This window comes from Dermacentor andersoni, chromosome 2, assembly GCF_023375885.2.
Source record: "Dermacentor andersoni chromosome 2, qqDerAnde1_hic_scaffold, whole genome shotgun sequence".
NCBI lineage: Eukaryota > Metazoa > Arthropoda > Arachnida > Ixodida > Ixodidae > Dermacentor > Dermacentor andersoni.
The window spans coordinates 164,666,334-164,738,422 of NC_092815.1; the positions used below are offsets into that span (position 1 = coordinate 164,666,334).

The 72,089-nt window shown below is 44.8% G+C and overlaps 2 protein-coding genes across 2 annotated transcripts; one reads left to right on the top strand and one right to left on the bottom strand.

The window, feature by feature from the left end:
* Positions 1-37,241: 37,241 nt before the first annotated feature.
* Positions 37,242-39,501, top strand: LOC129387495 (uncharacterized). The gene is made up of 3 exons (XM_055076445.2): positions 37,242-37,335; positions 37,455-37,624; positions 38,087-39,501. Exons 1-3 carry the CDS (start codon positions 37,257-37,259, stop codon positions 38,237-38,239), a joined length of 402 nt encoding a protein of 133 aa, XP_054932420.1. The 5' UTR covers positions 37,242-37,256; the 3' UTR covers positions 38,240-39,501.
* A 670-nt stretch (positions 39,502-40,171) lies between these two features.
* On the bottom strand, positions 40,172-42,015 carry LOC140215854 (putative nuclease HARBI1). The gene is made up of 4 exons (XM_072286180.1): positions 41,560-42,015; positions 41,342-41,483; positions 40,516-40,876; positions 40,172-40,223 (listed from the first exon to the last, which is right to left on the bottom strand). Exons 1-4 carry the CDS (start codon positions 42,013-42,015, stop codon positions 40,172-40,174), a joined length of 1,011 nt encoding a protein of 336 aa, XP_072142281.1.
* Positions 42,016-72,089: the final 30,074 nt, after the last annotated feature.

The window sequence follows — 72,089 nt, forward strand, 5'->3', positions numbered from 1 at the left end:
ACACCAGCGCCACGCATAGCGAGCGTGTGGCAACGCCACCCGCCCCCACGGTGGGAGCAGCGAAGGCTGCCCTACCTCTCCCGAGTTTGAACCCAGCTGAGGCCCCTGCTAGTGCTGGCACCAGTCAGCACAGCTCAGAGGTCAACACAAGCCCATCAGCCACCAGCACGGTGGGCTCCAAGGCCTTGTCTTCCGAGACAAGGCCCCCACGGAAAAGACAACGCTCGCAAGAGCACGTGTCCAGTGCCTCTCAAGAGGCCATGGACACAACACCCAGTCAGAAGGCGCAGTTTACGCCTAAGGAGCGGCGCGATTTTCTCGACCGCTCCAGGAAAGACAAAATTCCAATTACAGGACCCCAAAAGGGCACTGTTACCTAAACGATGTACATGCTCTTCGACACATAGCACAACATTTATTTTAATATGGATACACTAATTATTCAGTGGAATATCAGAGGCCTGCTTTGCAACCTCGATAATATCCAAGAAATCCTTAATGAACTAACTCCAAAAGTGCTGTGTGTCCAAGGGACTCACTTGAAATCTAAACATAAACACTTCCTTCGTCACTATGTTATTTTTCGGAGGGATCGCGATGATGCTCTCGCATCATCAGGCGGTGTAGCCATCATAGCTGACAAATCTATAGCCTGTCAACACTTACAGCTACAAACGCCCCTTGAGGCAGTGGTCATTCGAGCTGTACTTTTAAGTAAACTGATAACCATCTGTTCCCTCTATATACCGCCGCATTTTCAGCTTCGCAAACAAGAACTCCAAATATTATTAGATCAGTTGCCTGAGCCATATATTGTGCTTGGAGATTTAAATGCGCACAGAAACCTATGGGGCGACTCGCGCTGTGACGCGAGAGGTCGCTTGATTGAACAGTTCCTTTTTTCTTCCGGTGCATGTCTTTTGAATGAGAAGGAGCCCACGTATTATAACATAGCAAACGAAACATACTCCTCAATAGATCTTCGCATTGCATCTCCTACCCTTCTACCTTACTTTAAATGGAAATTTATTAAAAACCCATATGGGAGTGATCATTTCCCTGTAGTTCTAAGCACACCAATGGCTAATGAATGCCTTCCACAATTACCTCGCTGGAGAACTGACTCAGCTGACTGGGAAAAATTCAAAAAGCTTGCTTCTTTATCCTGGGACGACATGTGTGCTTTAGGCATAGACGCTGCGGTTAATTATTTTACGGTTTATTGCCTTGAAACCTCCTCCAAATGTATCCCTGTAACAAGTGGATTTTCCACAAAACGCCGTCTTCCGTGGTGGAACGATGACTGTCGAATAGCGCGTAAGAAGCAGAACAAGGCATGGGCTTTACTTCGGTATTCTCCGACGGCAGAAAATCTAGTCAATTTCAAACAGGTCAAATCCCAGGGTCGGAGAACGCGGCGACAAGCTAGAAGAGAGAGTTGGAGAAAGTATATGTCGGGTATTAACACTTATACTGATGAAACAAAGGTTTGGAATAGAGTGAAGAGAATAAACGGTCGACAGCCTTACTCGCTGCCTCTGGTAAATACTCAAGGCGACAGCATGGAAGATCAGGCGAACTTTCTTGGCGCACATTTCGAACAGATCTCCAGCTCGTCGCACTACTCTGAAACATTCCAAAGATACAAAAGGCAAATAGAAAGACAACCATTAGAACGTAAAAGCACAAAATGCGAGGCATACAATAGACCTTTTTCCATGGCGGAACTTCAGGCAGCACTAAATAGCTGCAACAAATCTGCCCCAGGTTCTGACCGCATCCTATATGAAATGCTAAAATACCTGCCGTCTGAATCACAAAAAGCCGTTCTTTGTCTCTACAATTCTATATGGTCTTCCGGCCACATTCCCTCTGCTTGGAAAGAGGCCATCATAATTCCTATTTTGAAACAGGGTAAGGACCCTTCTTTGGCAAATAGTTATAGGCCTATAGCATTGACGAGCTGCTTAGGCAAAGTTTTTGAAAAGATGGTAAACAGTCGCCTGGTCCACTATCTAGAAATAAACAAGAAATTAGCCCCATATCAATGTGGTTTCAGAGAAGGCAGATCGACGACAGATCAGCTTGTGCGCATGAAAATGTACATCAGGGATGCCTTTGTCCACAAACAGCTTGTATTATCACTATTTCTTGACATGGAGAAGGCGTATGATACTACGTGGCGCTTCAGGATCCTTCGTGATCTTTCTGCAATGGGTATTCGCGGCAACTTGCTGAGAATAACTGAAAGCTATCTCTCTGACAGGACATTTTGTGTTAGAGTTGGCAACGTGTAATCTCGACCATTCGTACAGGAGACAGGTGTACCGCAGGGTGGAGTACTGAGCTGTACACTATTTATTGTTAAAATGAACTCCCTACACACCATATTACCTCGCACGCTCTTCTACTCCGTCTATGTGGACGATGTACAGATAGGGTTCAGGTCATGTAACCTTAGCATTTGCGAGAGACAGCTACAGCTTGGCTTGAATAGATTCTCAAAGTGGGCGGATGAGAATGCTTTTAGATTGAACCCCCCAAAAAGAACATGTGTCCTGTTCTCAAACAAGAGAGGTGTACTACCAGAACCCGATATTAACCTTAAGGGAGAAAGACTAACTGTCAGCCTTGAATACAAATTCTTAGGTGTTATCCTCGACCCAAAACTCAACTTCATTCCCCACTTAAAATATCTTAAAGAAAAGTGCCTGAAGACCATGAGCCTCCTCAAGCTGCTTTCTCGAACAACCTGGGGCAGTGCCAGGAAGTGTCTGCTTAGCTTATACAAGAGTCTCGTACAATCACGCCTCGACTACGGAGCCATGGTGTACCACTCCGCAACTGAGAGTGCGCTAAAGATTCTAGACCCACTTCACAACCTCGGTATACGACTGGCAACAGGCGCCTTTAGAACGAGCCCTATTGAAAGTCTGTACGACGAGTCCAATGAATGGTCCTTACATCTGCACAGGATATTCTTGAGTTTTTCATACTACACAAAGGCAAAATCAGACACCGAACATCCATGCCATTCCATCGTTAGCGACCTGCGCACTGCCACACTTTACAGTAACCGCCCACGCATTAGAACCCCTTTGAGCCTACGCTTGGAAGCAATGGCAGAAGAAACAGACATCCATCTCCTAGAAAATATCCTAATGCCTCCCACTCGCCTTCCACCGCCTTGGGAATGGCAGACCATGGAGTGCGATATCTCGTTTGTCGAAATAACAAAACATGCACCTGAGGCATACATAGGATCACACTTCCTCGAACTCCAAGCGAAGTACTGCTGTGCCGAATGTTATACAGATGCTTCCAGATCATCTGCTGGTGTCGCGTATGCAGCTCTTGGGCCATTTTTTTTCCACCTCGGGTTCTCTAAATCCTAACACAAGTATTTTCACGGCTGAGGCGTCCGCGATACTCTCAGCTGTAAAACATATCAGACACAGAAATCTCAATAAGGAAATCATCTTCACAGATTCATTAAGCGTAGTAAGGGCCTTAATGAGTTTTCGAAAACATAAGAACCCTATTTTTAATAAACTATACACAGAACTATGCTTAGCCTTAACATACGACCAAAACATAGTCCTATGTCGGGTACCTGGCCATAGGGGCATAAAAGGTAATGTAGCTGCTGACGAAAGTGCAACGTCAGTCGTCTTTAATGAAACGGATGTGAATAAACCCATAGCAGCAACAGAACTTAAGCCATTCTTACGCCACAAACTGAGGAAGCACTGGCAGGACCAATGGGATAATGCAGTAGAGAATAAGCTACACGTTATCAAACCAAAATTAGGGAACTGGATATCTGAAAGAACAGCAAGACATAAGGAAGTGCTTCTTTGTAGGTTAAGAATAGGACATACTTACGCCACTCACTCCTACCTTTTGACGGGAAGCGAACCTCCGACATGTACCAAATGTGGCAAGAGGCTTACAGTTATCCATGTTCTTATCCAATGCACAGAAATAGAGGCCGAGGGAAAAAAGTACTTTCCCTCTGCTTATCCTTAACACACACAATTACACCCAGCATTCTTTCTCAGCAATGAACCCCTTTTTACATTTAAATCTATATTAAACTTTCTAACTGAAACGGACACCTTACAAGTGATTTGGCCAGGCTACTTGTAGCAAGGTCTCCACCTGGAGGTCGTAGCTGCAACGAAACCATTTTCTAGAGCACGTGTCCCCCAGCCCTTGCTTTCAAGGCCTTGCTTAGGCACTAGTGCTACAGATTCTACATATTTTACTGATCATCCCTATCTCGTGAAACATCTATTGTCATCGGAGTAACGATCCATCACTGTCATTTCTAATATGTAGATATTCTTATTTTACGCACTTTAGAGCGAATAAATTTTAGGTCCTTTTACATCTTCATTGCACCACATGCATATTTTGCACTCTTTTGTGAATATTTTAGGCCACTGTACAGCCGTGTTTTATTACTCCTCGCAATTAACAATCACATATCAGTAAGAAGCACTGATCATCGACTTGGCGCTCTTTGGCCACATCTGGCCCTTGCGCCAATAAACAGTACTAATCAATCAGTTCTGTCTCCTCCAAAAGTTGAGGAGATATGAGGGTAGCACAACATACATGTATGGGTATCCGGATGCTTTTCTTCTGTCGTTCTTCGTATCCTGACGGGTTAAGTCACGAACAACTATAGAAGCGCTATTGAACGCCGAAATATTTCTTGTAAGAAACCGTTGAAGTCGCTAAGGGCTGGGTGAAGCTGCAGCGCATTAGAAACCACTGAAACCAGCTTTGAGAGAGAGGAAATATTTACTCGAAAATAAATTCCAACTACGGCACTTTCGTGATACGCATATTCGCCAATTGAATATGTGACGGGAACATGCGAATGCTGCTAACACAGGTACAAAATATATGAGTGAGAAAAACGATTAAACTTGCCCACTACCACCTGTTATGAGGTTCTTTGGGTATGGGTGTCGCTACTAAGGACATGCCTGAGTGCCACATCAGAATACGAAGCCCTTAGCCCTTATAGTACGGGCTACGAGGGGTCGCGAGGAGACTCCCTTCATCACGCCCGACGGCCTCTACAAGTTGAAGAATACGCTATTTGGACAGTGCACGGCGCCTGCAACGTTCCAGCGCGTGATAGACACGATGTTAGCAAAGTTGAAGTGGCAGACCTGTCTAGCCTACTTGGAGGACGCCGTCGTCCTCAGCAGGAATATTGGCGATTACCTTAGGCGGCTTGCGACACTACTAGAGGTCGTCAAGTCATCAGGGCTCTCTCTGTAGCGACGAAACTGCCGCTTCGTTTACGATGAGCTTCTCTTCTTGGGCCACGTAATCAGCAAATCTAGAGTCCGCCTTTAACCGCAGAATACGTCTGCCAGCACTAGATTTCCACCGCCCAGTGACAAGAAAGGAGTGCGCAGGTTTCTTGACTTGTGTGCCTATTGCAGGGGCTTCGTCAAGAACTTTTCGTGCATGGTCAAGCCATATGAAATCATACGTCAATTTTAAGTGGGAAACGCCCGAACCCGAAACGTTCGAGGAGCTTAAAGGACGCCTGCAGTCACCAATAGTACTCGCCCATTCCAGTGAAGACGGAGATACCGAAATCCATGCCGACGCAAGTAGCCTGGGCCTCGGTGCTGTCCTAGCCCAGAGGAAAGACGTATTTCAAGGCGTCATTGCTTACGCTAGTCGGTCGCGGCCGTATACGGAAGCTGATGATGACGATGATGAAACTATAACGTGACGACGGGGGCATGACGAGAGACATATGTAGAAGTTACAATGGTTGCAATGGAATAGCTCCGACGGCATGCCGACGGCGCTATGAAAACGAAGTCAGGATGACTATGGCGTAACGACGGCTTGATGACTTAGGTGTTGTATTACAAATGCTATGTGATGACGATCGCGTGACGACGCCGGCATACCGAGAGTCGTATGGTGAAGCTGGGTTGACGATGATGGCGTGATCACCACTGCACCACGTCGAGATTTAAGGCAGAAAGCTGGGCTAGTTGGTGGTTATTCGTATAAGGGGACACCGCACTAGCGCGTAAAAAAGGACACGGACAGGAACATGAAAAAAGCGTTCAGTGTGTCTTTTTTCATGTTCCTGTCCTTGGCCTTGTTTACGCGCTAGTGCAATGTCTCCTAATACGTCGAGGGTCTGGCAATGAAGGCATCATAGCGACTGTCTGAGGATTACGCCATGACAAGGGCGACATAAGCACATGTCATGACAACAGTAACATTAGAATATAATTTTTAACGAATAGTGACGTCCGTGGAACGACGATGACGTTATAACGACCAAGGGATGACGTTACTGAAGTGATAGCAATGATAAAATGAGAGCATGACGGCGATGGCATGACGACTGCGTGACTATGATGGCGTAATGACGACGGTATGACGAGAGTCGGATGAAAAAAACGGAATCACGACGATGCAATGAACACGGCGGCATCACGTCTTCGAACACATACGAAGTGGTTGAAGTTATTAGGCAACTTGGACCACTGGGTCGGAGTAGATGTGACGATAACAGCAGGACAGAAGTCGGATCACCAAGCTGGAATGACGGCGATTGAAGGAGCATGACAGCATCCCTATGGCGGTGTGACAACGAATACATGATGATAGTATGACGACGATGGTGTGACAACGATGGCAGGATTAGTGTCAGATGACAGAGCAGGAATGACGGCGGTACAACGACCATGACGCCATTGCGACCACGAGCCCATACCCGGTGGCCCAATCTATTAGAAGAATTGGGTAACTGGGTCAGGGTAACTGTGATGACGACCGCATGACGAGGGCAAGGTCACAAAAGCTAGATGAGGACAGTGTTGATATACCCTTGAACACGGCAGTACCTTACACTTCCGTAGAATTACGCAAGACATAGGGCTGAGCAGCGCGTACGTGCACACTTCCGTAATATAATGTTCAGCTCCCTATAGTACCACGCAATGAATGCAGAGAGAATTCCGCGATACACAAACTTCAAACGGAGAGAAGGTGTGCTACTGTACATCGCAAATATCGTATGCGACTATGACGCCCATCAAAAATGCATAGTTCACCCTCTAACGCCAAAAAGTAAAAACAAATGCACGCAACCACATCGAGATTCCTGGTCAATGGCGCGAGCAGAAACTACCGGAAGCGTCGAACGAGAGCGCGGTAGGGCATTGCTAACACCCGTTGTAGAGTGCTTCCGCACACCATTGCGCGGAGAGCGTTAGGCCACGGCTTGAATGCGCGGCGGATCCGCCCGAAGAACGCTGCAATGACTAATGGAATAACGCGGGTCGGAAATAGCTTCCGCTCTCTCGTCATGGCCGCACCTTCTCCAGTAACGGGGGACACAAGTTTCGCGTTCCTAGCGTGCCCGTCCTGCTTGCGACCGTGTCCGAAAACGCCCACATGCGATGGAAAGTGCTACCCAAAAGGTGAAGAAGAAAACCGTGCGACGCCGCTCTCCACAGTCCGGCAGGGAAGTGTCATACCCGATTCTAATTAACGCAGTGAATTCCCGCCCTAAAGGTCCGGAGCTGCAATCAGGCGCTTTGTTTTACATCGAACTACTAAAAGGCATTTCAACTACGTAGCCCATCTCATTCACTTGGAAAGCCTACAATGTGCGATGCATGTCTTTCTATTTTAGGAAGCGTCTATCACCGGCATTCATGAACTATAGTGTCTGTGAAAGTGTTTTACCTTATGTGTCAGAGTGTGTCACCCAATGACTTCGACCATTTCGTTACAGGCACCACTGACCTGTAGGCTGACTTCCTTCGCGTAAGAATTAAACATGCCTCTTTAACAAAATCTGTCACCACTATTCTTATAAATCATATAATTATTGTGCTCTCTCTCTCTCTCTCTTTCTCTCTCTCTTTCTCTCTCTCTCTCTCTCTCTCGTTTTTATTTTATTTTCGTGTGGTGTGTGAATATACGTTTCACGTTTAAACATGGCTTATTGATGTTGAGCAGCGATCACCATCAGCGATCAGCGTTTATGCTACCCAAATATCAACAATGTTTTCGCCAATGTTCTTTTTATTGGCGAGTTCGCTCTGATTGGTGGGAGGAGGACTCCGCAAATAAACACCAGCACAAAGAAGGAGAACGGAACATAACAAGCGTTGGATTTACAAAAGGTATTTATTGACAGCTTGTGTCTGACCTCGTACCAGGAGCATGTCTATTAATTGCTATAGTGAAAGAGAAGAAAGGGATAAACCAAGGGCCCAATTTTTATTAATTAAATCAGAAGAAGCCAACAAAGGCACCAAGGACAACATAGGTGAAATTACTTGTCCTTACTAATTGAATTAAAGAAATTATAAATTATAGGCGATGAAAGTCGATGAAAAAACAACTTGCCGCAAGTGGGAGAATGATCCCACGGCTTCGCGTTACGCGTACGATGCTCTAACCAACTGAGCAACCGCGGCGCTATTCTCTCATCCACATTCTTGGGTATTTATGTTTTACTTCTAGAACTAACTCTGGGAGTGTTCGCTCACAAACCTTGGCCGCGGATGTGGAGCATCCTTTTTGCTGCAGGCATCACGAGCACGTGATCTTTTTGGGTGAAGGCAGTTGGTCAATAAACCCACACATGATACCTGAACGCATAAATGTTGCCGCATTCAAGACCATCGTTTTGTAATGAACGAGAAGAAAGTGGTTAACCCAGGTACGAGCAAGCGAGCGAAGCAACTTTATTAGTAATGCCTGCAGAACAATTGGCCTTTCCCTGTAAGGGAGGCGTCACCGTGACGCGGCCATGACGTCTTCCCGGCTTGTGGCGCCTTTACTCGATCCCGCCGCGGCTAAGATGTCCAAGCCCAGCCAGTCCAGCTAACCTCAGCGGGCTTCGAAAGGCAACGACCAAGCGAAACCGGAGGGAGGCTGCCACCCCAAAGAGGGGCAGGCGCGATCAAGCAAAGGGAGTAATGCGGCCACGGCCTGAGTAAAGGCACCACCGATGAGCCCGATAGAATTGAACATGCTCTCAGGAACGGAGGAAGCCTAAAAGCAGTGAAGAAGAAACTAGGAATCAGATATATGCGTTAAGAGACAAAGCCGGCAATATCATTACTAATATGAATGAGAGAGTTCAAGTGGCTGAGGAGTTCTATAGAGATTTGTACAGTACCAGTGGCACCCACGACGATAATGGAAGGGAGAATAGTCTAGAGGAATTCGAAATCCCACAGGTAACACCGGAAGAAGGAAAGAAAGCCTTGGGAGCTATGCAAAGGGGGAAGGCAGCTGGGGAGGATCAGGTAACATCAGATTTGTTGAAGGATGGTGGGCAGATTGTTCTAGAGAAACTGGCCACCCTGTATACGCAGTGCCTCATGACTTCGAGCATACCGGAAACTTGGAAAAACGCTAACATAATCCGAATTCATAAGAAAGGGGACGCCAAAGACTTGAAAAATTATAGACCCATCAGTTTACTGTCCGTTGCCTACAAAGTATTTACTAAGGTAATTGCAAATAGAATCAGGAACACCTTAGACTTCCGTCAACCAAAGGACCAGGCAGGATTCCGTAAAGGCTACTCAACAATAGACCATATTCACACTATCAATCAGGTGATAGAAAAATGTGCGGAATATAACCAACCTTTATATATATAGCTTTCATTGATTACGAGAAAGCGTTTGATTCAGTCGAAACCTCAGCGGTCATGGAGGCATTGCGGAATCAGGGTGTAGACGAGCCGTATGTAAAGATACTGAAAGATATCTATAGCGGCTCCACAGCCACCGTAGTCCTCCATTTAGAAAGCAACAAAATCCCAATAAAGAAAGGCCTCAGGCAGGGAGATACGATCTCTCCGATGCTATTCACAGCGTGTTTACAGGAGATATTCAGAGACCTGGATTGGGAAGAATTGGGGATAAGAGTTAATGGAGAATACCCTAGTAACTTGCGATTCGCTGATGATATTGCCTTGCTTAGTAACTCAGGGGACCAACTTCAATGCATGCTCACTGATCTGGAGAGGCGAAGCCGAAGGGTGGGTCTAAAAATTAATCTGCAGAAAACTAAAGTATTGTTTAACAGTCTCTGAAGGGAACAGCAGTTTACAATAGGTAGTGAGGCACTGGAAGTGGTAAGGGAATACATCTACTTAGGACAGGTAGTGACTGCGGATCCGGATCATGAGACTGAAATAATCAGAAGAATAAAAATGGGCTGGGGTGCGTTTGGCAGGCATTCTCAGATCATAAACAGCAGGTTGCCATTATCCCTCACGAGAAAAGTTTATAACAGCTGTGTCTTACCAGTACTCACGTACGGGGCAGAAACCTGGAGGCTTACGAAAAGGGTTCTACTTAAATTGAGGACGATGCAACGAGCTATGGAAAGAAGAATGATAGGTGTAACGTTAAGGGATAAGAAAAGAGCAGATTGGGTGAGGGAACAAATGCGAGTTAATGATATCTTACTTGACATCAAGAAAAAGAAATGGGCATGGGCAGGACACGTAATGAGGAGGGAAGATAACCGATGGCCATGGAGAGTTACGGAATGGATTTCAAGGGAAGGAAAGCGTAGCAGAGGGCGGAGAAAGTTAGGTGGGCGGATGAGATTAAGAAGTTTGCAGGGACAACATGGCCACAATTAGTACGTGACCGGGGTAGTTGGAGAAGTATGGGAGAGGCCTTTGCCCTGCAGTGGGCATAACCAGGCTGATGATGATGAGCCCGATTTTTATTCATCATATCACAGGAAGCCAACAAACAAGGACACCAAAGATAACGTACAGGACGTTACTTGACAGGCATGTCTTGCACGCGTAATATGAAGGCGTGGGATCGTGCCCTGCCTACGGCAAGATGCTTTTTCATCCACTTTTATTTGCAACAATCTATCACTTTAATTCAATTAGTAAGTACAAGTACTTTCTCCTATGTTGTCCTTGGTGTCTTTGTTGGCTTATTATGATATAATTGCTGTAGTGTTAGACTGGTTTCCTGGATTTCCTTTTTGCTTTGCTATTGATTTTCTGCTTTGTTTCTGAGTCAGACGGCGGAATTTGACGCATGCGCTCCTGATTTGGTGTCGGGGGCTGAAATATCATTATAATGAAGTAAGTCCATCGCTTGTCCTGTCCAGTTCTTGCTCTTTGAAGTGGTGGTTATTCGCTGGTGGCTCTCCCCACCTATATATGTAACGTGTCTTGTAATTTCACCAAGCAAACTGAGATGACCTAATCTGAACCACGTATATAGCCCAAGAAAGCAGAAAGAAAGATTTGGGTAAATATCTGAAGTGCTCGTATTAAAATAAAACCTTTACAGTTTTGTTGAACAATATATTAGGTTCTTTCCATGTTTCCTCTGAATGTGAAGTTGGTGTCACGTAGATTTCTCCTTGGTATCTGAGAAACATTGCGGTTAATGACCGAGTAAAGCTTTGCAACGTGTCCACCTTTTCTGGACATCGCGGGAGTGCCACAATGTGGCGCATCGACCTTAAATTTTTCAAAGTTCCCACGGTTAGCTAGTGATTACATCAACGAAACAAAAATAAAATAATTAAAAGCTATCCCTACGCTTTCAAATTCACCACGAGGCTTCACGGCTGTCATCCTACAGCTTCTGACAATCTCTGGCGACGAAGAATTGCATCCCGGCCCCAACATACGTTCCATTTCTACGCAGGCATCCTGAAACATACCTCAACATTGGATGAAATAACTCCAGGGCAGGAATCTACTGTAAGCAAACAGAAATCAATTCGAACTATCAAAGAATGTTAAAATTTTTGACGACTTTATGAGGCGACTGACCAAAATTGATGACGACGGTTCCTCCATAAGAGCGCTGAACACCGAAGTCAGTTCCATGAGGAAAATTGTCGATAAGAATACCAAAGCCATTTCAGACATATTATAACTACAAAATAATTCAGAAGATAAGGCTCGTCGTTCTAACCTTCTGTTTTTTGACGTAGCTGACATTGAGTGGAAAACGTGGGAAGAATCGGAGAACAGAGGTTGCGGAATCGGAGTTTGCGGAACTTTGCACTTCTAAGGTTGACATCAAGTTAAACCCTTTAGATATTTAGCGCACTCAAACAATTGGCAAATACAGTACTAATGCAAACAGGCCTCTAATTCTCAAATTAGCACGTCTGAAAATAAAACAGCGTAGTCTTTTAAATGCAAAAAAACTAAAAGGGTCCAACCACAGCATATCAGAAGAGTGCGCATCTAAAACTCGGCATGCACATTAACAACTAGTCGAGTTCGGCAAGTGCCAACAGAAACATTTTAAACTTCGGCACAATAAATCAGTCATGAATAAAAGAACATGCAATTACGATAACGTCACAAATGGAGTTAGATCAACTTCATAGCTACTATCACATACTACCGCGAAATAGATAGGAACTTTGTATTTTGTGTTTATAGTGACATAAGAAGTTTGCTACCCAAGTGCGAAGCACTCTGTAGCGTCTTCGATTCTCCTGATTGTAAGCTTCTCGAACGAACTGAAACGTGACTAAATTCAACAGCACACAGCTTAATTAATTCTTCCCTGATTTTGACACCTTTAGCCGGGATCGTGTAGGCAAACGCGGAGAAGGCGTCCTGATAGCTACGCATCGCACCTTTTGTTGCTCCATCGTAGATATCACTTCACTTCTAGAATTTTTTTTTCGTGTCGTGCAGTTCTTCACCCCTACGAATTATTATTGGTGTATGCTATCGACCCCCCGACTCATACGCTTCCTTCACTATTCACTTCCATGAAGCACTGCAGTCTGTTACGATGTCATTCAACCATGCGCAACTAGTTCTCTTAGGTGACTAACTTTCCTCGTATAATATAGTCTGAACCAGCCATAATGCTGTCAAAGAATAAGCTCGAAAGTAGTTTTCTTAAAACATGTCTAACCTTTGGTTGGCGCAGATGGTATATATCTACCCCAATGCGAAAAAAAAGAACAGTGCTTTAACATACTCCACCTTATCTTAACACACCATCCCGACAGTGATTCTTCTTTAAGACATCTACGAGAACTAAGTGATCACTCAGTACTGCATGCAGAATTATCCTGGCCACTACCTTAGGAAAAAATAAAAAGCAAGAAAGCAAATAACACTTTACAATAATGATGATTACATCAGTGTTACCAACGCACTAACCGAGTTTTCCAGCTTGTATAATATAGATTTCCCGAAGCGCACAGCAGACACGAACTGGACGCTTCTTAAAAATGAAATGATTGAACTCGCTCAGGCTTACGTAACAACTGTCACCTCCACCGAGCGACCTTCGTCCCCTTGATTCAACAACACATTAAAACGACTTAACAATAAAAAAAAGACTACTTCGTAACGCCGCACATTCCGATACCGCTCCTGCCTGGGAAAAACATCGCACCAGTGGAAAGGCGTTTAATTCTCTGGCCGCAACAGGTAAATGATCCTTTTACTCAAATACACTCCCTACCATGCTGCAACGCAATCCCCAACAATTCTGGAAATACATTAGCCCAAATAACCATAAACCATTATTATTATACGATGAGGTCATAACCTGACCACACTAGCATCGCTAAACTTAAGTCACGTCTGAACCTTCCAACCCTCGAACACCGCCGCAAAACAGCAAGACAGTTTCGCTTTTACAAGATTTGTCACTCGCTGCTTCACCAGACCGACATCGCACTTCAGCACGCCATAGCCATTCAAAGTCCGTTTCTCTCCCTGCAGCTCGCACCGCCGCTCACCTGAACTCTTTGTTCATTTGAACAGCGAAAGACTGCAATGATCTACCTGCTGAAGCGGTGCACCGCTCCATTCACTCAAGCCATTCATTGAAAGCATGACCTGGATCTGTCCACGCCTCATATAAAACCCCAATTGGGGTATTTGAGGTATGAATGAATAAATAATTTTAAAAATAACCTTGTCCCACCGGCGTTATCGATGTTCCTAATAAATAGTGGCCGCTCGTCGGCCGAAAAAATGCTTATCCTAAGAACGTTTAGTCGCGACGAGGAAAATCCAGCGGTGATTTTTTCCAGGATTTTCAGAGGCTTCCCGGAAGACAGCCACGTATTTCTTTCTGGTTTTTTTTTTCGTTTTTTACTGCCGCGGAGTCCACATGCTAGAATAATCTTCGGAAGCATTTCGCGGCATCTTCCGCTCAGGCCTAACTCCGATGTCGCCTATTCAAATACATGTAAAACGCAGAAACGCTTTTCTGAGATAACCACTCGCGCAATTTTAATTAAGCTTTGTGCAGTTGAAAAAGGATGCTAAATTCTAGACAATGTTGCAAGCAGAATTTCGAATTATTTTTTTATGTTTGAACATGAATTTTCAAAGATTGGTAAGCTTGAAAAAAAAACAGAAGCAAGAAGCTTACAAATCCGCAGCTCTGCGCCTTTAATCTATATCGCTGTTCTGTATACTGCAACCTTGAGAGCATTCAAAGCGGACAAATTCGGTATGTTGATTTATATCTTGCGTGCATTCATTAGATTGCTTAGAAGACTTTCGCAAATGTTATATTCGTGAATTAGTGGTGTTTTTGACAGTGATATGTATTATGTCAATTTTGTATGCTTTAGATGTATCTTTACGTTCAATTGACAAAACTGTGACATTCTCTTTGATTACGCAGTTAGATAGATTAATGTTCTGAATATATGTAGTTTTTGCCAATGTTTAATAAATAATTTCTGACCTCAATAAAGAATTCGCAACCAACTTTAACTATATCTTAACTTTTTCTTTAAATGCAACAGACCTCATCAAATTAGGTGCTGTGGTAGCCGCAAAAAAGAACGATTCCTCAATTTCCATGTGGTTAGATAGGAAGCCCAACCTAAAGCTTCATTGTTACGCGAACGAAGGATTGAGACTGGAGACTATTTACAAAGTACATTTACAAGGGGTAACTGCAGCGCTGGTCAGTTAAGTCGACAGCTAGAGAGCCAGAGAGCGTCCGTCGTCTACGTCGGGGCGCCCTCGTGCATCGGCCACAAGAAACACGCACTGTGCATGTATCATTACCCCCGGCGGCGGACAACAAGCAGGTGAAGGGACGAATCAGCAGGCAAAGATTCCAAGCCATCAATGATGGCACGCAAATTGGCGTCATGGCGTTGCTCGTCGGCAACGAGTAGCAGCTGAGAAACGGAGAAAACGCCAGTGTCGGCATGGGGGTGAGGGTCGGCGGGTGGTTGGTCCACTGGATAGCGTGAAAACAGTCTACGTCTTGATACAATCGGCCCGACTCCTACACTACTGCTAGGAATATTATTGCAGCCGCAGTACCCAGAGACCAACCCGGCCGGTAGGATCCTTGAGCGAGGAAAGCCAGCAGAGCGCGTGGTGGTTTGTGATTACATAGACGTGCGTGCCATACAAGTATGGGCGGAACTTGGAAACCACCCAGACGAGAGCCAGGCATTCACGATCTGTAATCGAATAGTTGCGCTTCACTGCTGTGAGGAGGCGGCTAGCGTATGCGATAACGCGATCTTGACCCTGTTGGCGCTTGGCTGAGACGGCTCCAATACCGCGACCGCTGGAATCGGTATGCACCTCTGTAGGAGAGGACGGGTCAAAGTGGGCCAGTATAGGTGGTATGGTGTGAGAATGTTGGTGAGGTGGGCAAAGGCGGCAATTTGAGTGGGGCTGCACATAAAGGGCACATCCTTCTTCAGAAGATCAGTAAGAGGTCGGGCAATTGCTGCGAAGTCTTTAACGAAGCGTCGGAAGTAGGAGCAGAGACCTACAAACCTTCAGACGCCTTTGACAGACTGAGGCACAGCAAAAGACGTGACAGCACGAAATTTATCCGGGTCTGGTAGAATACTGGAAGCGTCGACGGGGTGGCCCAGTTCTGTAATTTACCGACGACCGAAGTGACACTTCGAGGAATTCGAGCCCAACCTCGCGGAAGACTTGAAGAACAGCTGATCAGCGATCAAGGTGTGTTATAAATGTAGGCCAAAATGCAAGAACGTCGTCTAGGTAGCTCAGGCATGTTGACCTTTTGAAACCTTGCAGCAAAGAGTCGATGATACTTTCGAACGTGGCTGGCGCGTTGCATAGACCGAATGGCATAACTTTGAATTGATATAGAACATCAAGAGTGACGAATGCCATCTTCTCTTGGTCTTTTTCATCCACAGAAATCTGCCAGTAATCATACCGCCGGTCCACTGATGAAAAGTAGTTGGCGACGTGGAAACAATCAAGGGCGTCGTCAATGCGAGGTAAGGGGTAGTCGTCTTCTTTGGTAATGCGGTTTAGACGACGATAATGTACGCAGAAACGCCATGTGCCATCTTTCTTTTTAAGAAGCACCATAGGCGACGCCCAAGGGGTCGACGAAGGTTCAATAATGCCTTTGGCAAGCATCTTGTTCACTTCATGTTGTATAACCTGAGGCTCTCAAGCAGAAACTCGATATGGCCGGCGATGAATAGGACTGGCATCACCAGTATTTATGTTATGCTTAACGATTGAAGTCTGCCCCAAGTGGGCATTGCTGAGGTCGAAAATGTGGTAGGAAGCCAAAAGGCGACACACAGCTGCTGCATATTTAGGCAATAAGTTCGGAGCAATCATGGGACGAAATGATGTGTCAGGGCAAATAGCATCCTGTCGATATGATGAAGAATCTGAGGACGGGGAGGAAGTAACCTTTATTGCTCTAGAAAGAGTAATTCAGTGGTCAGGCCGGATGTCTTCATCTTTTATTGGTTAATGACGATCTTCGGCCTGCATGGCTGGCGCCGTTTTCCGTAGACTTCTGCTGAAGAATCTGAGCAAACGTCTACGGAAAACGTCGTTACGTGGTCATCTCCGATAGCACGGAGCGTTGCAACGGATATGCCTTTTGGTAGAACTTCTTTTGTCAGGCCAAAATTGACGACGGGGAGGCATGTCCGGTTATCGTTGATGGTGACGACGGAGTGGGGCACAGTGATATTGCGCATAAAAGGACATCAGTAACAGGTGTGGTGAAGTAATCACCATCGGGCATAGGAAAAGATGATAGCAAATCGACGAAAGTCAAGGCTTTAGGCGGCAGATGGATGAAGGCGGTCGTACTATTGTTCGGCAGTTCGGTACCAATATGCGCGACTAGAGGAAGTTCGAGGCAAAGGGTACCGGCAGAACAGTCGATCAAAGATGAATGCGCCGTAAGAAAGTCTAGTCCGAGGATTAGGTCATGGGGACAATCGGTCAGCACTGTAAAAACAATAGGAACGTGGCGGTCGGCGATACTTACACGGAAAGTACACATTCCAGTGAAGTCAACAGTGCTGCCATCGGCCACGCGTATGGCTCGAATAGTAGGAGGCGTGAGAACCTCGCGCAGTCGACGACAGAGGTTAGAACTAATTATGGACACCTGGGGTCCAGTATCTACTAACGCCGCCAAAGGGACACCGTCGAAATGAATATCAAGTAAATTCTGGTTCGTAGGGAACGTCAATGGAGGATTTCGACACGATGAAGATAATGCAGCACTACCTACAGGAGCTGTATGGTCTAGTTTTGCGTCCGGGAGGGTCCATAATTGGCCGGCGACGAATAGCGGCGTGGATGGGACGACGGGGACGGACGGCGCAGAGGTGACGGCGAGCGAGCAGGACGACCGACATCAACGGATACGTCAGTGGTAGGAGGCATACGGCGAGGCGACTAACGGCACAGGTCGCTGTATGTGTGAGGAGACGGGGAAAATGAGCTTGAATACGGCGACGTCCAGGAGGTGCGGCAGTGGTGATCGACGTGGCCAATGCGGAGGCAACGGAAGCAAATGGGCTTGTTGTCTGGAGTTGTCCACTAGGTAGGGATGCGGTATCTGGGAGGGGAATGCGGATCGCTGTGAGGCGTAGCAGTCGGCACCGGTCGGGCGTCAGGTCGGGAGATGGAGCAGGCAGCAGGAAAACCTTGGTTTCGGAATTCTTGCCGCTCAACTGCCTGAATGAGAGAGATTGCAGGGGCTGGTTTGTGGATGGTGCAGTCAGGTGGGCGTGGATGTAACAGTGCGGAACTTGTAGCCTCGAGCTCGCGGTTAACATTACGGGTGACGTGCTCATTTTAGCGTGGTGAAGCGCTAAGGTCGACACAAGACGACGTCGCAGCCGTATTAGGGAGCCGAGAGAACAGTGGAATGGCGCGGTGGCTTTTGGCAAGCTCAAAGCGGCGGCATTCTTTGACAATGGCGCCGATGGTGGACACATTGCTGAAAACCAACAAGTTGAACGCGTCTTCCGCGATCCCTTTCAGTACGTGGCCGACTTTGTCGACCTCGGCCATTTTCTAGTCGACTTTCCGGCAAAGAGCGAGCACGTCTTGTATGTACGAGACATACGATTCAGTAGAAGACTGAACTTGGGTAGCAAGCTCTTTTCTAGCAGACAGCTGCCGACTGGTGGGATTTCCAAAGAGGTCGCTGAGCTTCTCTTTGAAAGCATCCCAGCTAGAGATATCATCCTCGTGTGTCCGGAACAAGACACGAGGAGTTCCGCCCAAGTATAATAGGAAACTCGCTAGCATAATGGTAGGGTCCCAGCGGTAGTTTCGGCTAACACGCTCATACAGGCAGAGCCAGTGTTCAACGTCGACATAATTTTGGTCAGAGAATATACCAGGATCGCTTGAATTGGTAACCGTAACGTACGTTGTTGTCGGGGTCGCAGGAGCAGAAGGAGATGAGGTTTCTCAACGGGAGCCATTGCGGAAAGCAGGATGGTGCGACCGCTGCGGATCTCCGTGGCGAAGACGGGGAGCGGAACCCTCCGCCAACATGGCACGCGAACGAAGGATTGAGAGTGGAGACTATATACAAAGTATATTTACAAGGGATAACTGCAGCGCTGGCCAGTTCAGCCGACAGCTCGATTCAGAGAGCGTTCGTCGTCTTCGTCTGGACGCCCGCGTGCATCGGCCACAAGAAACACGCAATATGCATGTATCAATATGAAGGTCGCGCAGCGTGCACAAGAGGCACCGTCGCGGATGGCTTTTGATTTTCACCTATCGGTTTCATTAAGAAACCTCCTATTGTTTGTCGAGCATATTTTCTTTCCGCACTGATGCGCTACCGTAGCAAGTGCAAATCGATAAAAGATGTGCCTATGTATTAAGATGGACGCATGGACAAATTGCTTTGGCACCTTGGGGCAAAAGGTATGATACAAGAAATTTGGTGAACGCCTAATATTCGCCTTTAAGAGTAGAACGCGATAGCATTCAAAGATCCTCGACTGCTTCTCACGCTTCCCGACAACTGCAGCGTACGTAACTGTAACGTTTACCGAGAAACGCTCGCTGCGAACGCTGTGCACGAAGGTGGGCTTCCTGGTAGAAACGCAGTCTCTCGCACGTGACACGATGCGGCGGAGGCGAGTGCCATGTGGAAGTGTTTCTCGGAAGTGGGTGCGCTGCCACCTGGACTCTGAGATATTCGGGCACCAGCGGGCGCAAACGGCGGGCGCCGTCGGCCGTCTATGAATTGTGGAAACGCTAGAAAAGAGGTTTGTTGGAGTTTACGCGTAATATAATTACACTTTCTCGTATAGTCAAATTACAGTTCAAAAGCTATCATGAGCTATCAAGTATGTAGGTTGTGTGTAAGTCAGTTTACATTTTTCCATGTATTTCAGCTTGAGAAATTCAATTAGTTCAGTAAATTTTATGCGTTACATTAAGGGCCTAGGTTTACGCTGCTAGAAAATATTTGTGCCAATGTGACGTCCGACGCGAACAACGGATTTTCCGCAAACATGGGCTCCTTAAGGCTATCACGTTAATAATTGTGCGAACTGCTTCTTTGTCGTCGTCCATTACCATGCTATGGCCGAAGCTGCTCACAATATAACGTCAAATTTACTGGTGACTGGGCCAGGCACACCTTTGGGCCTGACAGGTACTTGAATTTACTTGTTAAAGCACTGCCCTGTCACGGGTATTCACGTGCGTGAAACATGACCACTATATAATATTACTGCGCAGTAATAGATGCAGGATTTCTCTGTTCTCGATCATGTCTATCATGTTGCTGCCCTACCCTTATTATATAGCCGCAATGCAGACTAGCAGCTATCGAACGCCAAAATAGTTGCGTAAGCACTCAAAGGCCTCGCGCACAGCTCCTCACACTTACATGCATTCAAGCGTTATGCGTCTGTCAATCATTAATGTATGTATGTCAATCATTGTCAACGTATGTCAATCATTAAGGAATGTCGCAAGTTCGAGGCAGGTGGCATTCTGCACTTGAAACAATTTATTCGCATGCTCTTTGTGCTAAAATTCTTATCAACCTTCAAGAATGGCCCTGTATTGTGTAGGGCAAATAATGGAATCGAGTCCGCGTCCCAAATTTCAGTCTCATGCCTCACCCTGTAAAACTGACGACTAAGCATCTCGCCTATATGTGTAGTCATCCAGTAGATGCCGGGCGCTGACGTCGGCTACAGAAACTACTGGGCCTCTCTTCAACACTTGCCGAGATTCTTGCAATATTTCGTACCATCCGGTTTCAGCTGAACTTCTTCAATAGCAAATTTACTTGTCACAAAATTTTGCTGCCCTGCCGACGTACGTTATCGTTTTTTATCTTTAAGTTATCTTTACATTTAAGTTAGTGCTGTCCTGAGATTTCCGTCGGTTCCGCCTTCTGCAAGATGCCCGCATTTTTCTCGGCTTCTGTTCATATTTACAGCGATTTTTGATAGACGTTGAAACCATAGCACGGCATCCAGACTATAATGTTCCAAAAGTCATTTTATTTTCCTGAGACTGTCTGCAAGCTTCTGTCTTCTTGCCATTCGTCAACGTCTTGAATTCAATATGAATTGTAGCAGGGTTTGACGACTATATGGTAAATTAATGTGTTGGTACCTGATAGATCGAATCTAGTAAGAGTCGTTATTAATGATGAGACGTCTAAGCATTTATAAGCACGAATACAATCACAGCACAAACGACTATTAGCGTCAAGCATATTGACGTTATTGTTGTGTCATATGATGAAGTTTTTATTTTCAAGAACAACTAGGTTTCATATGCACTCAAGTTGTGAGCAAAAATAAGTAATCAATGATGAGGGAAAGCGGTAGGTGGACGCAACGTTCGTGTTTCTGCCGTTCAATTGAAAAACCTTCTGATCAAATTCCAACAACACCGATTCGCAGTTCATGTTATTGAAGAAAAGGTCATGAAGGCGCCTATGAGATAACGATGAATCGATAAAGAATGTGGAACCGCCACCATGGCTTTGTTCATGGTTACCTTATTCGGAAGTATAGTTAGGTAAGCCGCATAAATTGCCGACATTCTTCGTTAACCATGTTTCGCAGGGGCATATGACAGAAAACATGACTGATCGATCAGAGATAGCAAGTGTATGAGGTCGTCATGATGCTTTCTTAGGCTACGCAAGTTAAAATGAATCAGCGAAAAAGCCGGTGGGTTTGTCTACGTGGTGGATTGTCTACTTAAAAACAAGAACCCTAGCTGATTCAGAGCCCACAAGGCACCTAAGCTATTCATTCTCCACAGAGCGCCCACCGCTTAAACCTAGATATTCCTTGCGATGGATGAAGCAACCACTCTATTCATGACAAATACTTTTCCCACGAAGCCGCAAAGCTGCTGGGTTATGAACGATGAAAAAATGTTCACAGCGTATTTAATGCATCTTTCGGTGGGACTAGGTTGCCTTTCGAGAACGAAAAGGCCAAGGCGTGCTGCGACCGCAGGTCGCCAGCAATTAAAACCGTATAGCAGGGCTCAGTGATTATCAATTGTGCACATTTAAAAGCATTTTTAGCAGCTGATGGATGGGGGAAAACACCGTTCGTGCACGTTGTGTGATCTTTAGGGACACGGAGCTGCATGCCAAAAATAGAAATTTGCGTGACGGTGCTGCGCATATGATATGCACAAGTCTCTTATTGCAAAACCTTGCCCTCGGCACTTTCTGTGCGGCCAAAAGAATAATTGATGTGTTTAGTGCCTTACCACAGCTGTAGTAAGATAGGCTTGAAATTAAAGATTTCTCTCGTCAGTCGGTAATCTTGCAGCTAATTTTCGCATATATTGCAGCATCTCGACCACTTATATATTTTCTACATTTCTCACTCACCTACCGTTGTAATGTCAATGGTATAGTTTACTATTGTTTTTTTACCACGAGAACGTTCCCTTACATATATATCTAATCTAAAAATTCCGCGACGTGGAAGGAACCGCTTGCCAATAGGCCAAAATTTTACAAAACAAATTGTAAAAAAATTTTTTTACAAAGAAATACATGTAAAAGAGAACATCGATGTAGTCTACATGCGCTTCAACTTTTATTCACCGCACAAGCATGTCTGCACCACTTGCAGCGAGTGACGGCGAGCTTTTTGAATGCTGTCACCTGCTGCGTGCTTTCAAGCAGTACAGTGTATGCAAAAATAGCTCAGAGGTACTCATGCTTCATTTGAATGACTGCACACAGCCAGCATTTAGAGATCATATCATTCGAGGAATATTTGAGATGCGCATGAGTTTGTTTTCTAACTCATAGGCATATGTTAGTTCTAACATAACTATCGGCTCTTCCTGTCTAACTGTTACTGGATAATGGATGGATAATGGCTACAGTTCCGGCACTGAGTTCTACGGTATTAAAGAACTATTTGGCGGTTAACTATATTATCCGTCACCATGTTTCTTGCAAGTGTTCAGTTCAAACGTATAAGTAAACAGTGAAGAATGAAAAATAAAGAAGTCGGACTCTGCTATACGGCCATTAGAACGTAAGTACTCAAATTGTGCTCCCAAAAGCCATTTGAGGGAAAGGTTGACTTTTCGAAATTCTTCCATCCATCAAATTACACAACTTCAAAGTGAAAAATTGGTCACGTCATATTAAAACTGCCAAACTGCGTGCCTGTTTACGCCTGTTTTTCCTAGTAACATCGTAGCAGCATAGCGAAAAAGTGACCCAGCAGGCCAGGCAAACCACTATCGGAATAGCATATACTTCTTTCAGCATTAAACATGTGAACTCTTAACTCGAGCTCCATATTTCTCCATGAACCGGTGAACGTTTCCCTACATCCTCATTGACTGAATTTAAAACGCGTGAGCCACACCCATCGCATGCAGCAACTCACCATCGCACAGGCATGAGAAATGCATTTTTCCAAGTTCCACATCCAAGTTGTCTAACCGTTATAAATGGCGACACTAAAGCGGAAGCGTTTCTGAAGTCGATTCTTCTGTGGGTCACCCTAGAACCTCATATGAGCCACAACAAAAACTGCTTGACCCAAGCATTTCAAATGAACCTGTGTGCCACGTAGCTTCGTTTGCTCGCGCCCTTCCTATTCGATTCTAGTGCGCGATTGCGCTTGTTCCAGTTTCTCGCGCAACCATTCGGCTTCCGGCTGAAGCATTATTTGTTTTTGCCTGTCAAGCACCACACGGCTGCGCTGCGTCTCCGTTCCTTGCGATGCTACGACGTCACTCAATATTTCACTCCTGACGGCAAAGTAGGAATAGGTAATCGATCTTTCTTTAGGTGTTTTAAGTGTCTGCCTAGGTCTCCCTCATATTTTCGTGGCTGTGCTGTACTGGTGAAAGTTGACTCTTTTTAACGGCATTTCGACAGCCTGCGTTAGTGTTTATGCTCACCGATTCTGTGCGACTGGAAGAAAATAAAGAAAATGACACAAACACACACACACACACACACGCACACACACGCACGCACACACACACACACGCACGCACACGCACGCATACACACACACACGCACGCACACACACACACACACACACACACACACACACACACACACACACACACACACACACACACAGAATGCTCAATGTGTTTAACGTCCTTGCTTTGTTTTCGTAAAGTCACGGTGCGCTTGTAATCAGCAACCTCAACCAACTAGTCCACCTAAGCGCTCATTTAGCACCTTGATATTTTGGTTTACTTTGTTTCTGTGACTATGTAGTGCCAGTCCTTTGAAGGGAAGTTTTTTGCTGACCAGCTTTACGGGTTGCTAGGCGCTCACCTTCTCGCTGAGTGAAGTGGCCCGATGAAGTGTAATAGTAAACTTCAATAGTAACGTTGAAGACTCCAATCCCGGACATAGCGTGTAAAAGCTAGGCGCAGCACGAAGGCTGATACCCATGGTCGTGTAAGCAGCGTTCGTGGAATAGCGTACATACCTGTGCACACACAAATTCGCGTGTAAAGCTGTGTTGCCTATGAATCCGTGTCCTGGCGCCTATGGGCATATTCAGTGGAAGCCAAAAAGATGAATCATACAGAGCAGGCACGCTTTTATTATGCTGCAAGAAAGGACGAACCACAAGAATAGTTAATCGAGCGTTACAGTAAGCCAAATGTCTGAATATGTTTGCAATTTGATGTTACTGTGAACACCTCTTTGAGAAGTTGGTAAAAGAAACACAGTTACCCGCATCCCCATGCCTCTTTGCAAAGCAGTTGGTTGAAATGGTGCAAGAAAGCATCACTTAACGCATTTTCTACAAGTACGTTGGATCTGCCACAATTATAAAACGAAGGTAACCTCGAAGTATATCATAGATGGAATGGAGCGTGCTTGATACGCATCATTAATTGGCCTTCGCATAATGCCATTGGCGCATCTAACTATCGGTTGGTATGCTTCCCATAAAAAGTGGCGCTCAAATCGAATCACAAAGTACTGGTAGGATTGGAACATACAGGTATTTGAATGAGGGTACTTTGAGGTATTTTAATGAGGTATCTGAATGAGAGTGCACGAGTACTTGTGTGTCTTTCTTTTTTGCTTAAGCAAAACGAGAACAAGGTGAAAGCAAGAGCCAAAGTTTCGACTAGTGGAGAAGACAAGTCCACTTGTCGAAACGTTGGCTCTTGCTTTCATGTTTTTCTCGTTTTCTTCATCGTCTTGAATTTCCATCTCCCGCCTTCCCCATGTTTTCTCTTCTTGTGTGCTTGTCGGTTGCTTCGTCTCAGCAGTACGTTATTTTAAATACGCCATGGGTGTTCGTTCGATTGTTACGGAATATTAGGACCATGCTACGCATATGAACGCAGGTGGAATGAGGCAATTAGACGCACTCTTTACCACGTGTTTAATGGAATACTAGTGTCTGAGAATGCAAGGATGGGAATGCTATTCGTGACAGTCGGAAATGCGATTTATTTTTGTGTGCTGCCGAGTTCCTTCTTCATTAAATATGATACAACAAATACTTGTTGACTGGTAATGGTAGTGAATGAGCCGTCTTTGCGCTTCTTGATATATAATAGCAGCACGTTGAAAATCACATTGTCTCATGGATGGATGGATACAACTTTCTTGTACGTCCGGCAAGGTTTAACGCGACCCGGGCTCAGGTCTCCCACGGAGGAACGTCAAGGGCTTGCCTCAACGCCGCCTCACGGGCTTGCTGGACTGCCCACATCTGGATTCCGAGGTCTGAGCTGCGCAGAGCGGCGGCCCACCTCGACGACAGGGTCTCCGGAGTAACTGCCATCCCTCTTATAACTACATTGCACTCCCACAGCATGTGTTTGAGTGTTGCTGGTCCTTCCTGGCACAATTTGCACGTGTCGTCCTGATGCTTATCTGGGAAGATACGTTTGAGACGGAATGGATTAGGGACATTGACTCATCGCCAGATTCTTTTGTAAGCGCATTCATCGGATGGGATGCGGCTTCTCATGAAGTGTCAACATTACATTACAGTAGTATTTATTTTATTTATTTATCAATACAACAATCCCCACTAGGGATTTTAGCACGAGGGGAAACAATACATATGTAAAGAACACTATAGCATAGGCAACGAACAAAATACAAATCAAGTCGACCGTGCTTGAGCATAGCCGTGGCACAGCAAGATAACAAATTTTTACTCAATACTTGAAACAAATGCCGAAAGTGATAATTTTAAAACTTAGTCATTGGTTAGATGATTCCATTCAACCACTGTTCGCGGAATGAAGGAATACTTAAAACAATTATTCCGCGTACTAAATAGGGTTATTGTTTGGCTATGTCGTTGCTTAGTAGCATAACGAGATGAAAAAGTAATTATTCCCGTGAGACCTGTCTTATAATAACCATTGATAAGTTGAAGAATTATAGCAAAAATGAAAGGAAAAAGGAAAAAGGAATACTTGATGCAGAATATTCTCTCAATTGCTCCCCTTCTAACTGTTTTTCGGTGCTGCCGCCGAGACCGAGGGCTGAAGCCGTGACCTCGTGCCTACTAAGAAATCCCTATAACCTCGAAGTCATCACGGTGCGCTTTGTCCATGTTGATACCACGAATGAAGTGGAATTTCACTCAAAACATTACGCAAGGTGACTATAGATTCTGGCATACATCCACTGGAAAGTGCTTCTCTATATTGCCACCGAACTCTACATGAGTATGAACAGCAGTTAAGCCACACGCGAAGGGCGAACCATAAGATGTTTGGCCTATCAGAACTGTGGTTTATTTGGATAGGGCTACAACGTTTTTCTTGATTGTGGTTGGGGATCGTGCTACCAAGAAACAGCTTAAACTTTTCGCAGAGCAATGTCAGTACAAATCAGCATTTACTCGGCTTTAAGTGACTAGGTTGTGGCCTCCTCAGAAAAGGAGCTGACTGCCAAGCGACGACTCTTGTGGAACTAGTCGAGCCAACCGTCACTGCTAGAAAGATCTACACCAAAATTCACTAGAATGCCATTTGCCTCCAGAGAGGCCGCTTTGATGAGTAGAACACTGCTGCGCTTGTGTTCAGCGCAATCGACCTTGACGTCTCCAAGATCACGTGATGCTGTGCACATACTCATTTGTTGTGACGCAACTTAGGGTTTCTTTTTTTTATTCGGCCACAATCCCAACCTTAGCTTCATGATACCTGTTTTTAGCACTTTCATGTTTTCTAGGTCACGCATTATGTATGCTGAAACTTCCAGCGATACCATTTCTGCAATATGTTCCTTCTAATTGAAGGTTTGATTGATTTACGTACGCTGTAAGTGCAGTAACGGGGCTCCCATAACGTGAAGAAGGTTTCGCACGGCTCTGTGCATCTGCTTCTTTTTTTCCAAAACCTGCAGAGTTGAGCATTACTACTTCCAGCTTGTGTGTTTTCAATCCAAACCTGTGTTACCCATCGCTTTTGATCAGTCTATCTACTGCAAATTGGTATACTTCCGGTGTATTCCTCACACTGGCACACAGATGTCAAAGCCTAATGGAGTTTTTGAAGCTATTAAGTAAACCTTTCATGTTCTGTAATGGTTTAGGAAATTGCTCTTTTATTAGCAGCAATGCTCACAATTTCATCAAGATGACATATTTTAGAAACATTTATGAGCTACGATAGATGCAGTGCCTCAATATAAAGCTAAAAAAAGAACTGTTGTCACTCTCGGATAGGTCCCAAAAATGTTACGATACAGCATTGTGGCCGAAACGATCCTAGATAATTGTCTAGTAGGCAACAGCTGTCTTGCCTAACCCCAGTCCCTCAGGAAAAAGACAGACAAACATATTTTTTCATGTGCAATAATCCCAATCCACATACGGCGTTCCGGTATAAAGACCCGTATGGTTCCACGCATATTATCTAGCACATCCTCTACGACCCCGATAAGAACCTACAGACTACGGGCAGCGTTGTCGAAAACAAGACCAAAGAGATGAAATGGACAAAGACAGAAATGGACTGTTGTACGCTCGCATTTCTTCTCGTAGTGCTCGTTTTGCGAGCGCTTACAGAACCACAAAATACATATAATATGGGGACATGTTCCATATATTCTAGGGAAACATACGGGTTTTCTCATGGGGATTCCCATTTGTTCCCAAAATATGATTGAATGTGGCGTCCATAAAGTTTCTTGTTTCAGCTGCTGCATTTGTCTGTGCCATTCTGTGATTCCTCGACGAAATGTATGGACTCAACAGCGGACATACCAATGTTAAAAATTCGGGTAGCTGACAGGGCCGTCCGAGTTGAATTGCGAGGCACGGCAGATGCGAGTTAGAGAATGAATGCCTCACCCGAATGGCGGATCATTTTCCGGAGCAGTGAGAGAAGGAGGCGAAGGCAGGAACGGCCGGCTGAATTGACAAAGGCGCGGCTACAAACCGTTCGTGGTTCTTCGGGGATGCAAAGTCCGCTTTTGAATCGGTTTCCCCGCATTTCGTTGTGGCAGTTGTTGGCAGTAAGAGCGGAAGCGCACCAAAGCGAAATAATATATGTAACAAAGCAAGTTTGGCTCCCCATTCAACTCGCGTATAGTAACATTTTAACAGCCGTCAGCGTTCCTTTCTTCGATCACTTGGACAAGATGACTCTCTCTGGAGTGCTCTGACACGATTGCGCGAAGATGCCATGAGACACGTCACCGCCAGCCTGAATGTCAAGTGTGATTTCTCTCCCATAGTATATGTCAATGTAATGTCTCTATCAGCCTTCATGTATCAGTTCATGATCAGATTGCCCCGGAAAAAGCAGCTGCAGCTTTTAAGAAGGCTTTTACGGTGACTAATGATTGTCTCTGAGATCCACTGGATGGCCAAGGGCCATGCATTTTTGGGGGGAAAACAGTCGTCCATATAACAGCAATAAATCTGCCTTCAATGCTTGCCTTGCCGTTTAGCGTCTTCAGCACTGCAGAATAACGCAGTGGACGTCTTCATCTGAGTGGGCAAAAAAGCACTGCAGGCTAATGGTTGCGTTTTATCCTGCACAAGAAAAGTGCAGCGTATATGTTGTACTTTTCTGTTGTTTCTGCTGTTTTCTGTACTTTTCTGCTGCGGCTTCACAAAGAATACGCAGCCGCAGCGCACATTTTCACAGATGGCTCTACAACTCCACATCGCTCATCGTGCGGACTTTTTGTTGCCTCCACAGGGCAACGATTCTCCTTTCGTCTTGAGCGAGCGACCTCATCTACATCAGCGGAGCTGCATGGCATTAAGGAGGCCCTTGTGTGTGTACTTCGACAGCAGCCGCCAAAGATATGAGTGATTTCCACGGATTCAAAAGCAGCCCTACAAATTATGTGGAACAGGCACAAGCGTTGCAATAATCAACCTGCAGCATTTGACATTGCTTATTTTCACCACAAGGCTAAGATTGGTGGCCATTACATCAGGTTCCAGTGGATATACGGCCATGGCGGCATTTCGGGAAATGAAAGAGCGGATGAAGCTGCCAGAAAAGGACTCCAATACCACAATTTCAAAAGAACAATTTTTACAAAAGCAGACGCTTCAAACATGGCAAAAAATATGCTTGTCAATAAAAAGACCGCATTCGGAATCAGCCGCGCGACCAAGATAACTTCCTGCGTTACATTGACCCAGAAATGAGACCGAAAATTCCACGACCACTTCCTCGACACTTAGAGACATTGTACCATCGTCTTCGACTGAACGTGGCATACGCGAACAATTTTCTGTACCGCATAGGGCTGACCACTAAGCAATACTGTGATAACCTTCGTAACTTAGAGACAATGGAACACATATTACTAGAATACCCCACGTACCGCGACAAGAGACGATTTTTACAGCAACAAATGGACATGATTTGCCACGAACTGTTAACATTAGCGAGCATCTTAGGTCCAATGCCCGGCCCTTCAAAACTGCGGTGGGTTTTGTTTTTATTGTTCAAATACCCGTCAGAAATTGGTCTAATGGAAAAGCTTTAAAGATTGCACACTTCATATACAAAAGCCTAAATTTACCCGCCATGTCATTTGTAAATATTAGTATCAGGTCCACTGGGACATTTCATATTTATTTTTAGCCTCTTTTTCTCCCACTCTCCTTTGCAATCTTTTAATCCCATTCCCCATCCCTATACAGAGTAGCATGTCAGCGGTTATATACGCGCCGGCAAAATTCTCTGTTTCTTTAATAAAGAGCACTCTCTCTTTCTGTACCAAGCTAGAGGAAGTGTAGGAATGCATCATGTAACCGCACAATAACAAGGGACAAAAAAGGAACACACAAGACAGGCGCGGAAATTCGCGCCTGTCTTGTGTGTTCCTTCTTTGTCCCTTGTTTTTGTGCGGTTACATGATGCATTCCAATAACGACCACCAACTAGCCCGCTTATCCCTGTTGAAAAAGGAGGTGTAGTAATGTTTCAAAGTTTTGGTTATCACGAAAGTTTGGTAGACTTGACGTTTCTATACATAAGCGTATGAAAAATAACTTGAAATTCTTACAGTGATGATCAAACGAAGTCAATCCGGCATGCTGTGAAAACCAACGCAGATAGAATAGCAGGAATTAGTGTGAAGACGGAAAATTTCACTCGGGATAATTTAAATGTTTGCCGTAACGTCACATGTAGCATGATGATTATGTAAGCAGAGGAAATAGTATGACACCATCACTTTGTACACGCGCGAATATACATAAATCGGATATAGTGGCAGTTCTAACACCTTGCCTTAAACCTGGCTCTCTTTTTTTTCTCCTGTCGTCATCCGCTTTTCCCGGGGCATGACAAGCCCATTTCCTATGCGGGGCACTATCGAGGCTGACCATCTGATGAGCGTTTGACCACCTATTTAGCGAAGCAAAAGTGCGCTACCGAGTTTGGACAAGGAGGTACAGCGATGCTTCGGTCTGCACAGACGGGCAAGGACTATCCCTAAATCAACCCTCGAACTCGTCCACTTACGTCTGACGCGTCACACTGTGGTGAAAAAGAAGCCTAGACGAGCATGCATACCAAGTAGGCGGAGTGAGACGCGAGTATAGATGCGGACGAAAGAAACAGGTAAAAAGACAGCAGAAGCGATGTGAATTTCAGAAGGAATGAAGACGAGACAGGCTGTGTGGCATGAATGGAACAAAGACAAGCCAAACGCCTCTGGCACACAAAAATTTTCTAACGACAGCAATGCGGTGGCCAAGGAGACTGTCGCAGCAGTTGCTGCGGTTTGTTTTCGGCAGCGACAGCTTCCGCTCACGAGATGTCAGGAAGCAGTGATTACGATGAGCTAAGCTTGACACGGAGTACTTAATCGGTGACGAGAGGTCTAATTGCACATATTTCCTAGGTTTCTGAATGGGTGCCACCATTGGCACTTTCCAGGGTTCCGCAAAGAATATATTCTTTATGCGGAGTTGAAGAATCCGAACTCTTCTTTTCTTGATGTGGCCTGGTTTGCGAGCAGCTGGTTGCTGATATTCTCAGTGTAATATCTGAAGTGCGCGAGCATTGTGCGTTGGTTGGGCGGTGGAACTGAAGACGATGACGAGCAGCGAGGTTTGACGCTAGCGTGGACGGCGTCTACAGAGGAAAAAGTACCAATCGCCGAGAGCCTACGGAGAAAAAAAAGGGAGATGCGGAAGCGACGAAGGCTAAGAAAGCTAGATAGTGGAACATTTATTTCATGATGCGGTTCGGCACCTTGTTGGTTGGGTAGAACTATTCACTCACGCCACTGGTAGGGTTCGCTAGATCAGCCATCGCCTCACCTGCGGGTCTTAGCTCGTCAGAACAGTCTCCCAGGAGGAATCTGTAAGACAATTTGGGGCAGTAGGGACACGGCGGCCGTTCGACCAAGAGAAGGAGGCAAAGGCGCAAAAGGTGCAAGTGTTACAGGTGCTTCAACTTGGCTTGACGCAGCTTCTACCTAGCTATCTGTGGTACTTCTTGCGGCATGGTGTCTTCCCGTAGCACCGGGCACTCTTCATGCTCTTTCCTGATCTCTAGTTGCAAGGTGATGAAGCACAAAAGAGTGCTATGTTGCATGCCTTGACCTCTACACTGAGGGTTTGCACGGGACCACTCGTGCATTGTGGAGAGCTTGAGATTGTTGGGCATTGAACGTTTTTCGACGGTAAGGCGATAGTCGAACCCATGTTCGTGTAAGCCTCATGAAACTGGCTTCTGAACTTCAGCCCCTACATGAATGTACTAAAGCCTAATTGAATTACAATTCATCGCTAAGTCCATCACCACTACGTCGTTAAACTTTTTAGTCGATGATGACCTTGGTTAGTTTCATCGCTTTACAGCGTGTTGGCCTATTGACTTATTCGTTCCTCGAGTACGTTCTTATAGTGTCTTTGTCATAATAATAATACTTTATTTTCTTAAGTGATGTTCTCACTCCTAGCCTAAATAAGGGTTCAAAAGCGCGAAGGACATTGATAAAGTGATCATGCATATGTTTACAGCTAGCCTTCTCTCTTTCATACAGAGCCACAGCCACGGGTGCTTTGCTCTTATTTTAAACGCACCAAACATTGCACTTTGGTTGCTTGCAAAATAAACAACGTGATATTTGCAGTATGAGGAACTATGTTATTTCAGAAGTGCCTTTTCTGGAGGTGTTCCCGTATAAAGTCTGAATAAAAATGATTTCACTCGTGGTGAAGCTTGCATCCATTTAGTCTTTTAGGTATGTTACGGTTTTGGCTTGAACTGCAGACGGATATAGTATATAAAAACAAAGCAGCTGTACTATTCCACGTGCCCCTACACCACCTTTTTCTATGAACAGAAACATATTATTTGGAAGAAAAGGCACATTTACCAAGCCCACAGTAAAAATAACCTCTTCAAAAGCGCTGCGAAAGCTCCGACAGTTGTGTGCAGGTCAAATGCAAATCAGGCAGCGCTTTGCCGATTCACATCTGACACGTGTGTACCAATACCTTCCTCAGCCGAATGGTCAGCAGCATCGCAAGCCACTGTTGGGGAGGGGATGAAAATATAGCGAATATTTTTTGCTGCATTCAAGCTGCGACTCCAAACGGCACGATCTGTGTACGAGTCTTTGCCGCTTAGACGACACACCCTTCTCGGAGTTTAAAATCCCGGGACCTCAAAAGCGGACCTTTACTATGTAGAAAACTATCAAAGCACGCTTTTTGAAGACAGCCGGACTAGACGAGCGCTTGTGACTGTATACGCGAGTGCACGGGCAAGGCGGGAGATGAAAATTCAAGTCGATGAACAAAACGAGAAGACAAAAGTGGCAGCGAACGTTTCGACATGTCAACATGTCTTTTTCACTTGTCGTCCAATTGTCGAAACGTTGGCTCCCGCTTTTCTCTTGTTCTGGTTTTGCTCATCCTATACGTGAATGAACATACATCTACAGCAAGTGTAAGAGCACACACTGTCCTCATCGCATCCTTGCTCCGCTGTGTGCAGTGTAGAGAACCGGGTGCGAGCTTGGTTAGGTTCTCTCTCAAACCTGACAAACAGTACGCACGAAAAGGTACCTGACGTCGCACAACACTTACTATTTTGCTTACGCACCGATGCACGAAGAAGTGTTCCATTGATCCATTGATCAATGGAAGAAGCTACCATTGATTGAGCACGAAGAAGCTACCATTGATCCTCCTGAACAGGTTTATCCTACTACATGTCACCTAACTTGAGGTCCACACAAAAACAGTAAATATTGTGATACATTTAAAATCTTTAGTCACCCATACCATAACACCTGGATTCCATAGAAAGTCTTGCTTATAGAGAACAAAGCACACTTTTCGTCCCGAGAAAATGTAGGGATGAGACACGTTCCGCACGTTCACCTTTTCGTACAATTTTTTTTACTATTCCTGACTGAACCAGTCATCACCTTTGTAGCATTGAAGCGGAAAACAAACACTTTTTTTATACTGGGGTAGTATTTTGGCAAAAATGTGTAAGGCCGACGGCTATTCTCCATGCCGTAAACAGAGGTACTTTGTCGAGTTCACATGAGATTTTACTAAATTGTTAAACAAGTGTAGCTGCCGATGATGTCATATTTTGACCAAAAAAGGAGGTACATAATCGCGACACACCATGAGTTTAACTTTGGTACCTGCAGTCGGAAGCGTTGAATGCATGTACATCAGTGCAGTGCAATGATATAGATTGTTGAAGGCATATAGATCAAGCCACATAATATATGATGAGAAAAATGAAGGAGGAATTAGAGTCAATAACGCTGTAGATATTCAGTGAACGTTGTTGCAGATCGCCTGGGGTATTCAAACAGGGCCTGCTGAAAACGAAGCTGAAGTATCAAGTAATAGAAAATGACCGCTACCGGTCAGGGGCGTAGCCAGGGCGGGGGGGGGGGGGGAGGCTTATGGGGCTTGAGCCCCCCCGACGAAATTTTTTCGTGCTGTCCATGCACCGACGACCAAAGCTACCCCCGGCGCCGGAAATCATTCTGAATTTTGTCTAGAATGTCTTTTTCACGCTCGAAAAAACATTTCACCGCGAACATTGCGAACTCGGGCGCGATTTCGCGACAACGTCCATGCACCGAGAGTTACATAACGCAAGCAGCCCCATCCGAGCACAAAGTTTCAAGGGTGTTTTGATGGTGAACGGGCTAGCGGCGGCATCTCGCGGAGGCCGCGGAATCTACGGAGCGCATGGACGTCAATTCCGAAACTTTATGGGTACAACCTTTTCATAAACTCTTGATGCGAAACGTACATTGGCATTTCCAAAGTTGTGCTTTCGATTCTCAATGGCGGAACTTTGTTGGTTTAATGCTGTTATAAACATTTGACGCCAAAGGTGTATTGACATTTTTAAATTCGTACATCGGGACATACAACAAGGCAAGCGAAATCAACCCACTATCAGACAAGTTGACAAAGCACGCAGCGAGCTCCAATGAGACAAAGCGTTGTGGTGGTTCATTTGTGTAGCCATGTCACACAAAAAAGTATCAACATTTTTTTCCCCTACTCCAAAGCATCCATGTCAACACACTAAAGCCCACAAAGGTAGCTATGTTCATATTTATTTTTTCTACTTTGGCTTTTGTTCACGAGGACACATTGAGCCTCCTAAATTTTTTTGTTCTCGCTACCCTACCAGCGGGGTGCCAGAGCCACCCAGAGCGCATGCGTTTTTCTCGTGTTGCCCCGACCACCGCGCGGCGCAGTTCGGTGCGCGTTCGGTTTTCTCTGGCCAAGTGGATTTTCGCCTAGCAGAGTTTTGGACGCTTTCTGGCTAGCAGACGAGAAAAAGGAACAGTGGTCGCTCGAAGAAATCCCTTTTGGGACTCGACAGATTGCACCGCGTTCGCTTGAGTGCAACGTCTCCGCAAAGTCTTGTCTAGTCGGTGTAGGATACCAGCAGTATGCGTAGGGTTCTCGGTGAACCAAACGTCTCACCTTTGCTTCGGTATTCCTTCGGTAGCCACATTAGGGGCCCAAAGTAGGCATTCGATTTTAGAGATACTTTCCATTGCTTTTTTTTTTTTTAATTTCGGTGCCCCGCCCCACAAAAGGAAAAAAGAAGTTGTTGTGGCGTAGCGAATTGTCCCTTGGTGAAAGTTCGATTTTGTTACTTCTTTTTTTGCGGAAAGGAAAGCAATGGGCCACGGGACGCTTCACTTGCCGGATACTCGTATTGTATTATTGCGATAGCAATTATACGGACACTACCGGCGCATTCCTGCCGTCGACGTCGCCCTCATGTTCCGTATAAAGTCCAAGGGCGATAACATCGGGACCGCGCGCCGCATACTGTATGTGCGAGTGAAAGCGTAGGGGGGAGGGGGTGGCATGTGTTTGCCGACGATGGTGGCTCAGTCTTGTGTGCGCAAAGGAAAAAAGCAGGGAGGAAGCTCGCCGCCTTCCGTCGCGCGCGATACATCGGGGCGAGTGGATGGAATGGGGGCGGAATCTAGGATTCTGGGAATCTGATTGCGCAACCTGTTTATTTGCCTTATTAGATGCATTCTACACGGTGACTTTTTCTTAGATACGTAGATTTATTGGATACTTATACGTATATTTAAATATGTTGTTATGAGGTTTTGCGTATACGTGCAGCTAACTTTGTTTCCAGTGACAGTTTTTTGCCCTTTTTCGATCCGTATCTTCGCATTTGCATATTCCATTGTAACTTCGCATTTCTAATGTACAAGGGCGAGTCAGATTAAAGTGAGTCTACCCACCCCGCGCAATAATGGTTCAGTTGATTATCAGCGAGGTATGCGCGTAGCGCACAGGCATCTCTCATTTAGAAAAGTGACAAGCAGGTGTCAGGAAAAATGTTCTTTAATGCTCTCATACACTGGGTTGAACATGGTTGCGTGACTTAATGGATGCTCCAGAAGTTGAGCAGCGTGGTGCCGTGAGGTTTTTGACAGCTGAAGGCGTTTCCTAAAAGGAAATTAGTCGCCGTATGGCTGCTATGTACCTTGAACATTGCATTTCATTGGCCACTGTGAAGAGCTGGAGTAAACGGTTCGAAGAAGGACGTGAAAGTTGCAAAGACGATGCAAGACCCGGACAAAGCCACCGTGCAATCACCCCCAACAAAATTGCAAAGGTTGATGAGTTGATCACACAAGAAAGGAGGATAAACATCGATGAACCGGCCGAGCGTGTGAACATTAGTCACGGTTCCATTCACGCCATAATTCATTAACATCTCGGTTATCGGCTCTTGTGCGCGCAATGGATGCCCAAGATTTTGAACCACCGCGAGAAGACGGAGAAGTTCTTCGCTGCCTTAACTCGAGCATCTGATCCGGTATCACAATGAGGGTGACAACTTCTTGGGCGCGATAACGTAACTCTATTCCAAACAAAAACTGTTCCAAACTCCGGACGTCAAAATGACGCGACAGTTTCTGCGTATGGGGGCGGGAACCAGCGACGTTTTTCAATCTGCCCAATCAGCAGCCTCCATCGTTGCCGGAAGCATGTTTTGCTTGTTTTTTATTTGCAAAGGGACCGTATAACAAGTTACATTTAGATATAAACGTCTGATAAAAGAACAATTGTATGTCGCTGAGAGTAAAAGTGTTTTGTAATCTTTTAACGCAAGAAAAGTTGAAGCGCGCTTGAATGTAAGCACAAATATTTAAATTTTTCGAGTAATAGCCACACACGTGCCAATTCCGCATCCAATCCATTTTGCTACGCACACTTAAGATGGCGGCTACGTGAAAACAGCTGCTGATCGGTTCTGTGGGCCGCTCTTGGTGTATTTTTGTCCGTAACGCTGCCTGATGAGATGAAATCTCGGCGTACGAGGTACTTTCGCCCGAGAAGAATTCTGGAAGCTATGAACATCATGAAGACTGTGAAAGCGTAGTGCTCTGTGAGTAAACATCATTCTTTCTTGTGCTTAATGACTGAGCAGTAGCATCTAAACATCTGCGGTGATCGCATGGTGTTCACTCTTGCTTTTATTCGCATAGGATACGGAAGAATCGATGAAGGTTGGAAGGCATCTCAACAGATAGCTGGTAAGTAAACATTTTCTATAAACGATCGCAACTATCTCCGAATGTAGGTCATGTTTTAAATCGAAGGTGGTCTGTAACAGAGGCTCATTTTTTTTTCTCTGCGACACACTGCTGCGCAGTGGTACATTCCCCCGTGCGGGCGGTACAGATACTCCGCCAACAGCCGCTGGAGGATGCGGCCTGCAGGGCAACCGCCGAGTATGCACGGCAGGGGCAGGGGCAACTGGCTGAGGCAGCGAACGCGGAGGCCGCCAGTTTCCACCAGCTGCTGCTGCAGCAAAATAGGCAGGTACGTACAACTTGGCCAGGTCATTTTTTAAAGAGGTGATTAGTGCGCATGGTAATGTACATTACAACCATATTACACATCAGAGGCATCTGTAGTCATTTGGCTCATTGGTTCATGCACGTTTATACATCTCCTTTGAGGTGTTCTTTAACACATAGCAACTTACAAAACATTTCCATGGTTGCATGTATCACCACAGCATGATCATCATTTGTTTAACAATTTAACTAGTCACGAATACTGTCTTCTGACAGGCAGAGGCAGCTTGGTAGGATTTGCTACGTTTCACATGTTTTAAACATAACAGACCATATACGTTTGCACGGCCATTTCTCATGTCATATGTAAATGATCTCGCTGCCCTCAAGAGTAACCTTGCTGAACCTGTAGCACTTGCAAACAGTGCGAATAAACGTTTACATTGCATAACCTGCAGCTGAAGTGAGTGAATTTGTTTCGCAGCATCATCAGCAGCTGGTGGAGGAGCTGAGGGCGGCCCGGGTGGTGCAGCAGCAGCTGGCAGCAGAGATGCGTGGTTTGAGAGAGGCCACCGGCCTCATCGCGACAACACTGCGCCAGCTCCTGGCTCGCCTCTGCGAGCATCCTCAGCCATGAGGGACAGTCCCCCCCCCCCTTATAATCCTTTAGTACTAATAGGTACAAGTGTTGCCCATCTTTCCGTTCAAATCACCGCTGCAGCATTTGGTGGTGGTGCCCATACCTCCTCGAAAGCTGTTGTGGCGAGTTGTAGCCAGTCTTGTGAAATTATGTGCAGGTCATGTGCGACCATGGCAGCGAAAGCTGATAGTGCTGTGATGTCACTTGAAACACAAATGCGTGTCTATTTTTTTTTTTTGTATGTAGCACTAAAGGATGATATGACTGTTTTCCCTACATTTCTGTACCTAATCATTTTTGTTCAAGGTAATTTCTTTTCATGTGTATTTTCACTTGCAGTGCAAGTTTGCCCAAGTGAGACATTATAAATTATATGTAGAATGTCTGCCATATTTCCGTTAGGTGTTGTTCACTTCTGTTTTGCTGTTACTGATATGTTTCAATGCGCACCGTTTTTCCAGGAAGATATACACTATGCAATCACTTTTACAGCAACTTCGACATTGTCTCGCACACATACAGGTGCACTTAACTACAATGCTGTGATAACTGGAAATGAATTTTCATGCCGTATGTATGTCATGTTTGCAACGTCAAACTTTGCAACGCCTACGCAATGCAAAGTAGCCGAATTTGAATTTTCTTTAACACCAAGCGCCTGTTACTTGTGATAGTTATTGTGATATTTCAAGTGTCCTTACCAATGATAGCAGTACAATCTAGTCCCCATTGTAGTTGATCACAGTTTGTGACATACATAATGGAGCCATCGATGTGGCCACTATTTTGACATTCGCTGCCAGGCTGCTCTTGCAGCCGTTATATGAAATACCGTTGAAGTGCCAAACGTTTTCTCACTTGTCCTTCCTTAAAAGCATGTGATGGCTGTTTTATATTGTGATCTTATTACGGCACTAGTCATTGAACTATTTCGTGCTACAAACACGCTGACTACATAATAGACAAGACATCTTTCTTGCTGTTAAGTTGCTGAATGAAGATAAATGGTTGTGTGAGAGTTCAAAAAAACATCATAATGCTCGTGTCACATTTATGCAGTTTAACATCTGCCAACTGGGTAGTGTACTGGGTCCCATGTAGCGAACATCACACGGCTATTTTGGCGCCATGAAGTCATGTTCTGTGTGCTTGTCTGTCATTTGCTTTGATGAAAGATGGCATTGAAGATGGGTCACATGGTTTTATTTACAATGCAGATATAAATAAACAATTTTAAACAATGCAAGTGGCACTTGAAATGAATATTTACAATGTGTGTTCCTTCAATTTCAGAACTATTTACATATGTACACTCTCCCAAGGGAGAATAACGCGCTTGACATGCCAGGCGATTGTTTTCGGCATAACTTGGCCTTCTGTCAAGGAACTGTGCGGTGGCTGTGTGGCAAAATAGCGCAGGACCTAAAAGGTGCGTGAGAACAGTACACATGGTGGAGCGAGAAGTGTTGTGCTTGACAGCAGCCCAAATAGGAAGGGAGGAGACGATAATAATAATAATATTTGGGGTTTTACGTGCCAAAACCACTTTCTGATTATGAGGCACGCCGTAGTGGAGGACTCCGGAAATTTTGACCACCTGGGGTTCTTTAACGTGCACCTAAATCTAAGCACACGGGTGTTTTCGCATTTCGCCCCCATCGAAATGCGGCCGCCGTGGCCGGGATTCGATCCCGCGACCTCGTGCTCAGCAGCCCAACACCATAGCCACTGAGCAACCACGGCGGGTGGGAGGAGACGAAGACCAGCCTCCCATACACAGTGCAGATGGCGGTGACAGTGTCGGTGATGACAGAAGCAACAGCAGCAGCAGCAAATCATTTGGCAAACCACAGCTGCCCAGAGAAGTGGCTACAGCATTCTGCTGATGAACACAAAGTGTTCTATCCACAGGTACTAAATGAAAGGCTCTCATGTAGTGTCACAGTGGAATGATGCAATCATCTCCGGTAGTAACAGCTCACTGGCAGAGGACACGTGAAAACGCTGGTTATGATTGAGCAGATTCGATAAAGAAACAGCACGCTATCCACTAATTGCACACATTTCTTCACATTGGTTCCTGCTCTCTATTAGGTGTGTAGACAGCAGTAATAAACATCTGCCTGCAGTGTCAGGCACGTGTTTATTGCTGCTGTCGGTGCTGCTGTCGACGCAGCCGCCTTCGCACCCTTTTCAGGTAGTGCTGGTGCTGCTGCCGTGTCGTGCCAAATGAGCTAATAACATTATCCCGGGCAGCACAGCCTCTCAGGTACATCATGCGTGATGCCTTCACTCGGGGAACTCTCTGTGGGGAGGGGTTGCCACTTTCATTGTCACTGCTGCTGTTGCTGCTGTCATCACTAACATCATCCAACAACACGTCACCTTCATCAAGACACAAGTTGTGCAACACTGCACATGCTGCAACGATGTTGGCAGCGCGGTCTGGCTCGTAGTGGAGGGCGCGGTAGCGCTGAAGGCAGCGGAAGCGGCTCTTCAAAAGCCCAATGCACCGCTCCACTACGGACCGCATGGCAGCATGTGCAGTGTTGTACCTGCCTTCTGCAGTGTGTATGGAAGGGTGGCCTGTGACTGGGGTCAGGAGCCATGGTTCCAGGGGGTAGCCGCTGTCACCTGCAGGATCACAAAACAGGGTGTGAAATCTGCACAAAGTTTAGTCGGCGAAGCATGGGTCATGTAGAATGCGCCTACTACAGAGAGACTGTAATAAAGGAATATACAGGCTGAGCACCTGACGCATCTGTGATCACAGATAACAATAGCTGGGACATAGTAGCATCCCTATTTGCAGCAAGGCAGCTCTTTGTGTAGTCTTTATTCACAACTGACTGCCAGTGTAAAAAAGAATTGACAACGCGTGCACTGTACACTCGCATTAATAATTAGTTTAAAGTAGAACGCAGGTGTGTTGTCACTTTGTTTTGTGCAGATACCATTGGAAAATTTCTACATGTCGCCTATACTTAATAACCTGACTATGACATAAGGGGTTCGGGCTACAATATTCTCCTGCGGCGCGAGCACGCTTTGCTGCATGCTGCCAGAATTGCAACTGTACAAAATTTTCCCGCTGCTCACCGAGGAGGTGTTCGCCGGCCTTGGCAATATGCCCCTCCAGGAACCGACGACGCAACCACGTAGTTCTCCAGACGTGGGCGTCGTGGTCTGACCCCGGTCGCAGAGGGTCGACGGCGAGGATCCGCATGCCTGCGTCGCAGATCTGACGAGAGCGCGCACAGCAGCATAAGCCACGCGTTGCTATGACGGGCAAATTAGACAAAAATTAAGATACTTACGAACATTGTGTTGAGGGCGTAGTAGCCTTTGCGGCACATGAATGCCGCCTTCTGCTCGCCCTTCGGTGCGATGATGGCTATAAGGCTGCCGCCCACGCATCCGATGACGCCGGGAATGGAGCCGCGTCGAAGGAACCCTTCCTTCACGGCCGCCTTCTCCTCCGACGTCCTCGGGAAATGGACCCACTTGTTGCGGGCCCCGGCGTGGACGATTGCCTCCGCCACGCGTCGCACACACTTGCTGACCGCAGGCTGGGTCACGCCGATCGTCTCCTCGCTCCCTACCGAGGCTTGAAAGCTGCCCGTTGCGAAGAAGCGCAACGCGCACAACACTTGCCGCTCCACCGACAGCGCTGAAGTTCTCACGCCTCCGAGTTCCTCCGCCACTTCATCGCACAGCCACCGCACAGTTTCTTTCTTCAGGCGAAAGTGCCGCCGAAACTGATCGTCTGGCATGTCAAACGCACCCTCGGGCTCCCTCCTCCCGCGCCCGGACTGACGAGCCGCCGCCGCCGCCGCCGCCGCCGCCAACGCAATCACGAAGGCCGCCATTTTTTTCTATTCCAAACGGAACGGGGCACTCACCGGTTATTCCACGAATTTGCCGGGTTTGTTCGGCATAATTTAGCATAATGAGTGCGTAAACGTCACTTTGACGTAGCAGTTTTTGTGCATTCCTGACGTCGCTTGACAGGCAGGAAAAATGGGCGCGGCCTCAAAAAATTCGACCAATGAGCGAGCGGTGTCGGCCATGTTGGAATAGAAACAGAACGGAATAGTTTTACGTTATACCGACCCTTGTCTGCAATTGTGATCGGGGACCAACTATGGTGCCACTTCTACGAGCCTGAAAAACGACGGCAAAGCTTACAATGGTAACATTCGAATTCACCACCCCCAAAAAAGCAAAGGTCGTCCTTCCCGCCGGAAAGGTGTTGCTGACTTCGTTTTCTATTGTCAGGCGCCATTACTGATAGAATTAGCTAAATCTTGATAAACTATTAATTCTTTCCGATATTGTGAAAGGCGAGATCCTACGTGTGTCACTCAAGAATAAACGACGTGGAAAATTGACGAATGGGGTCATCTTGTTCCACGACAATGCCCGTGCCCACGTCACTGATGTGGCTTTTATTTTTTCTTTTCTTCAATACTGCTAGTCCCATTAGGGACCATAGCAGGTGGACATACAAGAATGAAATACATGGTAGTAAACATGCACATACAAATTGCTTGTCAATAAGCCAAACAAGGAACGCAAAGGAGCAAAGTAAGAACACATAAAAATACAAATATAGGTATCACATGCCTAGCAATACAAAGAATACATCATGAAGAGGACAGCAAACGGGAAAAAATAACAGTAACACCTTCACCATAATCAGCACGGCTTACAAGAGTTGTAAAGCATATTACGTGAATAAGACTGCGTTACTGATTGCTTAGTATGGATTCTAACCGTGATGTGAACTGAGATAATGAGTCTGCAGAAATGACTGAAGGATCGAGGCGATTCCATTCCCTTATCACGAGGGTGAAATGAGAGTACATGAATGTGTCATTATGGCATGAATATTCTGTTAAAGCGTGTACATGTTTAGGTGTCGATGATCGTAACTGCGAAACACATATGTATTTTGTTAGGTCTAATATATAATAGTTGTGAATCAAGATAAATAAATATTTGAGCCCTGCTTGTTTGGCTCTTGATGATAGCGTCGGTAAACCGGATGTAGCCGCAAGTTTAGTGGGTGAATCTGTGCGCTTGTACTTGTTGTGAATAAACCGCAGCGTCTTTCGCTGTACTTTTTCCAGTTTCGTTATATTAGTTACTGAGTGGGGAAACCAAACTGTGTCAGCGTACTCCAAAACCGGTCTCACGAAAGTAGTATACGCGAGAAGCTTAGTCGACGTGGGTGCGAGGCGGAGACATCTTGGGCTATAAAATAGCTTGCGTAATGCCTTCGAGGTCACGTTGGCAATGTGCGCGTCCCATTTCAGGTCAGAAGTTAGAGTGATGCCTAAATATTTATGCTGGTGAACTTTTGTTAGAATTGTGCCATTAATAAAGCACGGAAAGTCGTAAAGTTGTTTTTTTCTTGTTACCGTCATGCAAACTGATTTAGCTGTGTTTATCGTCATTTGCCATTTTTTGCACCATTCACTTAGCTGGTCTAGCGAATTGCTAAGCGAAACATGATTTTCGTAGGCGTTAATTATTTGGTAGATGATGCAGTCATCAGCAACCAGTTTGATGTTACAGTCAATATTTCCGGTTATGTCGTTAATGAAAATTAAAAATAACAGTGGCCCCAACACGGATCCTTGGGGGACGCCTGACGTGACAGGCACTGTCGCAGATTCTACAGGCTGAAATAGTAGGAATTGTGTCCGGTTTATTAAGAAATCTGGTACCCAGTCTAAAATTTCCCCATTCTCAATAAAACCTAGCAATTTTGTTAATAATTTACTGTGGCATACGCGATCAAATGCTTTCGAAAAGTCTAATAATATTATATCAGTCTGGCTACAGTTATTGATGTTATATGCGACGTCAGGCACAACTTCTGTAAGCTGCGTGACGGTTGACAATCCATGGCGGAATCTGTGCTGGTGTGGCGTTAAAAAATTGCGATTTTCAAGAAAGTTTGTTACGTGTTTAAGGATGATATGCTCGAGCATCTTTCAAGCTGTGCTAGTGAGAGATATCGGTCAATAATTACAGGGCAATGAAGTATCTCCTGTTTTGTGTATTGGGATGATTTTCACATTTTTCCAGTCATCGGGTAAGGATGATTGTGATAAGGGCTTCCAAAATATAAGGCCCAAGTATCGGCTGCACCACTCTGCGTATCTCTTCAGAAAATGATTTGGAATGTCATCTGATCCGCATGATTTTTTAGGGTCAAGCTTGAGCAACATACTAAGGATACCCGCGTCAGATATGATTAAAGAATTGAAGCGCGATGTTGAACTGCTAATAATGTCTGAAAGGTTGCCGTCATCTTTTGTGAAGTTCGAGTGAAAATGATTATTGTAGGCATTAGCGTTGTTAGTTTTTTCCTCAGGAGATAGGTCTGATAACGTCTTCTTAGTTGCGCGGAAATGGTTCCAGAATCGCTGAGAGCTGTTTGTCAGAAAGTTGGGCAGAGTTACATGAAAATAATGTTCTTTGGCTTCTTTGGCTGTCTGTCGAAAATGTGCTACTGCGCATGCGAGTTTTTTAGTTTTGGATGGGCATGATCCATGATTTTTAATGTAGTTACGTATGCTTTTTACATGACGCTTTGCGTGGATGACTGCCCGAGTTATCCATGGGCTTGTTCTTTGTGGTCGCTTTTTTTTAAACGCAACATAGTTAGTTACGCAGTAGGAAACCATATTCTTAATATGGAGCCAGGCTGTGTTCACATCGATTGACGGGTCGGAGGCAATTTCAGTAAAGGCTTGAAATTCGTGCGCAAAGTGGGTTAGTATGCTGGCGTCATCCGCCTTCTCGAAGTTGGGTACTATAGATGTACTACAACGCGTTCTTATCGAGCAGTCCAGAGGCAACAAGCATAGCGGTATGTCGTGATCTCAAATGCCTTCAATAATTTCTCTCTGTACTTGGTGCCCTGAGAAATGATCACAGATTAGTATAAGGTCAAGGATATTGTTTGCTGAACCGTGCTTACGCGTCGGTTCTAGAATTATTTGGTGAAGGTTAAATGATAACATTACGTCAAACAGAATTTCTGAAGAAGATGATGTGTGATGCATAGTTACCAAGTCTACGTCCGGAAGGTTAAAGTCTCCCATAAGGATAATTCTAGAGTTGTTAGGATACCGGTGTAGGAACTTATGAATGGCAGATATGCTCTACTCACCCGAAGAGGGGCTTCTGCAGAAGCAACCCACACAAATAGTAGTATTGATGCAAAGAAGCCTGCAAAACACGCTTTCAGCACCTGACACATCTGGCAGTAAAACAAATGGGAGGTTTTTTATTATCACAAGAGCCACGCCACCACCACGGGAACCCCGATCTTGGCGAATGACTGAATAGTTCGGCGGCATGATTTCATGGCTGGAAATATGCGGTGGAAGCCTCATTTCCGTGACGGTGACTATATCAGGTTCGCGATCAGTTAACAGGTTTTCGAAAGATTGTATTTTGTTTAGTAAGCTTCTTGCATTTACATTTATGATTGTTAGTTGACTTAACAAGCTCTCCTCCGCGCCATTGGCGGGCCATTTATTTTGCTTGATTCCGCTTCGTTTTTTTTAAGGGGTACTTTGTCATTAGTTACGTCGTCCCAAACAAAGGCGCGACTGTTAATGTACAGTATGTCGAAGGCGAGGGAGACTTTGTCGTGTTTGTCGCGATTTTCTTTGGCACTGTTCCACAGTTTTTTTCTGATGTCCCGAATTTTAGGAGAATAATCTTCCCCAATGTAAAGCTGGCGAGGTTCAAGTGGGAAACGGAGCAATATCCACCATACAGCTCAGATCTGTCGCCTTGCGACTTCTACATTTTGGGGCAACTGAAAAAAGTTCAAGGCAACCAGATTCTTGTCGAACGATGACGTGAAAGGGTCAGTTGCAGACTTTGTGGAGCAGCAACCGAAGGAGTTTTATGATACGGGAATCACGGGACTCGTTAGTCAATGACACAAATGTCTGATTGCTCATGTAGACTACTTTTAAATAAAGTACTCCATTTGTCATATATTCGCATTGAATCACTTTCATTTGATTCGCCCTCGTATATTCTGCAGAACTCCTCCTTTTTATACATGCTCTCTGTTGCGACTATAGTTTCGGTGCAAATACTCACGATACTGAACCAGTGACAGCTGCTCCTGCGTTATACATTGGATCAAATAACAGCTGCATTGAGATTTTTCACCGACCGATGCATGTTTGCAAGAATGTAAACAAGGTTCTTGAATGACGAAGTTTCATTAACATATTTGTCTTCAACTTGGTCATTTCATGGCCTTTACATTTTTCATATCAGCAGCATGCAATGCTTTGCTGGTTTCGAACTGATATAGTTGTAAAGCTCGTATGATATTTTCCTTACTCATTGAACAGACAAAAACATGGAAACATCGATATCAGTTACTTTGGGCACAATTTTTGGCACATAAGAGTATATTCTTTTATAAAGAAAACTAGGTATTTTACTTCTTTTGAAAGTGCGTACCGTTCAAGAATTCGTTTACAGCATCTTTGCCAATGGCAATGCAGTTATTATTCATGTATTTGATCCCTCGACAAATTGTTTAAGGGCAAGCTTTAGCTCGGGCCCAACTTCGGCGCGATCTATTCAGATATATGTAAAACGCAGAAACGCGTTTCTGAGATAACCCCTGGATCGCTTCTAACTAAATTTGTTGCATTTGAGAGAGAAAGTTGAATTATAGTGTCTGTTAAAAGCAGAATTTCAATTTACGGCTGAATTTTGTTTAAAATATTTTGAAAAATTCGAAAGTTCGGAAAAAATAGAAGCACAATGTTTACAAACTAATAGGTCTGCATCGAGAACAGATATCGCCGTTCCGTAAACGGCGATAACAGTCAAAGCGGACAAATTTTGTATGCCAGTTTGTATCTTATGTGAATTAGTTACATTGTGTACAAGGGTTCTGCAAAAGCCGTTTTTCCATAACTCAAATTTTTTTTAGATTCATGTGCAACACATCAATTTCGTCCACTGTAGATGCACTCTTAGGTGCAATTAACAGAATTGTGATATCATTTTTTTATTGTTGAGTTAGAGTTTTAAACTTTGGAGTGTCCTTTTTCGAAAATTTGCAATTTTGCCAATTTTTAACAAAGAATTGACAACATAAATAAAAATCTTGAAACAAACAGTCAGTAGAATTGAAGTTTTTTTAAATGCTAAAAACCTCTTCAAATTTGTTGCAGTGGTTGCCGAGAAAAGCGAATTCTCCTTCTACATGTATTTAGATAGGAGCACCCGAACTAAAGCTTCCTCCTAAGGAGGAGGCCGAACTGCAACGTGAGCCCCCTCCCCCGAACAATATTTCTGGCAGCGCCACCGGTACCGGTGTCCAGTCATGAGGACGTCAGTGGAAGCATTGGTCGGTAATGGCGACGAGATGGGCTCTATAGGTTACAAAATGTATCTGGCGCTTGAATTCATATTCATGAAATTTAATGAAGCGATGATCCCGTAACTGATCATTTCAGCATCACGGACAGCGCCTTTCTGTTCCGAAATGTTGACGTAAATAGGGTTAAGAATGTTTTTGTGGGTGTCGTGCTATGGTTGCACGGCTAAACAAAAGAAAAAAAAAGAAATCTCATTAACTACATACAAATTCAATGTGGTTCCATCAACGGAACTGCACAGGTTGAAATACGGGGTCACCAATTTATGAACGCGGCAGGTTCATATTCGTGCCGCGTGCAAAACTGTAGAGGACACGCGCGTTGTGGATGAGCTGTCGTGGCCCCCTTTAATATCGAACCCGCCAGCCAGGGTGCCAATAATTCCCGAGAGTGCTAGTCAGACGCCGCCGCTCAGACCAGGCGCTTCTTTCTTGGGCACGCGGCCCTCTTCATCTTTTTCCCTCTCTATCGGCTGCATGCTCTTGTCCCGCCTACACAAGTGCGTCCTTTTACAAAATGTTTAAAACATCACCCTAATGTCTCCCACAGTTCCTAACGGGGTTTATGAGCTGAAGGCTTTGCCAAAGTCGAGTCACCCATCTCATACAGCCGTGGCCCCAATAACAGGGCAAGCTAAAGCCTATGTCTCTCCACGTCATACAGGCCCGCTTCACTGACAAACGTCAGCAGTAAAATGTTAGTGAACATTTTGGAAGCTAGGCTCGAGGCTCTCACATCAGGAAACTGTCGACAGAAAGTAATATACAATAACAAATTGGTCTTCCCCTAGTAGCAGAAGATACTCATTTGCTGCTGACCGCTTGCTAAATATGCTTCAGAATATCCCCTACAAGGTCTACGTGTGAGTGCACATATTCTGCTTCAATGTAGTTTCTTGTTTATCAAATATTCAGTCGGCCGTTCGAACAAATGTATGAATGAGAAAACTCCAATAAAAGGTAAACAGGACTTGTGTATGACAAATTATTAGTTACTACTGATTTCTTAGTGTGGTTTTATTACTAAGGTAAGACTCACGCTTGGTACACCTTGCTATTCAGAAATACGTGGTTCACCGAGCAATTCCTGCGCTACGTTTTCACCGGCGACGAGCTCTGCGCGTTCTTGTAGCAATAATAATAGACGAGGAAAAACAAGTGCGATTTTCCGGTGTTTACTTAGACCAGTGAGCGGAACGGAATTACCTATCCAAAAGAAGATTGCTTGCACCTCCATCAACCATAATTCAAACCTTCCATTACCACAATTGGCAGTAGGCGCCGTTGTGCGGTGTTTTATTTGTGGCCTATGTACCACTTGTCCTCACCGAAGTTGAAATATTCACCCGGACTGCAGAGACGTGAGGCGCCTATTGTTTCTCGGTGGTGATTTGTCGTTGTCGATACGAGGGATTTTTGAGCACTCATTTGAATCGCTGTACATGCCGCAGGTAATGTATGCTGCTTAGAGGACAAAATAGACCACGTATTGTGCCACTGCCCTTAATTCGACATGCAAAGAAAATAAATCCGAATGCCATCGTAATGACTACACTACTGGAACACCGTCTCCATCGGTCATCGGCTCAGAAGGCAGTCAAGGTACCTTTTTTTATTCTGGAAACGGAGTGACCTAAGTGAAGGGTCCCCTCACTAGAGTCACAAGGCCATAGTGACGGGGCAACAGCAGGCGACACAGAATTTGCGTGATAGCGCACCTTCACGTCTGGTTTTGTGGGGCGGCGCAATATCATTGCGGTTCTGACTGCGAGGCAAGAGGTTGAAATTGTTTTGAAATTATTTCCTTTATATATTATCACTCCGTTTTCATGCTATTTTCCTCGTTCGACTTCTGCCATAGGTGTCATTTTTTCTATGCTTCACCACAAGGCATGGCACGTAACATCTCGGCTTAAAGGAGTGAAGTTGTCCAGCGCGAAGCGCGGCGGTGACGGTAGACAGGGAGCGATTACGAAGATGCTGCTTTATCGGCCGCAGACAAATGAATGAGGACCCGTTCGTACATTGTTCCTATGCAACCAATTACACAGGGTAATTTTTAATAGTGCCACTCTGTGTAGATAAAATGGCATATAATAATAAAGGGCGCATCACTTTTGCAACTACAATGATATGATGGGCCCCCTCATAGTATTAAGGGGATTTCTGAGAACTAGTGCCTAGTGAAGACGTCTTTGACTGAGTGGTGCTTTCTTCGCACGTGAATACATTCATCGCTTTGGTCTTTCTCTTTCTTTCTGTTTTCTTCTTCCCCTCCTCCAGTGTAGTGTAGCTAATTAGTCACCTTTCTGGTTAACACTTCTGCGTTCTCTGTCTAGTTTCGCGCTCTTTATTATCTTTCTCTCCAGTCGTGCCAATTTATTACTTGTTATTTTTCTTTTGATATAAATCAACGAGCCGGACTGATGTCTAAAAAAAGAAAGTTCTCACGCAGCCTTGTCCGATCAGTATACTCGCTTGTATATAATTGAGAGAAACAGAATATCAATCATTTGCATAAGAGCATGAAAGCGCCAAATGTTATTGTATTTTACGCAGTAAATCAACAGAAACGTGTTAGCATTTTTAACTTTCAACTAATTATTATCGGCGCATATTTAAAAGATGTCATTGCCATCTTATCAAAATCGCTATGTACTTTCAGTGCTTTCATGTCATACAAAACACAAGTATCAGAAATTGCCTTTAAATAAATAGCAACCGTCGCCCTAAAGTTTTCAAAACAAGCTGATCGCTAAGTAGGTCGTGAAAGGCTGAGAATAGTATGAAAGGAATATTGCGTGCAAGAATGCCCACATTAGATCTCTTTTAAACAAAAACATATTGCGTGCCATGAAATGCAATATTGTTCAACACCAAGCACTGCGTCTCATTGTGTTGTCTTTTAGTCGATCCTGTTACCTTATGCAAGCACTCGTTCCCGTGGGGGAATTTTGTCTCTTTCTTTTTCTATCTTGCCACCTTTCTTCCCCGAGATGATCAAACCCGAAGGCAGTCACGCCCCCGCTCCAATAAAACACGACAGGCCACATTGTGTGCCGAAAGTTCCAGAGAGATATGGGCGGGGAATGGCGGCTGCGAAGGGGGAGGTGAATGTCGTTAAATATTTACGACGACCCTTTGCCCAAGAAGCGGGCACATGCGCATAAATATACATAATGGCATTCGCGCATATACAAACGCTCACATATGGGGAAGCTCGCCATACGTAGTGCTTTTCCAACCCTAGCCAACTCTCTCTTGACTGCTGTGGACACGTGCTCGTGCAGCCTCACCAATCTGTTTTCAGGCGAAAGCCTTTCTAGGCTTTCATTAGAATTCATTAGAAATGACTAGAATGCTTAGTGGCTACCAGTAATGACTAAGAATGAATGAAATGGCCAGTATTGACTACTAATGACTATGATATGAGCAACATGCCTAACGGCGACTTGTTATTACCGCAATTGATTACAAATGACTAAACATGCTTAATACTGAGCAGTATTGAATAAAATAAAGAAAAGAAAGAGAAGAGGCGAAGAGAAGGAAGCGAATGATAAGAGAAGGAAGAGTAGGCTTTCGCCGTTCACCTCTTAAGAGAGATCTTAAGAGACCGCGTTATTTCTAATCCTCTCCTTATAAAGTTTGTCTACCTAAATAGATCAGACACAATTCGCTTACCTGTAAAAACTGATCAACAAAAGGAAAGTAAGGGATATTCAAAGTTATAACGTGGGAAAAATTGAGAAAGGCATAGAAAATAGCCAAAGCCTGAAATCAGTGCGAATAAAACTTGGCTAAAGACATGCCAAGATGTATGCAGGATAAGCAGGGTAATATCATCATCATTTTAGAAGATGTAGTAAAAGCAGTGCAAGAATTCTAGGCATACCTGCACTGGTACCCAGAGCAGCCCCCCCCCCCCCCCCCCTAGCTTGATCCGAAGTAGTGAACCACACGATATAATGGCTCTGTATATAACTAGCGATGGAGTTATAATCGCCTTCTAAGACATGTACCGTAGAAAAGCAGCAGGAGAATATGGAACAATAGTCGATTTAACCAACAAGTGAAGGTGAAATTAGGCTTGAAAAGTTTGCGGCTTTTTTATGCACAATGATTCACAATTTCAAGTGTACCAGAGAGCGCACAGTATGCCAAAGTTATACGAATCCATAATAAGGGAGATGTCAGAGAATTTCAGAATTACAGGTCCGTTTGTTTACTTTCAGTATTATATCAGCTATTTCCTAAGATAATTTCCGTTAGAACAGGGGAAAGACTTGACGTCAATAAACCAAGAAAAAGGGATCCCTTCCTGGCTTCAGCAAGGGGATATTCTAGAGTGGACCACATTCATGTCATCAGTCAGGTAATTGACAAATCTGCCGAGTACAGTCAAACACTGTATATGATTTTTATCGAATATGACATGCATTTGATTCATAAGAGACATCTGCAGTCAAGGAGCACAGGTAGTCAATCAGAGAGCACAGGTACCTGGTTCTACAAATATTCCACAGCTACCTTGGTTCTACATGAAAAAACCTGAAATTTTCCTATCAAGAAAGGCGTCCGGCAAGGAGTATTAAAGCTATTAGACTGGGAAGGCTTAGGAGTGACGATCAACCACGAATATCTCAGCTACCTTCGGTTTGCAGATGACATTGTCCTTTCAGACTCGGTAGATGAATTGCAGCAAATTATTTGTGATCTTAACCGAAGAAGTTCAAGAGTAAGGTTGAAGAATAATTTGAAGAAAAAGGTATTCTTTGACAAACTATGTAGAACACAAGAATTTATGAACGCCAGTTACTCTCTAGCGTCTGTAGAGGAGTACCTTAATCGAGGCCAATTACTCACAGGCGACCCAAACACGTCAGAAGGAAATTTAGAGAACAACATGATTGATTGTAGCGCACAGGGCAGCCATTACTAAATAGTGACTGAGAGCTTACCACTGTCATTGAAAAGAAAAGCGTACAGCCATTGCATTCTATTGGTGCTAACATATGGGGCAAAAACTTGGACGCTAACAAAGAAGCTCGAGAACAAGGGCCACGCAATCGACGACGGAACGAAAAACTTTAGGCGTAAGGTTGAGATACAGGAAGAGAGCATCGTGAATGAGAGACCAAACGGTAATAGGCCGATATTCTGCTTCACATAAAGAGGAAAAATACAGCCACTTCTACACAATGAAAGATGTCAAAACTGTGAAGCTGGTGGTCGTTTTCTCAAGTCTGAACTCATGTTTGGCGCGATTTTCATTAGCCTGAGCAAGGCGGTGGTCAGACCTGTAACGTTGCAGAGGGTGCTAAGAATCTCGGGACCCGGACAGACCGCCAAAAGAAATTGACCCTTGCAACGTTTGACACACGAACCCTCTCGAGTGAGGCTAGCTTATCAGGCCTCTCGGAGGAATTATCAGACATTGATTGATATATTATCGGCCTTAGTGAGATTAGAAGAACTGGTGAGGTTTACACGTTGCTGAATAAAGGACATGTCCTCCGCTATAGAGGTCTCCCAGATAAGAAGCAACGCAGCGTTGGATTCCTAATCCATAAGGACATAGCGGGCACCATTGATGAATTCTACAGCATTAATGATAGGGTAGCTGTAGTCGTAATCCAACTCAATAAGAGGTATAGATTATAGGTAGTACAAGCCTAGGATCCAACATCCAGTCACTATGATGAGAAAGTAGATCAGTTTTATGAAGATGTTGAATTGGCGAAGAGAAAAGTGCAAGCTCAATATACTGAAGTAATGGGTGACTTCAATGGAAAAGTGGGAGAAAAGCAAGCTGGTGAACAAGCAATTCACAACTACAGCGTCGATTCTAGGAACGCTAGAGGAGAGATGCTGGTATAATTCGCAGAAAAGAATAAGTTTTGAATAATGTACGCCTTTTTCAGGAAGCGTAGCAACAGAAAGTGGACCTGGAAAAGCCGTAATGGTGAAACAAGAAATGAAATTGACTTCATACTTTCTGCTGATCCCAGCATTGTGCAGAATGTAGAAATGATAGGTAGGGTAAAGTGCAGTGATCATAGGTTAGTGAGGGCTAGGATTCACCTCAATTTGAAAAGATAACGAGCTAAATTGGTCAAGAAGAAACAGGTCAACCTCGAGGCAGTAGGGATAAAATCACACAAATTCAGGCTGGCACTTGCAAACAACTATGCTGTCTTAGAACAGAGAGATAATGATGACATAGAGCTAATGAATGAAACCGTAACTAGGTTGGCTGCAGAGGCAGCAATGGAAGTGGGAGGCAAGGCACCAAGGCAACCAATAGGCAAGTTTTACCAAGTAACAAATGACCTAATAAAGAAACGACAAAAAATGAAAGTGTCCAACTCGAGACATAACATAGAATTACGGAACTGTCAAAACTGATCAACAAGGCGAAACTAAGGGATTATCGAAACCAGAACGTGAGAAAGACTGAAGAAGCCGTAAAAATAGACGCACCCTGAAATCGGTAAGAAACAAATTTGGCATATGACAAACCATGATGCATGCACTGAAAGATAAGCAGGGTATTATGATCACCAATATCGAAGATATAGTAAAACCAATGGAAGAATTTTATACTGATCTGCACACTACCCAGAGGACTCAGGATACTTCAATTAGAAACAGTAATGAACACAATACAGGAACTCCTTCTATAACTAGCGATAAGGTCAGAAGGGCCTTGCAAGACATGAAACGAAGAAGAGCGGCGGGAGAAGATGGAATAACAGTCTATTTATTCAAAGATGGAGGAGACATACTGGTTGAAAAATTGGCGGCTCCTGATACGAAGTGTCTATCGACTGTAACGGTCTCAGTAAACTGGAAGAATGCAAACACCATACTAATCCACAAAAAGGGGGACGTTAAAGAATTGAAAAATTATAGGCTGCTTAGCTTACTCTCAATATTATATAGAATAATCTCCAATAAAATAAGCGCAACACTGGACTTTAGTGACCCAAGGGAACAAGCTGGCTTCAGGAATGGATACTGCACAATAGATCACATCCATGTCATCAATCATGTTATCAAGAAACCCGCAGAGTACAATAAGCCTCTCTATATGGCTTTCATAGATTTCGAAAAGGCAGTTACGAGTATTACGAGCAGTCATAGCGGTCCTACGTAATCTACGAATACAGAACGCTTACGTAAATACATTGGAAAACAACTACAGAGGTTCTACAGCTACCTTAATTCTTCAGAAAAAAGCTGGAAGATACCTATGAAAAAAGGCGTCAGACAAGGAGACATAATCTCTCCAACCCTATTCACTGCGTGCTGAGAAGAAGTATTCAAGTTATTAAACTGGGAAGACTTAGGAGTAAATAAAGATTGACGGCGAATATCTCAGCAATCTTCGGTTTGCCGATGACATTGTTCTCTTCAGCAACAATACAGACGAGTTACAACAAATGATTGAGGACCTTAACAGAGAGAGTGTAAGAGTGGGGTTGCAGATCAATATGCAGCAGAGAAAGATATAATAAATAGCCGGGCTAGGAAACAAAAGTTCAGGATCGCCTGTCGGCCTCTAGAGTCCGTGAAGGAGTACGTTTACCTAGGTCAATTAACCACAGGGAACCCTGATCATGAGAAGAAAGTTCATCATCATCATCAGCAGCAGCAGTCCCTGGTTACGCCTACTGCAGGGCAAAGGCCTCCCCCATACTTCACCAACTACCCCGATCATGCACTAATTGTGGTCATGTTGTCCCTGCAAACTTCTTAATCTCATTCGCCCACCTAACTTTCGGCGGTCCCCTGCTACGCTTCCCTTGCAATCCACTCCGTAACACTCCTGATTACATGCCCTGCCCATGCCCATCTCTTCTTGATTTCAACTAAGATGTCATTACCTCGCGTTTGTTCCCTCACCCAATGTGCTCTTTTCTTATCCCTTAACGTTGCATCCATCATTCTTCTTTCCATAGGTCGTTTAGTCGTCCTCAATTTAAGTAGAACCCTTTTCGTAAGCCTCCAGGTTTCTGCCCCATACGTGAGTACTGGTAAGACACAGCTGTTATACACTTTTCTCTTGAGGAATAATGGCAACCTGATGTTCATGATCTGAGAATGCCTGCCAAACGCGCTCCAGCCCATTCTTATTCTTCTGATTATTTCAGCCTCATGATCCGGATCTTGTCTTAAGTAGATATATTCCTTTACCACTTCCAGTGACTCGCTACCTATCGTAAACTGCTGTTCTTTTCCGGGACTGTTAAACATTATTTTAGTTTTCTGCAAATTAATTTTTAGACCCACCCTTCTGCTTTGCATCTCCTGGCCAGTGAGCATGCATTGTAATTCGTCCCCTGAGTTACCAAGTAAGGCAACATCATCAGCGAATCGCAAGTCTCTAAGGTATTCTCCATTAACTTTTATCCCCAGTTCTTCTCAATCCAAGTCTCTCAATACCTCCTATAAACACGCTGTGAGTAGCATTGGAGATGTCGTATCTCCCTGCCTGACGCCGTTCTTTATTGGGATTTTGTTGCTTTCTTTATGGAGGACTACGGTGGCTGTGGAGCCGCTATAGATATCTTTCAGTATTTTTACATACGGCTCGTCTACACCCTGATTAGGCAATGCCTCCACGACTGCTGAGGTTTCGACTGAATCAAACGCTTTCTCTTAATCAATGAAAGCTATATATAAGGGTTCGTTATATTCCGCACATTTCTCTTTCACCTGATTGATAGTGTGAATATGGTCTATCGTTGAATAGCCTTTACAGAATCCTGCCTGGTCCCTTGGTTGACAAAAGTCTAAGGTGTTTCTACTTCTATTTGCGATTACCTTAGTAAATACTTTGTAGGCAATGGACAGTAAGCTGATCGGTCTATAATTTTTCAAGTCATTGGCGTCTCCTTTCTTATGCATCACGATTATGTTAGCGTTCTGCCAAGATACCGGTACGCTCGAAGTCATGAGGCATTGTGTATAGAGGGTGGCCAGTTTTTCTAGAACAATCTGCCCACCATCCTTCAAGAAATCTGCTCTTACCTGATCGTCCCCAGCTGCCTTCCCCCTTTGCATAGCTCCCAAGGCTTTCTTTACGTCTTCCGGCGTTACTTGTGGGATTTCAAATTCTTCTAGATTATTCTCTCTTCTATTATCGTCGTGGGTGCCACTGGTACTGTACAAATCTCTATAGAACTCCTCTGCCACTTGAACTATCTCATCCATATTAGTAATGATATTGCCGGCTTTGTCTCTTAACGCACACATCTAATTATTTCCTATTGATAGTTTATCCTTTACTACTTTTAGGCTTCCTCCGTTCCTGTGAGCATGTTCAATTCTATCTATATTATACTTCCTTATGTCAGCTTTCTTACGCTTGTTCCTTAACTTGAAAAATTCTGCCAGTTCTATTCTGGCTGTAGGGTTAGAGGCTTTCATACAATGGCGTTTCTCGATCAGAGCTTTCGTCTCCTGCGATAGCTTACTGGCATCCTGTCTAACGGAGTTACCACCGATGGGCTGCTGAGCACGAGGTCGCGGGATCGAATCCCGGCCACGGCGGCCGCATTTCGATGGGGGCGAAATGCGAAAACACCCGTGTGCTTACAGTTAGGTGCACGTTAAAGAACCCCAGGTGGTCAAAATTTCCGGAGTCCTCCACTACGGCGTGCCTCATAATCAGAAAGTGGTTTTGGCACGTAAAACCCCAAATGTTATTATTATTATTGAGTTACCACCGACTACTATGGCACACTTCTTAATGATGCCTATAAGATTGTCGTTCATATCTTCAACACCAACGGCCTCTTCCTGGGGTAAAGCCGAATACATGCTCTATAGCTTGATCCGGAATTCCTCTGTTTTCCCTCTTACCCTTTTACCGCTAACTCGTTGATTGGCTTCTTATGTACCAGTTTCTTCACTTCCCTCCACAAGTGTACTCTAATTCGTGTTCTCACCATCCTATGGTCTCTGCAGCGCACTTTGCCGAGCACGTCCACATCTTGTATGATGCCAGGTTAACAGAGAGTGTAAAGTCTATTTCATTTCTATTCTCGCCATTCGGGTTTCTTCACGTCCACTTTCGGCTATCAAGCTTGCGGAAGAAGGTATTCTTTATCCGCATATTATTCTGTTCTGCAAACTCTATTAATAACTCTCCCCTGCGACTCCTTTTGCCTGTGCCATATTCTCCCACTGACTTATCTCCAGCCTGCTTCTTGCCTACCCTGGCATTGAAGTCGCCCATCAGTATAGTGTATTTTGTTTTTACTTTACCAATCGCCGATTCCACGTCTTCATAGAAGCTTTCGACTTCCTGGTCATAATGACTGGATGCAGTGGCGTAGACCTGCACTACCTTCAATTTGTACCTCTTGTTAAGCTTTACAACAAGACCTGCCACCATCTTACGAATGCTATAGAATTCCTGTATGTTACCAGCTATATTCTTATTAATCAGGAACCCAACTCCTAGTTCTCGTCTCTCCGATAAGCCCCGGTAGCACAGGACGTGCCCACGTTTAAGCACTGTATATGCTTCTTTTGTCCTCCTTACTTCACTGAGCCCTATTATATCCCATTTACTGCCCTCTGATTCCTCCAATAGCACAGCTAGACTCGCCTCACAAGATAACGTTCTAGCCTGCAACTTTGCGAGGTTCAGATTCCGATGGCGGCGTGTCCGGAGCCAGTGAAGGAAATTCACAGAAGACTAAAAATGGGTTGGATCGCATACGACAGACATTGCCAGCTCCTGACTGGAAGCTTACCATTATCATTGAAAAGGAAGGTGTACGATCAGTGCAATTTACCAGTGCTGACATATGGGGCAGGAACTTGTAGACTGACAAGGAAGCTTGAGAACAATTTAAGGACCTCGCAAAGAGCGATGCAACAAAGATTGCTGTGCATAACGTTAAGAGACAGAAAGATAGCAGTGTGGATCAAAGAGCAAAGTGGTGTAGACGATATTCTAGTTGACATCAAGAGAAAAAATGGAGCCGGGCAGGTCATGTTTTGCGCCGCTGAGATAACCGTTGTACCATTAGGGTTACAGAATGGGTACGAAGAGAAGGAAAATGCAATGGAGGACTAGAAAAGACTAGGTGGAGTGATGAAATTATGAAATTCACGGGCGCTAGTTGGAGTTGGTTGGCTCAGGACAGGGGTAGTTAGAAATCGCAGGGAGAGGCCTTCGTCCTGCAGTGGACATAAAATAGGCTGATGATGATTATGACAACCATTAGCCTTTTGTCTCGTTAAAGTCGTTTTGCTAGAGTCGAGCTTCTGTTCCGGATGGCGCACACTCTTACGTTGCATGAGGTTGTGATCAAATCACAGTCTATCACACATCTTGCTGCTGTGGCCACAGTCAAGGACGAGCAATTTTCTTTGAAACGTCCATCGGCACTCTCAGTGGGAGGAATCTCTCTGCGTCCACGTTTCTGCTGACCTTTTGCTCTCGAAGTTGGCGGTTAGCCTTCCTCTTCTGTCGCTTGGCTAGGGTGGCCTTCTCTTGAAAGGGCGGGTTGGCTTGTCTCCACCGGCGCTTGGCTTGCGCTTCCCTATCTTGATCCTGGGCGGTAGTGGTTTCCTTCCGCTGGCGCTTTGCTTCCGCTTCTCGCTCTCGAAGCTCGGGATGCGCGTGACGTCGGCGCTGCCACTCTCGTGCCAGCTCTCGTTGCCGCTCGGGTCGAGCAGAATCCATGAAACGAAAGAGCGCGCACCGGCGAAACACCTGCTCCTATACCACTCTCCTCTCCCCTCCCCCGGCACGCGTGGAGATTAGTAAAAGGCGATTGTAAGATTGGTGCAAGGAAAGTAGGAAAACGACAAACAATGGAGGCGTGCAAAAACAACGTTCTAAATCAGAAAGTTTGGTTATGGTAAATCATCGTAGGTTGTCCGCTCCACCCGCACCCACCTCCCCGGCGCGCCCTCTGTTAAGTCCACTCCTATACCGATGGGGCCCCATATAGAATGATGCTATGAGCGTCTCCTTTGGAGCAGGGAGAGGGTTGCGCCACCAAGCTCTCGTTATTATATTGCCTACTGTCTTACCTATGATAAACAAGAAAAAAATGAAAGGCAACGCACGATGCATTCCCGCACCCAAGCTTTCTGGACGCCTATTGGGAACGTTTTTGCACGTCTTCGTCGTTTCTCCACTTTTCTTTCACCAATCTTCCGATAGCCTCTTAGTAATCTCTGCTTTGGACATGCTTACTTTCCGTCTGCTCTCGCTGAACCCAATGCCTTGAAGAAGGCCAGAGGTGCCTAAATCCACCGCTAGGCAGATATCTTCACTATCTAATAAAACATACTCCATCGTTGACTTAACTTTACTGCAGCAAGCACATGCTTCTCCTTCCTTATTACATTTCGGCTATAAGTGCGTGTTCTAAGGCATCCTTATTTGACTTTGAAAAGTAGTGAGCTTCCCTTTCAGTTATCATAAATTCTGTCTTTCCTGATTTTGTTATTTCCTCTTAAGTAGTTACTCATGGCAGGTTTCTTTTCCACTGCCGCCACCCATGAGATTATCTCAGCCTCTCTCACTTTCTGCTTGAAGTTCTTTGTTGCCATGTTGCTCAGCATACAGGTCGCATACTTGCTGGTAAGCTTCCTAGTTCTTTTCCTCCACTGTGAATCAATGTTTTTCCTGTACAAGTACACGAAAACTCTCCCAGCATATCGACTTTCCTTCATATTCCTCAGTCGCTCTCTATAATCAATTTTCCTGTGATCTTCTTTCATTTCAATGCTTGTCCACGCACAGCTTCATTTGTAGTCTTCTCATGAGCGCCCAATGCGAGGCGTCCCACCTACCTTCGGTATGATGGATAGTATGATGGATGACTGGTATATGACCGCTCCTGCCCTCGACGCTCCCCCTGGCGGTGAGCTCCGGAACATGCTCCCATGCCAGACACAAAGGACGCCGGAGGGCGAAGTCTTGACTTAGAACAGCTCCGCTGTTAAAAAATACAGCGCGGCTGGCCATGTAATTCGTAGGGTAGATAACCGGCAAACGTTTAGAGGTACAGAATGGGTGCAAAGGGAAGGCAAACGCAGTCGAGGGTTGCAGACAATTAGGTAGGTGATGAAATCAGAAAATTTGAAATTGCAAGTTGGAGTCATTTGTTGCAAGGCGGGGGTAATTGGAGTTCGCTGGGAGGGGTCTTCGTCCTGCAGTGGACATAAAAACAGGCTGCTGCTGCTGATAGTCATGCTCATGGTCATGATGATGACGATAATGAAGTTTGTTCCCTTCTACCGACGATTATCCCTGTGTTTCAGAATCCATTCTTGTGTTCTGATGTCATCCATGGAGTTTTCGTTTGCGGTAGCATATCATCTTTGCTTGCAAGGATCAGTTATCGAAGTAGCCACTTTGCTTGTCTCTTCTGTTGTTCTTGTAGTGTGCACCCTTAAGCCAGGGGAATTGTAAGAAATGATTCGCTCTACCCTCGCTCTCATTCTCGCTCTCCTGATGGATTATCTCTTTTTCACGTCTGTAGTGCCAGCCTCGCCAGAATGCTGCAGGCGATGGAAGTTGCTCTTTCACGGACGATTTATTCTTCAATGTGGGCGAGCGTCATGCTCCAGCAAATGGTCTATCAATTTAGCTGCTCCTAAAATCTCTTGCCGTACACGCTTTGAAACTCATAGCCACCATATTCAGTCGTAGGCTCAGGCTATGCGTGTCCGTGTAAGTGTGAACTGTCATAAATATTGCTTTTCAATGCAGATTTCCGCCACACTCTCGGTTATTACTTTTCCTGCTCTACGACATAATTATATTTTATACATTATCATTGTATGATCATGCATAAAATCGTGATCATGAATGATCGTTTTATCACTGTATCAATAAAGGCAACTCTCTTTTTTTCATTAACTTTTGCGTCCATTTTCTTTCCGAATTTCGGCCTCCATACTCTACACTGTATATCAGCTTGCATTTCTCATTGCATGTGTCTATACCCTCATAATAAAGAGAATCTCTTCCTGACTTCTTTCCTATTTGTTCAACTTTCGTTCCTTTTGTTTTGTGTCTTATGAAACCTTTAGAGTATTGTTTCAATCTCTTCGCTTTATTCACAGAATTTTATAAGCAACATACCAGTGGATGGACGACGAACGGAACATATAGAGCAACATAGAAGAAAAATTACGTACGTTCAACGCCCATCTCGCAAACTATCTGCAGAGAAATTTTTGTAAGGCGGTTATTCAAATGTTGCAATTTGACAATTGCATTTCTGCATATTTGGTCTATATGATACTGGCGAGCACGTATTTCCTCTCACCCACCCGCACTACGCAATGTGACACAAGCGGCGATCGCCTAAAAGTGTTGGCAGCCGTGGCAGAATAGAAGTATACGAGTTCTTCAGGCTGATGGTTAGAGCACCGAGCTGCTTCCCTAGGGGACCGTCGTTTCATCCCACCATGGGGCACGTAATTTAATTTTATTAGGTATGAGCTATCAGGCATTGCGCCAGCAGCACCAAGCAGCCTCGGTAACAAAAGTTGGGGAGGGTTGGCCAAGAAAAGGAGGAATAAGCGTTTATTGTGTGTGCGAGGAAAAAGATCGGCACGCTGAAAAGCCCCGTTGCCATCGCGTGGTTCTACGAATCGAATAAACCTCATTTACATATGAAACAGCGAGAAAGTGCTCTTTCTTCACTCTACGTGGCAAGCCGTCGGCTAGTGCCGCTGCCCGGGCTCGCTCCACCGGACCTCGCTCATCTTGCAGGCTCTCTGCCATCAAAAATTGCCTCTAACTTTTCTTCGATGACTTGTAGGGTTTCTGAAAGTTCATCTTGATTGTTTTTCTCGCGGTGTGGGTACACTAACGCCATGTGTTGTAAGCCGCATGGTACATTACAAAATCGGCATTAGTATGGGAATATGGGGTGGGGGGCGTTGCATCCGGTACATGATAATTCCATGTACATATGTATTCGTTTGTAGTCTGCGGAGGGCGGTGGCTTCATCTTTGCTTAATTTTGGATGCAGTAGTGGATATTGTCGTCTTTCCAGTCGATAGTGTTGCAATATTATGGCGTAGCTGATAGGAATGTGCTCCACTCTCATGTATTTCCTGAGGTCATGCAGCAAGAAATCTCATCTGGTATGCTCTCCAGTGGCAGCATGTGCTGCTTCGTTTCCTACCGGGTGTTCTTGGCCTGGGGTCCATGCGACGTAGGTTTCGGGGAGTTGTTGGCGTCTTGTTATTTCATTTAGAACCATCACGGCGGCGGCAGAGGTTCGGTATTTTGTTGGTCTCTACACGTGGTTGGTGACTCGCTCAAGATGTTTGCTGTGTTCTTGCATGTGGCGAAGTGGAGGACGATGGCTACTTCCTCCATTCTTTCTGGAATTAAGGCACGTATGGTGGCCACGCCTAACTCATTCCCTTGGTTGTTGACCGCGCTAATCCTGTATGCTTTTCTACCTGGGTACTTGGCCGCATCCTTATATCGCGTATTGGGCTTCTTTGAGTGTTTCTTGCTTAGCGCTCGAACTCTTGCTTGCCTTCGGTCTTTGTGGGGTGTTGCATGCACGTTGCGATGGAATGGAGCGACTGATATAGGGTCTCGGAGAAGTGGCGGAAATCAGGCTTTCGCGTCTAAATCCACTATGAAGTTTTCGCCGTATGCGAGCTTACAAATAACTACTCAGTCTGTTTTAGTCGGCTTAAGGTGTTGCGGCTGGCTGGCCCTGTGGGCTTTACTCATTTCGTCACAGGTGTTATGGACGCCAGGGTTGAGCAGTGTCGTGGTTGAGGTCGTACTGGGAAGTCCTAGTGCATCCTAGATTGCTTTCCTGCTGCCGATGCTGAGTTTTTCAAGAAAACTTTGTTTCAACATGATAAAATGATGGATCAAAGCCTCTTTACGGGAGTGTGTAATGGAAATGCAGTTAAGTGTGACTCAGAATGGACGCTTCACATACGAGCAGAAGCGCTTGCGTGTGTTTCGCATGCCAATCTTACGTCCACTAGTACGCTGTTGATCTAATAAATTAACAGCGATCCCAGCTGCGCACCTTCTTCACTCAAGTCAAAAGTTTTTATGCCTGTTTAATTTTTTTACCCACTTTCCTTCCTAACCATTACACTATCCTCACTCACTGTCCTCACTCCATTTTGCCTATTGCTCCCTTCCTCTTTCCAGCAAATCAGCCTATTCCATTGCCGCCGTCCATAAAACCTTCTTACGGCCGCATCGCTGGCTTGCTCACTCATTTACGCACCCGCGCACGTGTCCTGATTCGCGCCACAAGAGCATGCTATGCACCTTGCTTGGAAGCGAGTTTCACAAATTCTTCAAATGCATGCCACCTCATGGGAATTGCGTTAAGCTCTGTATAAGCAACTGGTTCACATGAAAGTATTTTATAACTAACAAAGGTGTAAGAAGAGATGGCGCGTCTTTCTCTCTGTCCTGTTTTAACAACACAATCCGTAAAGCACTTTTTCTTCTTCCAAACCTTGGAATAAACCTATGAGTGTAGGAAATCTTGATAACGCAGGAAAATCAAGTGAGCTATATAGAGTGCAAGAGAGAGCGCAGAGCCAAATGTGATGCAAATGTGCAATCGTGTAAAACGCCCTTCTATGACTATAATATTTTACTCCTTTAGCTACGACGTTTAAGAGCAGTAACATGACCAAGTGCACAATTATGGTATTCGTTCCAATTAATTAACTCAACATATAACATATTCAGTACCACTAACGTTTTGACTTAGCTTTGTGCATAGAGGCCTACAGGGATAGAGTTGCAGACGCGATAAGGGTGATATAAACAGGAGGCTGCGGTCTTTCACGCGCCTACCTAAACCCGCATTAGTGAGAGACATTCCCTAATTTGCTGTCTGGAGCTAACAATGAGACTGCGGGAAGGCATGAGGCGATGCTTGTGCTACATATTTCATTTAGTCATCGTTAGAACTGGGAGACATGGAGCTCGTGTGCTGATGCATAGATGCCCGGATATCCTCTCGTGTGCCACCGGACTCGAGCAAGAGGAGTGTAAAGATGTGCCGAACGTCGTCATCGTCAGCGCGCCGGTTACTCGAGCGTACCGGAATCTTGGAAGAACGCTAACATCATCCTAATCCATAAGAAAGGGGACGCCAAAGACTTGAAAAATTATAGACCGATCAGCTTACTGTCCGTTGCCTACAAAGTATTTACTAAGGTAATCGCAAATAGAATCAGGAACACCTTAGACTTCTGTCAACCAAAGGACCAGGCAGGATTCCGTAAAGGCTACTCAACAATAGACAATATTCACACTATCAATCAAGTGATAGAGAAATGTGCAGAATATAACCAACCCTTATATATAGCTTTCATTGATTACGGGAAAGCGTTTGATTCTGTCGAAACCTCAGCTGTCATGGAGGCATTACGGAATCAGGGTGTAGATGAGCCATATGTAAAAATACTGGAAGATATCTATAGCGGCTGCAAAGCCACCGTAGTCCTCTACAAAGAAAGCAACAAAATCCCTATAAAGAAAGGCGTCAGACAGGGAGATACGATATCTCCAATGCTATTCACAGCATGTTTACAGGAGGTATTCAGAGGCCTGGAGTGGGAAGAATTGGGGATAAAAGTTAATGGAGAATACCTTAGCAACTTGCGATTCGCTGATGATATTGCCTTGCTTAGTAACTCAGGAGACCAATTGCAATGCATGCTCACTGACCTGGAGAGGCAAAGCAGAAGGGTGGGTCTGAAAATTAATCTGCAGAAAACTAAAGTACTGTTTAACAGTCTCGGAAGAGAACAGCAGTTTACGATAGGTAGCGAAACACTGGAAGTGGTAAGGGAATACATCTACTTAGGGCAGGTAGTGACCACGGATCCGGATCATGAGACTGAAATAACCAGAAGAATAAGAATGGGTTGGGGTGCGTTTGGCAGGCATTCTCAAATCATGAACAGTAGGTTGCCACTATCCCTCAAAAGGAAAGTGTACAACAGCTGTGTGTTACCAGTACTCACATATGGGGCAGAAACCTGGAGGCTTACGAAAAGGGTTCTGCTGAAATTGAGAACGACGCAACGAGCTATGGAAAGAAGAATGATGGGTGTAACGTTAAGGGATAAGAAAAGAGCAGATTGGGTGAGGCAACAAACGCGGGTAAACGACATCTTAGTTGAAATCAAGAAAAAGAAATGGGCATGGGCCGGACATGTAATGAGGAGGGAAGATAACCGATGGTCACTAAGAGCTACGGACTGGATTCCAAGAGAAGGGCAGCGTAGCAGGGGGCGACAGAAAGTTAGGTGGGCAGATGACATTAAGACGTTTGCAGGGACAACATGGCCACAATTAGTACATGACCGGGGTAGTTGGAGAAGTATGGGAGAGGCCTTTGCCCTGCAGTGGGCGTAACTAGGCTGATGATGATGATGATGATTTTCTCCAATCTTTGGAAAACTCTGCCTGTGAGCAAGCCTGTAGTACAAATTATATTGGAAAAAGAAAAACCTCGACCCTTTCTATAAATATAATGCTACCAATGTGTCGTCTCAAGCGAGAATGTCCACCACTGTATCTGCTGAAGAACGTGCAGGGTGTGGTTCGATCACGGCCCATTATTGCTCTCACAGATGGAGCAAACCTGATACACTTACTATAATTTCTCCAGAAGATGAAATGCAGACAAAATTATGAAGAAAGAAAATAAAAGGCCGGCGAGGAAGTATAAGAAAGCAAAACGGACACAAGCTCTTACTGCTTCATTTTTTTTTCATAATTCTGCTTGTTTCACGATACATATTAGCTGGTGCTCCTTACGTAGTTTCATGCTAAGTTTACCAGATGAAAATCTGGCGCTGCGATTGTTGAGCTGGCATAGGAATCATGGTTGCCACATTAATTTGTTTGATTTTCTCACTTGTGCCTACCTACGCTCTTGCGGCTTTCATTGCCGTGATATCTGCCTTTATCGTCCCATTTCAAGCAGCACGCCTACATTTCTAAACACGAACGACAATAAAAATCTACCAAGTATACAAGTATTTGAAATCGTTGCTTTTATACGCTATTATTTTGCCCAAAAAGTAACAATTCCTTAAGTGACAGAGCCGTTAGACGCAAACAATATGATGCTTAGGCAACTCAATGTACAATTCATAATTCCAAAGCAAGCTGAACAATCCAAGCTGCTGGCTTAGCTGCCGTGCTTGACAGTCCCATTGACACGGGCGCCACATTTTCCTATGGTAGGTTTTATAGGAGACTCTACGGCTGGCTGTCTTCAATGCACTGCCGCCATCTGCTTGCATTCCAGAGCGCAAAGTGATGGTTCAGCAAACGGACACCAATAAGCAACGCTTATCGGATTCAGAAGGCGATAAGACTTGCGAAATATACACACAGTAGAGCCTGCTGCCAGCAAATGAAGCCTCCTTAGCGGTCAGTCTGGTGTTTGTCGTCAGGCTCAGTAGACCCCGCGCTCATCAATTTAGGCCATTAGATGTCTTCTGTTATACTTGTGGTTTTGTGGGTAAATGGTTTTCACGGACGCCGTTGGGAGACACCTGATTGGCGTAATAACCCCTGAGTGTATGTGGCGCTGGGCTTAGGCGATATCTATCGAAACTCGGCCCCTTTTCTTACCACGGCGATTCGAGTAGACAAGCACGGCACTCTTTTCGTCATGGGCGCACACTAGATTGCGACTCGTGGGCGGCTTCCATCTGCCTCCTAGGGTTTCCGCGGCGGAGCGGTTTATTGGTACTCTCGTGCACTCTGCCTGCCGTGAAGCTTCGAATAACGACGCAATGTTCAGTGCCACGTGGAGACATATGCGCAGCATTTTCGCGATGCTTTGGGGCAAATACGGTGCACTAATTTGATTGCGCAATTCAAGTGATTACTGATGTGATATTTTCTATAGTATGACCGCCGCGGTAGTTGTGGCTATGAAATTAAAATGCTAAGCTCGAGGGCGTGGGTTTTCTCCCGACCACAGTGTCCCCATTTCGATGGGGGCGATATGTAAAAACGCTGGTGTATATTATATAGACGTATGTTAAGTAATTCCAGGCCGTCAACAGCAATCCGGAATACCCCCAGTACGGCGTGCTACAAATGCTACCAAGCGACCCATATTTCAATGTCATGTAAAATAGATGGTCCCGTAAAGGATGACCGCTTTAATGCGAAACATTCTTTTTCTCAGTCAAGGCACTTGGTATTAAATATGCAGACACGCAGGTAAGTTCCTGTCTTGCATCATTTTGTACCACTTCAATAAACACTTAGCGGCGTATTAGCGGTCACTTCTATATAATTTTGCCAGCGCTATGTCTTTTTTTCACACACACTTTCTTTCACCTTGATACTGCTAATGCGCTCACGCGCTAGGACAAATGAGTGACCTCACTGTGGGATCGAACCTCTCACTTCAAACACAGCAGCGCGATGCGCTAACCATTAGGACGCGTTATTTTTTTTTATTGCATTAGAGCACGCTCGGAGGCGTACCGGTAACGAAATCAGTATGCAGGAAATTGGCGTGCGACGAGTGCGCACAATGTGTCATAGAGCCAGGAGACTTAGGCACGCGAGAAGTATTTCTGTGATTAGGCGACGATCACAAGCAAACGTCTCTGGTGCCAAAGCCAATTGGTGAATTGATAAGATAATGGATATCGCGGGCACACAGCAAAAAGCTTCCCAAAGCCGTCGCGAGCATTTCAACCAACCAGGTCAAAACATTGATGAACCATATCTACATCTTACAGTCAAATTTCCGTTATCAACAATCAAGAAATTACACAAAATTATACCTAATGCATAAGTTCAACACATTGGAACCAATAGGCATAAACGTTTCAAAGGGAGCTTTCAATCTATTCGCTATGCTAAATTTCAAGCTATAAGCAACAACATAGGTTTTCTTTATGCCTAGCTACGCGCTAAGGTTGCCTCACAATTTTCTGTTCGGCGCTTTCGGTTCAGAAGCAATACATTTCATTATCTATGTTCGAATTAAATAGAAATCTCAAATAAGAGGTATGTGCGGGACTAGATATGAATAATGTTTTGAAGGCAGTAATCATGGGCAGATAAGCTATTTAATAATAAAAGCAGTCTACTTGCCAATATCTTGAACTAAATGTTTCAATAGGCTAGTAATTAGCGGCTGAACTCGCATAATAATTGACATGCATGTAGCGTATTCGGAACGGACAATTTACTTCAAGAAGGTAGCTGCAGCAAGCAGCAAACACTTTTGAAGTCGGAAGGACGAAGTTTGCAAAAGTACGCCTACCACCACGGCAGTGAGATGTCCAGTGGCTTACATAGACACCTCCATCGAATTAGTAATCTAGCATTACCCGCTACGGCGGGCTGCACATGGACACTTAATATTACGATGCGAACGACTGGACGAGATGACCGAGATCGTGTCGTTCCCACCATAACGCAATGTGGTCGTTGGTGCGAAACGCCATAGGTTACGACCAGAGCCTTCTGTTCAAAAGTTTGCAGGATCACTGGTCAATACAAACTTCTATTTGTACATTGCTTTCAGCTGCTAGCATACTAAGGCTATATATACATATGTATATATATATATATATATATATATATATATATATATATATATATATATATATATATATATATATATATATATATACACTCATGCAGTAATAGTCATCAACGGGACAACTGAGCATCTGAATTGTCTTACTTTAAAAAAAAAGAGAGTTTTTTGGCTATCCTCACTGCGACTGCTACAATACTAGATTCACTGCCACCACTAGTAATAAAAGACAATCACTGATTATGGTAGAAAAAGTTATATTAGCTATTTTTGAAAAGTACTTCTTTCTGGCAGCTTCAGTGTTGCTGGAAGACTCGATCACGCTACCGTATCTATATAAGGTCAGGCTCTTCTACGAACTTGCAACTGAATGGAACATGTTATGCGTTCTCACTTGCTGTAGAAGTAAGACTCAAACCTCAATCTCTCCCTATAGCTCACCATGTGGCACTGTGAGTGATTTAGGTTTAACAGATTTGTTACAATACAAATTAACGGGTGGGTTAGAATACAAGATCCACATGCGCTATTCTAATACGTGCAGATCGTGTTTATGCACTGCGCTTGAAAGACGATCTCACATTTCTATCGTGCGGTGCTTTCCTTTATGAAAAAAATAAAATGTAAACATCCAGGCTCAGGCACGTACCCAGGATTTTTTTTCGGGGGGGGGGGGGCCCACCACCTCCACCATCATCATCATCATCATCATCATCATCATCATCGTCGTCGTCGTCGTCCTCGTCGTCGTCGTCGTCATCATCATCATCATCATCAGCCTGTTCTTTGTCCACTGCAGGACTAAGGCCTCTCCCTGCGATCTCCAATTACCCCTGTCCTGCGCCAACCGATTCCAACTAGCCCCCGCGAATTTCCTAATTTCATCGCTCCACCTAGTGTTTTGTCATCCTCGATTGCGTTTCCCTTCTCTTGGTACCCATTCTGTAACCCTAATGGTCCAACGGTTATCTAACCGGCGCATTACATGACCTGCCCAGCTACATTTTTTCCTCTTGATGTCAATTAGAATATCGTCTATACCCGTTCGCTCTCTTATCCAAACCGCTCTCTTTCTCTCTCAACGTTATGCCTAGCAATCTTCGTTCGATCGCTCTTTGCGCGGTCCTTAACTTGCTCTGAAGTCTCTGTCCCATATGTCAGCACTGGCAAAATGCACTGATTGTACACCTTCCTTTTCAATGATAATGGTAAGCTTCCAGTCAACAGCTGGCAATGTCTGCCGTATGCGATCCAACCTATTTCTATTCTTCTGTGAATTTCCTTCTCATGATCAGGGTTCCCTGTGATTAATTGACCTAGGTAAACGTACTCCTTCACAGTCTCTAGTGGCCGACTGGCGATCCTGATCTCTTGTTCCTTTGCCCGGCTATTTATCATTATCTTAATCTTCTGCATATTAATATTCAACCCCATTCTTACACTCTCTTTGTTAAGGTCGCCAATCATTTGTTGTAACTCGTCTGCATTGTTGTTGAATAGAACAATGTCATCGGCAAACCGAAGGTTGCTGAGATATTTGCCGTCGATCTTCACTCCTAAGCCTTCCCAGTTTAATAGCTTGAATTCTAAGCATGCAGTGAATAGCTTTGGAGAAATTGTCTCCCTGTCTGACCCCTTTCTCTATAGGTATCTCCCTGCTTTTCTTGTGTAGAATTAAGGTAACTGTAGAACCTCTGTAGATATTCTTACGCGAAGGACGAGTCAGTAAGACGAGAAACTATTTACAGATTATATTTACAACAACGGTTGCAGCGCTGACCGGTTAGATTCACAGCCCGAGCCCAGTTCACTCTTCCTCCTCTTTTCTGGAAAGATGGCGCCTACGCGCCTCGTTCAAACAAACAAATACCACACGCATGTAGCAATATTTTCCAAGCTTTTTACGTAAGCGTTCTGTACTCCTTGATTACGTAGTGCCTCTACGATTGCTGGTATCTCTACTGAAACAAATGCCTTTTCGTAATCTATATAAGCCACATAGAGAGGCTTATTGTACTCTGCAGATTTCGCGATAACCTGATTGATGACATGGATGTGATCCATTGTAAAGAATCTCTTCTTGAAGCCAGCCTCTTCCCTTCGTTGACAAAATCCAGTGTTGCCCTTATTCTATTGGAGATTATTTTGGTAAATATTTTCTATAATACTAAGAGCAAGCTAATGGTCCCATAATTTTTCAATTCTTTAAGATCTCCTTTTTTGTAGATTAATAGAATGTCTGCATTCTTCCAGTTTTCTGGGACCCTTGCAGTCGATAGACACTTCGTATAAAGAGCCGCCAGTTTTCCAATCATTATGTCTCCTCCATCTTTGATTAAATCGACTGTTATTCCACCTTCTCCTCCCGCTCTTCATCGTTTCATGTCTTGCAGGGCCCTTCTGACCTCATCGCTAGTTATAGGAGAGTTTCTGTATCCTGTTCATTACTGTGTCTAAGTCAGGTATCGTGACTCCTCTGGGTACTGTATACAGGTCAGCTTAGAATTTTTCCGCTGCTTTTACTATATCTTCGAGATTGCTGATGATATTATCCTTCTTGTCTTTTAGTGCATACATCATGGCTTGTCCTATGCCAGGTTTCTTTTTTACTGATTTCAGGCTGCGTTCATTTTCTACGGCTTCTTCAGTATTTCTCATGTTATAGTTTCGAATATCAGTTATTTTCGCCTTGTTGATCAGTTTTCACAGTTCCGCGAATTGCGTAACGCTGTGCGGCAGCCAGTCCCATACAACCGCGTAGAGCGCAGGACTCTTCGATTCTAGATGTACTGCGCTAACCGCGAAAGGTTAGAAAAACAC

Bases quoted from the DNA above. Each gene is read 5' to 3' on its own strand.
- LOC129387495 (XM_055076445.2), top strand. From the start codon at position 37,257: ATGGTGTTCACTCTTGCTTTTATTCGCATAGGATACGGAAGAATCGAT. The intron at 37,336-37,454 runs GTAAGTAAACAT...ACTGCTGCGCAG, and splicing joins GGCATCTCAACAGATAGCTG to TGGTACATTCCCCCGTGCGG. The intron at 37,625-38,086 runs GTACGTACAACT...TTTGTTTCGCAG, and splicing joins TGCTGCAGCAAAATAGGCAG to CATCATCAGCAGCTGGTGGA.
- LOC140215854 (XM_072286180.1), bottom strand. From the start codon at position 42,015: ATGCCAGACGATCAGTTTCGGCGGCACTTTCGCCTGAAGAAAGAAACT. The intron at 41,484-41,559 runs GTAAGTATCTTA...CGCTCTCGTCAG, and splicing joins ACGCCCTCAACACAATGTTC to ATCTGCGACGCAGGCATGCG. The intron at 40,224-40,515 runs GTACCTGAGAGG...GTCCTCTGCCAG, and splicing joins GTGAAGGCATCACGCATGAT to TGAGCTGTTACTACCGGAGA.